We start from the raw sequence: 72089 nt of genomic DNA, 5'->3' as shown, positions 1-72089 counted from the left end.
GGTCAGTGCCAGTCCTGGGTGGCTGCACCAGCTTGAAGGTCAGTGCCAGTCCTGGGTGGCTGCACCAGCTTGAAGGTCAGTGCCAGTCCTGGGTGTGGCTGCACCAGCTTGAAGGTCAGTGCCAGTCCTGAGTGGCTGCACCAGCTTGAAGGTCAGTGCCAGTCCTGGGTGGCTTCACCAGCTTGAAGGACAGTGCCAGTCCTGGGTGGCTGCACCAGCTTGAAGGTCAGTGCCAGTCCTGGGTGGCCTGTCCTGGGTGGCTGCACCAGCTTGAAGGTCAGTGGTCCTGGGTGGCTGCTCCAGCTTGAAGGTCAGTGCCAGTCCTGGGTGGCTGCACCAGCTTGAAGGTCAGTGCCTGTCCTGGGTGGCTGCACCAGCTTGAAGGTCAGTGCCAGTCCTGGGTGGCTGCACCAGCTTGAAGGTCAGTGCCAGTCCTGGGTGGCTGCACCAGCTTGAAGGTCAGTGCCAGTCCTGGGTGGCTGCACCAGCTTGAAGGTCAGTGCCAGTCCTGGGTGGCTGCACCAGCTTGAAGGTCAGTGCCAGTCCTGGGTGGCTGCAGTCCTCCTGGGTGGCTGCACCAGCTTGAAGGTCAGTGCCAGTCCTGGGTGGCTGCACCAGCTTGAAGGTCAGTGCCAGTCCTGGGTGGCCTGCACCAGCTTGAAGGTCAGTGCCAGTCCTGGGTGGCTTGAAGGTCAGTGCCAGTCTTGAAGCTTGAAGGTCAGTGCCAGTCCTGGGTGGCTGCACCAGCTTGAAGGTCAGTGCCAGTCCTGGGTGGCTGCTTGAAGGTCAGTGCCAGTCCTGGGTGGCTGCAGCTTGAAGGTCAGTGCCAGTCCTGGGTGGCTGCACCAGCTTGAAGGTCAGTGCCAGTCCTGGGTGGCTGCACCAGCTTGAAGGTCAGTGCCAGTCCTGGGTGGCTGCACCAGCTTGAAGGTCAGTGCCTGTCCTGGGTGGCTGCACCAGCTTGAAGGTCAGTGCCAGTCCTGGGTGGCTGCACCAGCTTGAAGGTCAGTGCCAGTCCTGGGTGGCTGCACCAGCTTGAAGGTCAGTGCCAGTCCTGGGTGGCTGCACCAGCTTGAAGGTCAGTGCCAGTCCTGGGTGGCTGCACCAGCTTGAAGGTCAGTGGCAGTCCTGTCCTGGGTGGCTGCACCAGCTTGAAGGTCAGTGCCAGTCCTGCGTGGCTGCACCAGCTTGAAGGTCAGTGCCAGTCCTGGGTGGCTGCACGAGCTTGAAGGTCAGTGCCAGTCCTGGGTGCCTGCACCATCTTCAAGGTCAGTGCCATTCCTGCGTGGCTGCACCAGCTTGAAGGTCAGTGCCAGTCCTGGGTGGCTGCACCAGCTTGAAGGTCAGTGCCAGTCCTGTGTGGCTGCACCAGCTTGAAGGTCAGTGCCAGTCCTGGGTGGCTGCACCAGCTTGAAGGTCAGTGCCAGTCCTGGGTGGCTGCACCAGCTTGAAGGTCAGTGCCAGTCCTGGGTGGCTGCACCAGCTTGAAGGTCAGTGCCAGTCCTGGGTGGCTGCACCAGCTTGAAGGTCAGTGCCAGTCCTGGGTGGCTGCACCAGCTTGAAGGTCAGTGCCAGTCCTGGGTGGCTGCAAGGTCAGTGCCAGTCTTGGCTGCAAGCTTGAAGGTCAGTGCCAGTCCTGGGTGGCTGCACCAGCTTGAAGGTCAGTGCCAGTCCTGGGTGGCTGCACCAGCTTGAAGGTCAGTGCCAGTCCTGGGTGGCTGCACCAGCTTGAAGGTCAGTGCCAGTCCTGGGTGGCTGCACCAGCTTGAAGGTCAGTGCCTGTCCTGGGTGGCTGCACCAGCTTGAAGGTCAGTGCCAGTCCTGGGTGGCTGCACCAGCTTGAAGGTCAGTGCCAGTCCTGAGTGGCTGCTTGAAGGTCAGTGCCAGGGTGGCTTTGAAGGTCAGTGCCAGTCCTGGGTGGCTTGAAGGTCACCAGCTTGAAGGTCAGTGCCAGTCCTGGGTGGCTGCACCAGCTTGAAGGTCAGTGCCAGTCCTGGGTGGCTGCACCAGCTTGAAGGTCAGTGCCAGTCCTGGGTGGCTGCAAGGTCAGTACCAGTCCTGGGTGGCTGCACCAGCTTGAAGGTCAGTGCCAGTCCTGGGTGGCTGCACCAGCTTGAAGGTCAGTGCCAGTCCTGGGTGGCTGCACCAGCTTGAAGGTCAGTGCCAGTCCTGGGTGGCTGCACCAGCTTGAAGCTTGTCAGTGCCAGCCCTAGGTGGCTGCACCAGCTTGAAGGTCAGTGCCAGTCCTGGGTGGCTGCACCAGCTTGAAGGTCAGTGCCAGTCCTGGGTGGCTGCCCCAGCTTGAAGGTCAGTGCCAGTCCTGGGTGGCTGCACCAGCTTGAAGGTCAGTGCCAGTCCTGGGTGGCTGCACCAGCTTGAAGGTCAGTGACAGTCCTGGGTGGCTGCACCTGCTTGAAGGTCAGTGCCAGTCGTGGGTGGCCTGGGTGTGCTCCTGCACCAGCTTGAAGGTCAGTGCCAGTCCTGGGTGGCTGCACCAGCTTGAAGGTCAGTGCCAGCCCTAGGTGGCTGCACCAGCTTGAAGGTCAGTGCCAGTCCTGAGTGGCTGCACCAGCTTGAAGGTCAGTGCCAGTCCTGGGTGGCTGCACCAGCTTGAAGGTCAGTGCCAGTCCTGGGTGGCTGCACCAGCTTGAAGGTCAGTGGCAGTCCTGGGTGGCTGCACCAGCTTGAAGGTCAGTGCCAGTCCTGGGTGGCTGCACCAGCTTGAAGGTCAGCTTGAAGGTCAGTGCCAGTCCTGGGTGGCTGCACAGCTTGAAGGTCAGCTTGAAGCTTGAAGGTCAGTGCCAGTCCTGGGTGGCTGCACCAGCTTGAAGGTCAGTGCCAGTCCTGGGTGGCTGCACCAGCTTGAAGGTCAGTGCCAGTCCTGGGTGGCTACACCAGCTTGAAGGTCAGTGCCAGTCCTGGGTGGCTGCACCAGCTTGAAGGTCAGTGCCAGTCCTGGGTGGCTGCTTGACAGTACCAGTCTTGAACCAGCTTGAAGGTCAGTGCCAGTCCTGGGTGGCTGCAGTGCCAGCTTGAAGGTCAGTGCCAGTCCTGGGTGGCTGCACCAGCTTGAAGGTCAGTGCCAGTCCTGGGTGGCTGCACCAGCTTGAAGGTCAGTGCCAGTCCTGGGTGGCTACACCAGCTTGAAGGTCAGTGCCAGTCCTGGGTGGCTGCACCAGCTTGAAGATCAGTGCCAATCCAGGGTGGCTACACCAGCTTGAAGGTCAGTACCCAGTCCTGGGTGGCTGCACCAGCTTGAAGGTCAGTGCCAGACCTGGGTGGCTGCACCAGCTTGAAGGTCAGTGCCAGTCCTGGGTGGCTGCACCAGCTTGAAGGTCTGTGCCAGTCCTGGGTGGCTGCACCAGCTTGAAGGTCAGTGCCAGTCCAGGGTGGCTGCACCAGCTTGAAGGTCAGTGCCAGTCCTGGGTGGCTGCACCAGCTTGAAGGTCAGTGCCAGTCCTGGGTGGCTGGGTGGCTGCACCAGCTTGAAGGTCAGTGCCAGTCCTGGGTGGCTGCACCAGCTTGAAGGTCAGTGCCAGTCCTGGGTGGCTGCACCAGCTTGAAGGTCAGTGCCAGTCCTGGGTGGCTGCACCAGCTTGAAGGTCAGTGCCAGTCCTGGGTGGCTGCACCAGCTTGAAGGTCAGTGCCAGTCCTGGGTGGCTGCACCAGCTTGAAGGTCAGTGCCAGTCCTGGGTGGCTGCACCAGCTTGAAGGTCAGTCCTGCCAGTGCCAGTCCTGTCCTGGGTGGCTGCACCAGCTTGAAGGTCAGTGCCAGTCCTGGGTGGCTGCACCAGCTTGAAGGTCAGTGCCAGTCCTGGGTGGCTGCACCAGCTTGAAGGTCAGTGCCAGTCCTGGGTGGCTGCACCAGCTTGAAGGTCAGTGCCAGTCCTGGGTGGCTGCACCAGCTTGAAGGTCAGTGCCAGTCCTGGGTGGCTGCACCAGCTTGAAGGTCAGTGCCACCAGTCCTGGGTGGCTGCACCAGCTTTAAGGTCAGTGCCAGTCCTGGGTGGCTGCACCAGCTTGAAGGTCAGTGCCAGTCCTGGGTGGCTGCACCAGCTTGAAGGTCAGTGCCAGTCCTGGGTGGCTGCACCAGCTTGAAGGTCAGTGCCAGTCCTGGGTGGCTGCACCAGCTTGAAGGTCAGTGCCTGTCCTTGGTGGCTGCACCAGCTTGAAGGTCAGTGCCAGTCCTGGGTGGCTGCACCAGCTTGAAGGTCAGTGCCTGTCCTTTGTGGCTGCACCAGCTTGAAGGTCAGTGCCAGTCCTGGGTGGCTGCACCAGCTTGAAGGTCAGTGCCAATCCTGGGTGGCCGCACCAGCTTGAAGGTCAGTGCCTGTCCTGGGTGGCTGCACCAGCTTGAAGGTCAGTGCCAGTCCTGTGGCTGCACCAGCTGAAGGTCAGTGCCAGTCCTGGGTGGCTGCACCAGGTCAGTGCCAGTCCTGGGTGGCTGAAGGTCAGTGCACCAGCTTGAAGGTCAGTGCCTGTCCTGGGTGGCTGCACCAGCTTGAAGGTCAGTGCCAGTCCTGGGTGGCTGCACCAGCTTGAAGGTCAGTGCCAGTCCTGGGTGGCTGCACCAGCTTGAAGGTCAGTGCCAGTCCTGGGTGGCTGCACCAGCTTGAAGGTCAGTGCCAGTCCTGGGTGGCAGCACCAGCTTGAAGGTCAGTACCAGTCCTGGGTGGCTGCACCAGCTTGAAGGTCAGTGCCAGTCCTGGGTGGCTGCACCAGCTTGAAGGTCAGTGCCAGTCCTGGGTGGCTGCACCAGCTTGAAGGTCAGTGCCAGTCCTGGGTGGCTGCACCAGCTTGAAGGTCAGTGCCAGTCCTGGGTGGCTGCACCAGCTTGAAGGTCAGTGCCACCAGTCCTGGGTGGCTGCACCAGCTTGAAGTTCAGTGCCAGTCCTGAGTGGCTGCACCAGCTTGAAGGTCAGTGCCAGTCCTGGTTGGGTGCAGCGGCTTGAAGGTCAGTGCCTGTGCTGGGTGGCTGCAGCTTGAAGGTCAGTGCCAGTCCTGGGTGGCTGCACCAGCTTGAAGGTCAGTGCCAGTCCTGGGTGGCTGCACCAGCTTGAAGGTCAGTGCCAGTCCTGGGTGGCTGCACCAGCTTCAAGGTCAGTGCCAGTCCTGGGTGGCTGCACCAGCTTCAAGGTCAGTGCCAGTCCTGGGTTGCTGCACCAGCTTGAAAGTCAGTGCCAGTCCTGAGTGGCTGCACCAGCTTGAAGGTCAGTGCCAGTCCTGGGTGGCTTCACCAGCTTGAAGGTCAGTGCCAGTCCTGGGTGGCTGCACCAGCTTGAAGGTCAGTGCCAGTCCTGGGTGGCTTCACCAGCTTGAAGGTCAGTGCCAGTCCTGGGTGGCTGCACCAGCTTGAAGGTCAGTGCCAGTCCTGGGTGGCTGCACCAGCTTGAAGGTCAGTGCCAGTCCTGGGTGGCTGCACCAGCTTGAAGGTCAGTGCCAGTCCTGGGTGGCTGCACCAGCTTGAAGGTCAGTGCCAGTCCTGGGTGGCTGCACCAGCTTGAAGGTCAGTGCCAGTCCTGGGTGGCTGCACCAGCTTGAAGGTCAGTGCCAGTCCTGGGTGGCTGCACCAGCTTGAAGGTCAGTGCCAGTCCTGGGTGGCTGCACCAGCTTGAAGGTCAGTGCCAGTCCTGGGTGGCTGCACCAGCTTGAAGGTCAGTGCCAGTCCTGGGTGGCTGCACCAGCTTGAAGGTCAGTGCCAGTCCTGGGTGGCTGCACCAGCTTGAAGGTCAGTGCCAGTCCTGGGTGGCTGCACCAGCTTGAAGGTCAGTGCCAGTCCTGGGTGGCTGCACCAGCTTGAAGGTCAGTGCCAGTCCTGGGTGGCTGCACCAGCTTGAAGGTCAGTGCCAGTCCTGGGTGGCTGCACCAGCTTGAAGGTCAGTGCCAGTCCTGGGTGGCTGCACCAGCTTGAAGGTCAGTGCCAGTCCTGGGTGGCTGCACCAGCTTGAAGGTCAGTGCCAGTCCTGGGTTTCTGCACCAGCTTGAAGGTCAGTGCCAGTCCTGGGTGGCTGCACCAGCTTGAAGGTCAGTGCCAGTCCTGGGTTTCTGCACCAGCTTGAAGGTCAGTGCCAGTCCTGGGTGGCTGCACCAGCTTGAAGGTCAGTGCCAGTCCTGGGTGGCTGCACCAGCTTGAAGGTCAGTGCCAGTCCTGGGTGGCTGCACCAGCTTGAAGGTCAGTGCCAGTCCTGGGTGGCTGCACCAGCTTGAAGGTCAGTGCCAGTCCTGGGTGGCTGCACCAGCTTGAAGGTCAGTGCCAGACCTGGGTGGCTGCACCAGCTTGAAGGTCAGTGCCAGTCCTGGGTGGCTGCACCAGCTTGAAGGTCAGTGCCAGTCCTAGTGGCTGCACCAGATTGAAGGTCAGTGCCAGTCCTAGTGGCTGCACCAGCTTGAAGGTCAGTGCCAGTCCTAGTGGCTGCACCAGCTTGAAGGTCAGTGCCAGTCCTAGTGGCTGCACCAGCTTGAAGGTTAGTGCAAGTCCCAGTGGCTGCACCAGCTTGAAGGTCAGTGCCAGTCCTAGTGGTTGCACCAGCTTGAAGGTCAGTGCCAGTCCTAGTGGCTGCACCAGCTTGATGGTCAGTGCCAGTCCTAGTGGCTGCACCAGCTTGAAGGTTAGTGCAAGTCTCAGTGGCTGCACCAGCTTGAAGATCAGTGCCAGTCCTAGTGGCTGCACCAGCTTGAAGGTCAGTGCCAGTCCTAGTGGCTACACCAGCTTGATGGTCAGTGCCAGTCCTAGTGGCTGCACGAGTGTGAGTGTCAGCGGCGGCGCCAGTCCTGGGTGACTGCACCAGTGTGAGTGTCAGCGGCGGTGCCAGTCCTGGGTGGCTGCACCAGTGTGAGTGTCAGCGGCGGCGCCAGTCCTGGGTGACTGCACCAGTGTGAGAGTCAGCGGCGGCGCCAGTCCTGGGTGGCTGCAACAGTGTGAATGTCAGCGGCGGCGCCAGTCCTGGATGGCTGCACCAGTGTGAGTGTCAGCGGCGGTGCCAGTCCTGGGTGGCTGCACCAGTGTGAGTGTCAGCGGGGGCGCCAATCCTGGGTGACTGCACCAGTGTGAGTGTCAGCGGCGGTGCCAGTCCTGGGTGGCTGCACCAGTGTGAGTGCCAGCGGCGGCGCCAGTCCTGGGTGGCTGCACCAGTGTGAGTGTCAGCGGCGGCGCCAGTCCTGTGTGGCTGCACCAGTGTGAGTGTCAGCGGCGGCGCCAGTCCTGGGTGGCTGCACCAGTGTGAGTGTCAGCGGCGGCGCCAGTCCTGGTTGGCTGCAACAGTGTGAGTGTCAGCGGCGGCGCCAGTCCTGGATGGCTGCACCAGTGTGAGTGTCAGCGGCGGCGCCAGTCCTGGGTGGCTGCACCAGTGTGAGTGTCAGCGGCGGCGCCAGTCCTGGGTGGCTGCACCAGTGTGAGTGTCAGCGGCGGTGCCAGTCCTGGGTGGCTGCACCAGTGTGAGTGTCAGCGGCGGCGCCAGTCCTGGGTGGCTGCACCAGTGTGAGTGTCAGCGGCGGCGCCAGTCCTGGGTGGCTGCACCAGTGTGAGTGTCAGCGGCGGCGCCAGTCCTGGGTGGCTGCACCAGTGTGAGTGTCAGCGGCGGCGCCAGTCCTGGGTGGCTGCACCAGTGTGAGTGTCAGCGGCGGCGCCAGTCCTGGGTGGCTGCACCAGTGTGAGTGTCAGCGGCGGTGCCAGTCCTGGGTGGCTGCACCAGTGTGAGTGTCAGCGGCGGCGCCAGTCCTGGGTGGCTGCACCAGTGTGAGTGTCAGCGGCGGCGCCAGTCCTGGGTGGCTGCACCAGTGTGAGTGTCAGCGGCGGCGCCAGTCCTGGGTGGCTGCAACAGTGTGAGTGTCAGCGGCGGCGCCTGTCCTGGGTGGCTGCACCACTGTGAGTGTCAGCGGCGGCGCTAGTCCTGGGTGGCTGCACCAGTGTGAGTGTCAGCGGCGGCGCCAGTCCTGGGTTGCTGCACCAGTGTGAATGTCAGCGGCGGCGCCAGTCCTGGGTGGCTGCACCAGTGTGAGTGTCAGCGGCGGCGCCAGTCCTGGGTGGCTGCACCAGTGTGAGTGTCAGCGGCGGCGCCTGTCCTGGGTGGCTGCACCACTGTGAGTGCCAGCAGCGGCGCCAGTCCTGGGTGGCTGCACCAGTGTGAGTGTCAGCGGCGGCGCCAGTCCTGGGTGGCTGCACCAGTGTGAGTGTCAGCGGCGGCGCCAGTCCTGGGTGGCTGCACCAGTGTGAGTGTCAGCGGCGGCGCCAGTCCTGGGTGGCTGCACCAGTGTGAGTGTCAGCGGCGGTGCCAGTCCTGGGTGGCTGCACCAGTGTGAGTGTCAGCGGCGGCGCCAGTCCTGGGTGGCTGCACCAGTGTGAGTGTCAGCGGCGGCGCCAGTCCTGGGTGGCTGCACCAGTGTGAGTGTCAGCGGCGGCGCCAGTCTTGGGTGGCTGCACCAGTGTGAGTGTCAGCGGTGGCGCCAGTCCTGGGTGACTGCACCAGTGTGAGTGTCAGCGGTGGCGCCAGTCCTGAGTGGCTGCACCTGTGTGAGTGTCAGCGGCGGCACTGGGTGGCTGCACCAGTGTGAATGTCAGCGGCGGCGCCAGTCCTGGGTGGCTGCACCACTGTGAGTGTCAACGGCGGCGCCAGTCTTGGGTGACTGCACCAGTGTGAGTGTCAGCTGCGGCGCCAGTCCTGGGTGGCTGCACCATTGTGAGTGTCAGCGGTGGCACCAGTCCTGGGTGGCTGCACCAGTGTGAGTGTCAGTGGCGGCGCCAGTCCTGGGTGACTGCACCAGTGTGAGTGTCAGCGGCGGCGCCAGTCCTTGGTGGCTGCACCAGTGTGAGTGTCAGCGGCGGCGCCAGTCCTGGGTGGCTGCACCAGTGTGAGTGTCAGCGGCGGCACCAGTCCTGTGTGGCTGCACCAATGTGAGTGCCAGCGGCGGCGCCAGTCCTGGGTGGCTGCACATGTGTGAGTGTCAGCGGTGGCGCCAGTCCTGGGTGGCTGCACCAGTGTGAATGTCAGCGTCGGCGCTAGTCCTGGGTGGCTGCACCACTGTGAGTGTCAGCGGCAGCACCAGTCCTGGGTGGCTGCACCAGTGTGAGTGTCAGCGGCGGCGCCAGTCATGGGTGGCTGCACCAGTGTGAGTGTCAGCAGCGGTGCCAGTCGTGGGTGGCTGCACCATTGTGAGTGTCAGCGGCGGCGCCTGTCCTGGGTGGCTGCACCAGTGTGAGTGTCAGCGGCGGTGTGTGTGTGTGTGTGTGTGTGTGTGTGTGTGTTTGTGTGTGTGTGTGTGTTTGTGTGTGTGTGTGTGTTTGGGTATTAACTTCGTTATATGTAAAGTTGTGACCAGTTAATTTATCGAAAAGTGGTTATAAGTTGTAAGAGTTGTGGTGACATTTTCTGATGAAATAGTTAAAACGAGAAAAACTGTGGTTTATGAGTGAATATTGTGGCTTGTTGGAGAGTTATGAGATATGGGGGAGGGGGGGAGGAGAGCAGGTCATAGTCTCAGACGATGCTGTGGGGTTACCTGAGATGTTATCTGAGATCGGTCAGATAAGACTCGCCAGTCGGCAGATGTCTAGACTTGAGAAGAGTGAATCTTGTGTTGTATTTTGTAAAAAATTGTGGATTGTTGTGGGTATTAACGAAAATGAGGAATTATTTGGGTTATCCTGGGTTAAGAGTGAAAATGTGTCTGGAGTGAGATGGTGACGACGAAGAAGATCCAGAACAAAATGCACAGAATTCCTTCAAGAGAAAAAGAATTACTCTATGTTGATTTTAGTCAATGAATTGTACCTTTTTTCAATTAATTTGTTGGATGTATATGAAATATTGTGTATTGGCTGTATAATAAATAAATGAAAATATTGTGTAATAGTGTTATCCTGCATTTTAAGTTAATGTTTGGTCGACAAGATTCAGCCTTTGTGTGTGAGGTCATCATGTGACGTCACTGACCGCTGAGTAAACACAGGTGGGGTGACGTCTCACTTGTTTAGACCTATATTAAGAGAAAGTACCATGCCCCATAGGGGGGAGTCCATTTGAATGCTTACCCCCATACGGAGGAACCCAAAATCTTGATCCAAGAAGATGGAGCAAAAATATTTGTATTATTGATATCGAGGAAAAGTTGATCCGAGGAGATGGAGCAGGAATATTGGGTTTAGAGGGCAGTGTGAGGGTGGGTGTTGATCCGAGGAGTTGGAGAGCACAAGAAATTCAAAACCCCATAGGAGGATTTCATTTGAATGCTTACCGCTATAGGGGGGAACCCAAAAACTTGATCCGAGGAGATGGAGATGAAAAGAAAATGAAATTAAAAAAAATGGAAAAAATCGGAAAAAAATTCAGGTAGGGGGGGCGATCCGGAAGACACTGCAGAAGGTGCTGCAGAAGGCACTGCAGAAGGCGCAGGCGGGCGTGCGGGATGGGTGCGAGGGCATTGCGAGAGCGCGCGAGGGCATGGCGCACGGGTGGGGAGGCAAGGGTGGTACGCGCGGGTGGGGGCGCGGGTGGGGGCGCGGGTGGGAGGAGCGGGTGGGGGGACGTGGGTGGGGTGCGAGGTGGTCGAGGGTGAGGTCAAGGTCATTAGCATAAGTGTGGGAAAAGGCGACATCCTTTGATGAGCCATACCGTGGAAGCCCTAGACCGGAAGTAACACCTAGGTGTCACTTCCGAGCCATACTGTGGGAGCCATACTGTAGAAAACTTCACTACTAACTTTCACTCTCATTCACCATCTACCATAACTTTCAATCTCACTCATCAACTGCTATAACTTTCAGTCTAATTCGCCACCTACAATAACTTTCACTCTCAGCATTTACTATAACTTTCGCTCTTGCAAGCTATCTGCCATAACTTTCACTCTCGCAAGCTATCTGCCATAACTTTCACTCTCGCAAGCTATCTGCCATAACTTTCACTCTCGCAAGCTATCTGCCATAACTTTCTCTCTCACTCACCATCTACCATAACTTTCACTCTCACTCACTATATAATATTACTTTCACTGCCACTCACCATCAACAAAATCATTCACTCTCACTCAACATTTACAATAACTTTCAATCTTACTCACCATCTAAGGTAACTTTCACTCTCACTCACCATCTACCCTATCTTTCACTCTCACTCACCATCTTCCATTATTTTCACTGTCAGTAGCTATCCACTAGCTTTCACTCTCACTCAAAATCTACCATATCTTCCACTCTCACTCACCATCTACCATAGCTTTCAATCGCACTAGCTATTACCATAGCTTTCACTTTCACCCATCATCTGTCATACCTTTCACTGTTATTCACCATCTACCATAACTTTCACTGTCACTCATCATCTCCTATGACTTTCACTCTTATTCACCATCTACTATAACTATCACTATCACCATCTACCATAAATTTTACTAACTCACCATCTACCATAACTTTCACTCTCACTAGCTATCTACCATAGCTTTCACTTTCACTCACCATCTTTCATAACTTTCACTCTCACGCCATCTACAATAACTTTCACTCTTACTCACCATCCACCATAATATTCACTTTCACTCACAATCTACCTTAACTTTCTCTCTCACTCACCATATGCATAAATTTCACTCTCACTCACCATCTACCATACCTAGGACTCTCACTCACCATCTACAATAAGTTTCACTCTCATTCACCATCTACCATAAATTTCACTCTGACTCACCATCTACCATAACTTTCAATCTCACTCATTACCTACCATAACTTTCACTCTCACTCATTACCTACCATAACTTTCACTCTCGCTCACCTTCAACCATTACATTCACTGTCACTCACCATCTACCATAACTTTCACTCTCACTCACCATATACCATAAATTTCACTCTCACTTACCTTCTACCATAACTTTCACTCTAACCATCTACCATGACTTTCACTTTCATTCACCATCTTCCATAACATTCTCTCTCACTCACCATCTACCATAACTTTCACTCTCACTCACCATCTGCGATAACTTTCACTACCACTGGCTATCTACCATAGCTGTCGCTCTCATTCACCATCTAAAATAACTTTCGCTCTCAGCAACTACTATAACTTTCACTCTGCCTCATCATCTGTAATAACTTTCACTCTCACTCTCCATCTACCATAGTTTTCACTCTCGCTCACCATCTACCATAACTTTCACTCTCACTCACCATCTACCATTACTTTTGCTGTCACTCACCATCAATCAAAGCTTTCACTCTCACTCACCATCTGCAATAACTTTCACTCTTACTCACCATCTACCAAAACTTTCACTCTCACTCACCATCTACGATAAGTTTCACTCTCACTCACCATCTTCCATAAGTTTCACTGTCACTAGCTATCTCCAATAGCTTTCACTCTCACCCAAAATCTACCATAATTTCTACTCTCACTCACCATCTTCCATAACTTTCATTCGCACTAGCTATCTACCATAGCTTTCACTCTCACTCACAATCCATCATAACTTTCACTCTCATTCACCATCTACCATTACTTTCACTGTCACTCACCATCAACCAAATCTTTTATTCTCACTCACCATCTACAACAACTTTCACTCTCACTCACCATCTACAACAACTTTCACTCTCACTCACCATCAATCATAACTTTCAATCTCAATCACCATCTACCATATCTTCCACTCTCACTCACCATCTTCCATAATTTTCACTCTCACTCACCATCCACCATAACTTTCATTCTCATTCACCATCTACTGTAATTTTCACTCTCACTAGCTATCTGCATTAGCTTTTACTCTAACCCAAAATCTACAATAAGTTCCACTCTCACTCACCATCTACCATATCTTTCACTCTCACTCACCTTCTACCATATCTTTCACTCTCACTCACCTTCTACCATAACTTTCACTCTCACTCACCTTCTTCCGTAATTTTCACTCTCACTAGCTATTTGCAATAGCTTTTACTCTCACTCAAAGTCTATCATACCTTCCACTCTCACTCACCATCAACCTTAACTTTCACTGTCGCTCACCACCTTCCATAACTTTCAGTCTCACTCATGATTTAATATAGTTTTCACTCTCACTTACCTTCTTCCATAGCTTTCACTCTCACTCGCGATCTATCATAACTTTCACTCACCATGTACCACAACTCTCACTCTTACCATTCACCATAAGTTTAACTCTCACTCAATATCTATCAAAACTTTTACTCTTACTCACCACCTACCATAACTATCACTATCACTCACCATCTACCATAACTTTCACTCTCATTCACCTTCTACCATAACTTTCACTCTCATTCACCATCTACCATTACTTTCACTGTCACTCACCATCAACAAAATCTTTCACTCTCACCCAAAATCTTCCTTAACTTCCACTCTCACTCACCATCTACCATAACATTCACTCTCACTCACCATCTTCCAAAACTTTCACTCTCAGAAACTACTATATCATTCACTCTGACTCATCATCTGCCATAACTTTCACTCTCACTCACCATCTACCATAACTTTCACTCTCATTCACCATATACCATTACTTTCACTGTCACTCACCATCAACAAAATCTTTCACTCTCACCCAAAATCTTCCTTAACTTCCACTCTCACTCACCATCTACCATGACATTCAATTGCACTAGCTATCTACCATAGCTTTCACTCTCACTCACCATCTGTCATAACTTTCACTCTCATTTACCATCTACTGTAACTTTCAGTTTCACTCACCATCTACCATAACTTTCACTCTCACTCACTATCTGCCATAACTTTCACTCTCACTCACCATCAACCATAACTTTCACTTTCAATCACCATCCACCATAAGTTTTACTCTCACTCACCATATACCACAATTTTCACTCTCACTAGCTATCTGCAATAACTTTCACTCTCACACAAAATCTACCATAACTTCCACTTTCACTCACCGTCTTCCATAACTTTCACTCGCACTAGCCGTCTAATATAACTTTCACAGTCACTGACTATCTACCATAACTTTCACTCTCACTCAAAATCTCTCAATACTTTCACTGTCACTCACCATCAACCAAAGCTTTCACTCTAATTCAACATTTACAATAACTCTTACTCTTGCTCACCTTCTAACATAACTTTTACTCTCACTCACCATTTACCATAACTTTCACTCTCACTCACAATCTTCCATAATTTTCACTGTCACCAGCTATCTCCAATACCTTTCACTCTCACCCAAAATCTACCATAACTTCCACTCTCACTCACCATCTATGATAACTTTCACTCGCACTAGCTATCTACCTTAGCTTTCACTCTCACTCAAAATCTACAATAACTTTCACTCTTACTCACCATTTACAATAACTTTCACTCTCACTCAACCTCTACCATAACTTTCACTCTCAATCACCATCTACCATAACTTTCACTCTCACTCACTATCTTCCATAACTTTCACTCTCATTCACCATCCACCATAACTTTGACTCTCATTCACCATCTACTATAATTTTCACTCTCACTAGCTATCTGCATTAGCTTTCACTCTCACCCAAAATCTACAATAACTTCCACTCTCACTCACCATCTACCATATCTTTCACTCTTTCTCACCTTCTACCAAAACTTTCACTCTCACTCACCTTCTTCCGTAATTTTCACTCTCACTAGCTATCTGCAATAGCTTTCACTCTCACCCAAAGTCTATCATAACTTCCACTCTCACTCACCATCAACCTTAACTTTCACTGTCACTCACCACCTTCCATAACTTTCACTCTCACTCATGATTTAATATAGTTTTCACTCTCACTCACCTTCTTCCATAACTTTCACTCTCACTCACCATCTATCATAACTTTCACTCACCATGTACCATAACTCTCACTCTTACCATTCACCATAAATTTAACTCTCACTCAATATCTATCAAAACTTTTACTTTTACTCACCATCTACCATAACTATCACTATCACTCACCATCTACCATAACTTTCACTCTCATTCACCTTTTACCATAACATTCACTCGCACTCACCATCTACCATTATTTTTACTCTCACTAGCTATCTACCGTAGCTTTCACTCTCACTCACAATCTATCATAACTTTCACTCTCATTCACCTTCTACCATAACTTTCACTCTCACTCACCATCTACCATAACTTCACTCTCACTCAGCATCTACCATAGCTTTCACTTTCACTCACCCTCTGTCATAAATTTCATTCTCACTCACCATCTTTCATAACTTTCACTCTTCCCAACTACCATAACTTGCACTCTCACTCACCATCTACTTTAACTTTCACTCTCACTCACCATCTACCATAACTTTCATTCTCACTCACCATCTTCCATAATTTTCACTCTCACAAGCTATCTACCATAGCTTTCACTCTCACTCACAGTCTACCATAACTTTCACTCGCACTAGCTATCTACCATTGTGAAGACTTACTCAGCCCTGTAACAACTTCAGTCAGTATTACCAAGGCTGGCTCCTCCTCAGGAAAATTAATGAATAGAAAAAAAATAAAAACTGACAAACATAAACACTTTATTAATTAGAATATAAAATATAAAACACGTAAACATGAAATATTGATCCGACATTAAAGAAAATGAAAAATGAAAAATATAAATGATAACTGAATTCAACGCTAATTTAAAACTTGGGTGTCTGGTGTTTTTACCTGGAGTTTACCTGGAGAGAGTTCCGGGGGTCAACGCCCCCGCGGCCCGGTCTGTGACCAGGCCGCCTGGTGGATCAGAGCCTGATCAACCAGGCTGTTGCTGCTGGCAGCACGCAAACTGTGTTGGTGACACTGTGTTGTTGAAATCGTAGCCGTTGCTGATGATGAGGGAGGGGTCGCAGGTGTTGGTTACAACCCACCGGTTCGTTCTTCACAGTATAGCCGTGAGTATTATATCCCGATGACAGGAAAGCAGGTTCTTTACCACTGCAATGATGAGGGGTTACCTCCTGCAACTTCATACAGGTGCACAGGCAAGTATCTATATCATGGGACGTCTCAGGAAGTTAGTCAGTCTCCTTCAGTTCTCCTCGTTGACTGGCAGGTGACCCTCTCTGTCATCCAAGCTGGAAAGATAGACAGGTTACCCACTGCTTAAGAAATCACTCTCCATGATAAGTACAATACCTAAAAGATGTGGTGATTATTACAACAGTCAACTTAGAGCAAGACTGAAAGGACTAAGTTTATTATTGGTCAAAAATTAAGCTTTCAACCAATAAATCCACTAGAATACAAGGCAGGCATGTACTTACAGTAGTGTTGGGAGCTGTGAGTCTAGTGATTACTGTTTGGACTGGAGCCCCACACGTCACCTTTCAGGGGGGAGGGGAAGAAGGAGGGGAAGGGATTGTGGGAGCTAGACTGACCCTACCTTAACAAGCAGCCGGCAGTCAAACTATCACTTTCGGGGTGGGGGAAAAAAGGCGGGAATAGTGGGAGCTTGACTTACCCTACCTTAACAAGTAGCCGGCAATGAAACTATTGTTACTATATACTCCCTCGCTCTCCTATCTATTGAACTTTTCCCTCACAACCATAATTTTAACTCTCATGCACCTTATTCCATAACTTTCACTCTCACCAACTACCATAACTTTCATTCTCACTCACCATTTACCATAAATTTCACTCTCACTCACCATCTACCATAACTTCCACTCTTACTCTCCATCTACCATCACTTTCACTCTCACTCACCTTCTACCATAACTCTCACTCTTACTCTCCATCTACCATCACTTTCACTCTCACTCACCATCTACCATAACTTTCACTCTCACTCACCATCTATCATAACTTTCACTCTCATTCTCCATCTATGTTAACTTTCACTCTCATTCATCATCTACGATAACTCTCACTCACCATCTACCATTAAGTTTCACTCTCACCATCTTCCATAACTTTCACTCTCACTCACCATCTACCGTAACTTTCACTCTCACCATCTACTATAACTTTCACTCTCACCATCTACTATAACTTTCACTCTCATCATCTACCATAACTGTCACTCTCACATTCTACCAGAACTTTCGCTCTCACTCACCATCTACCATAACTTTCTCTCTCAGCATGTCTCTTCTAACCGTCTCATCTCTTGTTACTCTGTTGGTCTCGGTTTTCGGTCACCATTCTTTTCTCTATTACTCACGTTCTTACTCCTAGTAATTCTTCTCTTCACTCCCTTTTCTCGTACCCTGTTTCTTCTCTTCTCTTTCTCCTCCTCTCGACATTTTAGTGTACTCTTCTGATCCACTAAGCTCTTCTCTGAACGCAAGTATTATGAGGATATATATAACACACAAGGACAAGTGATAATGACCCGCCTTCCACTGTCTCTCACACTTCAGCCTCCCTCAGTGTATATAAGGCACCACTGGTGTTGTGTGGCTCACTCTACAGCCTCCCTCAGTGTATATAAGACAGCACTGGTGGTGTGTGATTCACAACACAGCCTCTCTCAGTGTAAGACACCACACGTTGTGTGTGGTTCACAACACAACCTCTCTGAGTATAAAACACCACAGGTTGTGTGTGGTTCACAGCATCATGATGAAGTTGTTGGTAATAATATTGACCATAAAATGTATTATGGTATCTGCCAACATTCCTTCCAACGATCCAACAACCATTAACACTTCTCCTTATGACACATCTTCCCATTCTTCAACAACCAGAAGCATCAGGCGTATAAAGAGGAGATCACCGGCACAACACCAACTCACAGGTATTTACTCATCTCTGAGTGTTAAGTTTAATAATTAGACATCCTCTCCTAAGCGGATTCTTACAGTTATACTTTTCTCATGGACTTTAAATCGTCATTGATTATTGTAGTTCCCTGAGTGTATATTTCAGCATCAATAATTATGACTTATCCTTCTTAGAGAAATTAAGAAGCAACAACAAACTCACTACAATTATTATCTCTCAGTAAATTCAACTTTAATTTATAGCATCAAATGTTATGTCGGGTCTTAAGTCTTAATAATATCTCATCAATGACAATTTTTAACCAACTTACGTCAACTTCTTCATTAAAACCTATTTCTGTTTTTTAATAAACGTTTTAGTTTTGGTCAAATGTTTATATTTAATAAACAGTTTGTTGTAGAAGACACCACTATACTGAAGTGCTTTTGTAATATATTGTTAAAGATTAAATTGTTTAGTACATAAAGAAAAAATTATTATAAATGCGGTTAAATTGTCAGTGTACACACTGCCATCTTAGTGTGTACTCTGATGTTAACATCAGTGTACACACTGTCACCGTAGTGTGTACTCTGATGTTAACATCAGTGTACACACTGTCACCGTAGTGTGTACTCTGATGTTAACATCAGTGTACACACTGCCATCTTAGTATGTACTCTGATGTTAACATCAGTGTACACACTGCCATCTTAGTATGTACTCTGATGTTAACATCAGTGTACACACTGCCATCTTAGTATGTACTCTGATGTTAACATCAGTGTACACACTGCCATCTTAGTATGTACTCTGATGTTAACATCAGTGTACACACTGCCATCTTAGTATGTACTCTTATGTTAACATCAGTGTACACACTGCCATCTCAGTATGTACTCTGATGTTAACATCAGTGTACACACTGCCATCTTAGTATGTACTCTGATGTTAACATCAGTGTACACACTGCCATCTTAGTGTGTACTCTGATGTTAACATCAGTGTACACACTGCCATCTTAGTATGTACTCTGATGTTAGCATCAGTGTACACACTGCCATCTTAGTATGTACTCTGATGTTAACATCAGTGTACACACTGTCATCTTAGTATGTACTCTGATGTTAACATCAGTGTACACACTGCCATCTTAGTATGTACTCTGATGTTAACATCAGTGTACACACTGCCATCTTAGTATGTACTCTGATGTTAACATCAGTGTACACACTGCCATCTTAGTATGTACTCTGATGTTAACATCAGTGTACACACTGCCATCTTAGTATGTACTCTGATGTTAACATCAGTGTACACACTGCCATCTTAGTATGTACTCTGATGTTAGCATCAGTGTACACACTGCCATCTTAGTATGTACTCTGATGTCAACATCAGTGTACACACTGCCATCTTAGTATGTACTCTGATGTTAACATCAGTGTACACACTGCCATCTTAGTATGTACTCTGATGTCAACATCAGTGTACACGCTGCCATCTTAGTATGTACTCTGATGTTAACATCAGTGTACACACTGCCATCTTAGTATGTACTCTGATGTTAACATCAGTGTACACACTGCCATCTTAGTATGCACTCTGATGTTAACATCAGTGTACACACTGCCATCTTAGTATGTACTCTGGTGTTAACATCAGTGTTCACACTGCCATCTTAGTATGTACTCTGATGTTAACATCAGTGTTCACACTGCCATCTTAGTATGTACTCTGGTGTTAACATCAGTGTACACACTGCCATCTTAGTATGTACTCTGATGTTAACATCAGTGTACACACTGCCATCTTAGTATGTACTCTGATGTTAACATCAGTGTACACACTGCCATCTTAGTATGTACTCTGATGTTAACATCAGTGTATACACTGCCATCTTAGTGTGTACTCTGATGTCAACATCAGTGAACACACTGCCATCTTAGTATGTACTCTGATGTTAACATCAGTGTATACACTGCCATCTTAGTATGTACTCTGATGTTAACATCAGTGTACACACTGCCATCTTAGTATGTACTCTGATGTTAACATCAGTGTATACACTGCCATCTTAGTATGTACTCTGATGTTAACATCAGTGTACACACTGCCATCTTAGTATGTACTCTGATGTTAACATCAGGGTGCACACTGACAGTAATATGTACTCTTAATCGTCATGATGGTACTGACACAGTAGTATGTACTCTTAATCATCATGATGGTACTGACACAGTAGTATGTACTCTTAATCATCATCATGGTACTGACACAGTAGCATGTACTCTTACATAAACATCATGGTACACACTGACACAGTAGTATGTACTCTTGCATCAACATCATGGTACTGACACAGTAGCATGTACTCTTACATCAACTTCATGGTACACACTGACACAGTAGTATGTACTCTTACATCAACTTCATGGTACACACTGACACAGTAGCATGTACTCTTACATCAACTTCATGGTACACACTGACACAGTAGCATGTACTCTTACATCAACTTCATGGTACACACTGACACAGTAGCATGTACTCTTACATCAACATCATGGTACACACTGACACAGTAGCATGTACTCTTACATCAACATCATGGTACACACTGACACAGTAGTATGTACTCTTACATCAACATCATGGTACACACTGACACAGTAGTATGTACTCTTGCGTCAACATCATGGTACACACTGACACAGTAGCATGTACTCTTGCATCAACATCATGGTACACACTGACACAGTAGTATGTACTCTTACATCAACATCATGGTACTGACACAGTAGTATGTACTCTTGCATCAACATCATGGTACACACTGACACAGTAGTATGTACTCTTACATCAACATCATGGTACACACTGACACAGTAGTATGTACTCTTACATCAACATCATGGTACACACTGACACAGTAGTATGTACTCTTGCATCAACATCATGGTACTGACACAGTAGTATGTACTCTTGCATCAACATCATGGTACACACTGACACAGTAGCATGTACTCTTGCATCAACATCATGGTACACACTGACACAGTAGCATGTACTCTTACATCAACATCATGGTACACACTGACACAGTAGTATGTACTCTTACATCAACATCATGGTACACACTGACACAGTAGTATGTACTCTTACATCAACATCATGGTACACACTGACACAGTAGTATGTACTCTTACATCAACATCATGGTACACACTGACACAGTAGTATGTACTCTTACATCAACATCATGGTACACACTGACACAGTAGTACACAGTAGTATGTACTCTTGCATCAACATCATGGTACACACTGACACAGTAGTATGTACTCTTACATCAACATCATGGTACACACTGACACAGTAGTATGTACTCTTACATCAACATCATGGTACACACTGACACAGTAGTATGTACTCTTACATCAACATCATGGTACTGACACAGTAGTATGTACTCTTACATCAACATCATGGTACACACTGACACAGTAGTATGTACTCTTACATCAACATCATGGTACTGACACAGTAGTATGTACTCTTACATCAACATCATGGTACACACTGACACAGTAGTATGTACTCTTACATCAACATCATGGTACTGACACAGTAGTATGTACTCTTACATCAACATCATGGTACACACTGACACAGTAGTATGTACTCTTGCATCAACATCATGGTACACACTGACACAGTAGTATGTACTCTTACATCAACATCATGGTACACACTGACACAGTAGTATGTACTCTTGCATCAACATCATGGTACACACTGACACAGTAGTATGTACTCTTACATCAACATCATGGTACACACTGACACAGTAGTATGTACTCTTACATCAACATCATGGTACACACTGACACAGTAGCATGTACTCTTACATCAACATCATGGTACTGACACAGTAGTATGTACTCTTACATCAACATCATGGTACACACTGACACAGTAGTATGTACTCTTACATCAACATCATGGTACTGACACAGTAGTATGTACTCTTACATCAACATCATGGTACACACTGACACAGTAGCATGTACTCTTACATCAACATCATGGTACTGACACAGTAGTATGTACTCTTACATCAACATCATGGTACACACTGACACAGTAGTATGTACTCTTACATCAACATCATGGTACACACTGACACAGTACCATGTACTCTTACATCAACATCATGGTACACACTGACACAGTACCATGTACTCTTACATCAACATCATGGTACACACTGACACAGTAGCATGTACTTGAACTATCAACATAAATGACTCACTTTATCATTTTCTACTAACACTACAAACTTACATATTACACAATATAAAACACTTACTGTCACTACATCATTTAGGTCCCCCACTACAATTACTCTCACACTTGGTTTAAAACTTCCTAAACACTCACTTAACATTTACCTTAATATCTCTCTCCTTAAAACTCTTCATTTCTTCAGGTTTATTTAAATCTTTATTATTCTTGAGTATATACATTTATATTTCCTCTTTTATTGTCATAACTGCTCCTTCATAGTTATTGTTGTTCTTCCCATCATAGAGTTCTTCCCATCATAGAGTTCTTCCCATCATAGAGTTCTTCCCATCATAGAGTTAACAATCTCAGGTACACCATGAAACATCTCATGTATTTCTCGCCTATCAAACTCTCCTACAACATTCAACTTTATTCCACTTAGAGCTTGAACATCCAGCTTTCTTCCACTTAGAGCCTGGACATCCAGCTTTCTTTCACTTAGAGCCTGGACGTCCAGCTCTCTTCCACTTAGAGCCTGGACATCCAGCTTTCTTCCACTTAGAGCCTGGACATCCAGCTTTCTTTCACTTAGAGCCTGGACATCCAGCTTTCTTCCACTTAGAGCCTGGACATCCAGCTCTCTTCCACTTAGAGCCTGGACACCCAGCTCTCTTCCACTTAGAGCCTGGACATCCAGCTTTCTTCCACTTAGAGCCTGGACATCCAGCTCTCTTCCACTTAGAGCCTGGACATCCAGCTCTCTTCCACTTAGAGCCTGGACATCCAGCTCTCTTCCACTTAGAGCCTGGACATCCAGCTTTCTTCCACTTAGAGCCTGGACATCCAGCTCTCTTCCACTTAGAGCCTGGACATCCAGCTTTCTTCCACTTAGAGCCTGGACATCCATCTTTCTTCCACTTAGAGCCTGGACATCCAGCTTTCTTCCACTTAGATCCTGGACATCCAGCTCTCTTCCACTTAGAGCCTGGACATCCAGCTCTCTTCCACTTAGAGCCTGGACATCCCACTCTCTTCCACTTAGAGCCTGGACATCCAGCTCTCTTCCCACTTAGAGCCTGGACATCCAGCTCTCTTCCACTTAGAGCCTGGACATCCAGCTCTCTTCCACATAGAGCCTGGACATCCAGCTCTCTTCCACTTAGAGCCTGGACATCCAGCTTTCTTCCACTTAGAGCCTGGACATCCAGCTTTCTTCCACTTAGAGCCTGGACATCCAGCTCTCTTCCACATAGAGCCTGGACATCCAGCTCTCTTCCACTTAGAGCCTGGACATCCAGCTTTCTTCCACTTAGAGCCTAGACATCCAGCTTTCTTCCACTTAGAGCCTGGACATCCATCTTTCTTCCACTTAGAGCCTGGACATCCAGCTTTCTTCCACTTAGAGCCTGGACATCCAGCTCTCTTCCACTTAGAGCCTGGACATCCAGCTCTCTTCCACTTAGAGCCTGGACATCCAGCTCTCTTCCACATAGAGCCTGGACATCCAGCTCTCTTTCACTTAGAGCCTGGACATCCAGCTCTCTTCCACATAGAGCCTGGACATCCAGCTTTCTTCCACTTAGAGCCTGGACATCCAGCTCTCTTCCACTTAGAGCCTGGACATCCAGCTCTCTTCCACTTAGAGCCTGGACATCCAACTTTCTTCCACTTAGAGCCTGGACATCCAGCTTTCTTCCACTTAGAGCCTGGACATCCAGCTCTCTTCCACTTAAAGCCTGGACATCCAGCTCTCTTCCACTTAGAGCCTGGACATCCAGCTCTCTTCCACTTAGAGCCTGAACATCCAGCTTTCTTCCACTTAGAGCCTTGACATCCAGCTCTCTTCCACTTAGAGCCTGGACATCCAGCTCTCTTCCACTTAGAGCCTGGACATCCAGCTCTCTTCCACTTAGAGCCTGGACATCCAGCTTTCTTCCACTTAGAGCCTGGACATCCAGCTCTCTTCCTCTTAGAGCCTGGACATCCAGCTTTCTTCCACTTAGAGCCTGGACATCCAGCTTTCTTCCTCTTAGAGCCTGAACATCCAGCTTTCTTCCTCTTAGAGCCTGGACATCCAGCTCTCTTCCTCTTAGAGCCTGGACATCCAGCTTTCTTCCACTTAGAGCCTGGACATCCAGCTCTCTTCCTCTTAGAGCCTGGACATCCAGCTTTCTTCCACTTAGAGCCTGGACATCCAGCTTTCTTCCACTTAGAGCCTGGACATCCAGCTTTCTTCCACTTAGAGCCTGGACATCCAGCTTTCTTCCACTTAGAGCCTGGATATCCAGCTTTCTTCCACTTAGAGCCTTGACATCCAGCTTTCTTCCACTTAGAGCCTGGACATCCAGCTTTCTTCCACTTAGAGCCTGGACATCCAGTTTTTTCCATCCATAATATTCATCATCATCTCATCTCTTTATTATCTGCTCTACGTCCACATATATTTTATTATCTGCTCTACAACCACATATATTTTATTATCTGCTCTACATCCACATATATTTTATTATCTGCTCTACATCCACATATATTTTATTATCTGCTCTACATCCACATATATTTTATTATCTGCTCTACATCCACATATATTTTATTATCTGCTCTACATCCACATATATTTTATTATCTGCTCTACATCCACATATATTTTATTGTCTGCTCTACAACCACATATATTTTATTATCTGCTCTACGTCCACATATATTCAAACATCTTTATTTAATATACTTTTCTTCTTTTTTTCATTGATTACAAGTTCCAGTAACTGAGGTAATTAACTATATTTAATTGTTCAGTGAAAGTGTATGTTTGTATGTGTTTGTGGGTGTTTGTATGTGTTTGTGGGTGTTTGTATGTGTTTGTGGGTGTTTGTGGGTGTGTTTGTATGTGTTTGTGGGTGTTTGTATGTGTTTGTGGGTGTTTGTATGTGTGTGTGTGTTTGTATGTGTTTGTGGGTGTTTGTATGTGTTTGTGGGTGTTTGTATGTGTTTGTGGGTGTTTGTATGTGTTTGTGGGTGTTTGTATGTGTTTGTGGGTGTTTGTATGTGTGTGTAGGTGTTTGTATGTGTTTGTGGGTGTTTGTATGTGTTTGTGGGTGTTTGTATGTGTTTGTGGGTGTTTGTATGTGTTTGTGGGTGTTTGTATGTGTTTGTGGGTGTTTGTATGTGTTTGTGGGTGTTTGTATGTGTTTGTGGGTGTTTGTATGTGTGTGTAGGTGTTTGTATGTGTTTGTGGGTGTTTGTATGTGTTTGTGGGTGTTTGTATGTGTTTGTGGGTGTTTGTATGTGTTTGTGGGTGTTTGTGTGTGTTTGTGGGTGTTTGTGTGTGTTTGTGGGTGTTTGTATGTGTTTGTGGGTGTTTGTATGTGTTTGTGGGTGTTTGTATGTGTTTGTGGGTGTTTGTATGTGTTTGTGGGTGTTTGTATGTGTTTGTGGGTGTTTGTATGTGTTTGTGGGTGTGTTTGTATGTGTTTGTGGGTGTTTGTATGTGTTTGTGGGTGTGTTTGTATGTGTTTGTGGGTGTTTGTATGTGTTTGTGGGTGTGTTTGTATGTGTTTGTGGGTGTGTTTGCAAGTATGTGTTTGACTGTATGTGTATGTGTGTGTAAGCTTGCAGGTGTATTGTGAATGTACTCACCTAGTTGTACTCATCTAGTTGTAGTTGCACAGGCTGAGTCACAGCTCCTGGCCCTGCCTCTTCACTTGTTGCCACTAGGTCCACTCTCTCCCTGCTCCAAGAGCTTTCCCATACCTCTTCTTAAAGCTGCCTACCTGGAAAACATTCCGGGTATCAATGCCCCCGCGGCCCGGTCCATGACCAGGCCTTCTGGTGAATCAGGGTCTTATCAACGAGGCTGTTTCTCCTGGCCGCACGAAGTCCAACGTGCCCGGCTTATCCGGTACTGATTTTAGGTATCTGTCCAGCTCCCGCTTGAAGACAACCAGGGGCCTGTTGGTAATTCCCCTTATGGCTGGTGGGAAGCTGTTTAACAGTCTTGGGCCCTGGACACTTACTGTGTTTTCTCTTAGTGTACCAATGGCGCCCCTACTTTTCACTAGGGGTATGTTGCACCGCCTGCCAAGTCTTTTGTTTTCGTAGGGAGTGATTTCTGTGTGCAGATTAGGGACCAGTCCCTCCAGGATCTTCCAGGAGTAGATTATGATGTCTCTCTCCTGCACTCCAGTGAGTACAAGTCAAGTGCTTCCAAGCTATATATGGATCCTGCCTCCACTACATCACTTCCCAGATTATTCCACTTCCTGACAACTCTGTGACTGAAGAAATACTTCCTAACATCCCTCTGACTAGTCTAACTCTTCAACTTCCAATCGTGTGTGTGTGTATATGTGTGTGTGTGTGTGTGTGTGTGTGTGTGTGTGTGTGTGTGTGTGTGTGTGTGTGTGTGTGCACTCGCGCATGTGCATGCATGTATGTGTGTACTCACAGTTGTGGTTCCTTACTAGGTGCTTCACCGCTTTTCTCTTGATAATTTTCTCCATGTTTTTGCATACTGTACATGTCAATGACATTGGTCTGTAGTTTAATGCCTAAGGAACATATCAATATGCTGATATGTCCCTTAATCGCGCTTTCTCTTGCAGGATCCTCTTTTGTGCCGATTCTGCCTTTAAAAATCACTTTGACTGGCTGGTTTCTTCCTCTTGCAAACCCCCATATTCTCAAAAAAATTGTCATCTTGATTATGATGTTCTCTCCTATTGCTTTCATGATACTTTCAATTACTTTTTTGTCCCCCTGTCTTCTTGCTTTGTAAGTTTCCCCTTCAACTTCCTAGAGCCCATAAACAAAGACTGACCTCTCTCATTCATTGTCCCACTGCATCTCCCTGTGTATCCTGATTCGATTTAGTTGCCTCCATTGCAGCTTTCCTTTCTTCAGTCTCTTATCTATCTGTTGTCCCTGTGCCTAGTGGTCTATCATTTTCCATTCTCAGCTTTTCCTGGGCACTGCAGTGGTTTGATATGGCCTCTGCATAGAGTTTAACTACTTCGTTCCCATCAGTCCCCTCGTTTGTGACTGATGTATCAGTTCTTGATGTCATGCACGTTCTGCTCTTTGGTTCTTGACACTGTTTCAAATTTTTCAGGTCCTCTTCAAAGCTCTGTAACTTAACCTCTGCTGCTGAGGCTTGTGGCTCCCATTTCCTGCTTTCTGCAACTATCCTCTCCTCCATTATCTTCCTAAGCTCTTCTAGCTCTTCTCCCTTTTCTTGAGGTCTGGTACCCAGTCTTCCTTCCCAGACTCATCCTCCAGTCCCCGGGTTTTCCATCCTGTTCCCTGGCAACCCATTTTCGTAGTTGCCACAGAATGAAAAACTTATGTATATCTGTGTGGTCGTTTGTGATGTGTGTGTGTGTGTGCGTGTGTGTGTGTGTGTGTGTGTGTGTGTGTGTGTGTGTGTGTGTGTGTGTGTGTGTGTGTGTGTGTGTGTGTGTGTTTGTGTGTGTGTGTGTGTAAGTACCTAATTGTACTCACCTAATTGTGGTTGAAGGGGTCGAGTCACAGCACCTGTTCCCACCTCTTCACTGGTCACCACAAGGTCACTCTTCCTGCTTCATAAGCTTTATCATCTTAAAAGCTATATATGGATCCTGCCTCCACTACATCACTTCCCAAATTATTCCACTTCCTGACAACTCTGTGACTGAAGAAATACTTCCTAACATCCCTGTGATTCACCTGAGTCTCCAGCTTCCAACTGTGTCCCCATGTCGCTGTGTCCCATCTCTGGAACATCTCGTCTCTGTTCACCTTGTAGATTCCTCTCAGTATTTTATATGTTGTTATCATATCTCCCCTATCTCTCCTGTCCTCCAGTGTCATTAAGTAGATTCCCTTAACCTCTCCTTGTAGGGCATACCCCTTAGCTCCGGGACTCCTCTTGTTGTTAACCTTTGCACTTTCTCTAGTTTCTTTATGTGCTTGGCTAGGGGTGGGTTCCAAACTGGTGCTGCATACTCCAACATGGGCCTAACGTATACAGTGTACAGGGTCCTGAACGATTCCTTATCAAGATTTCGAAATGCTGTTCTTAGGTTTGCTAGGTGCCCATATGCTGCAGCAGTTATGTGGTTGATGTGCGCTTCAGGAGATGTCCCTGGTGTTATACTCACCCCAAGGTTTTTCTCTTTGAGTGATGTATGTAGTCTCTGGCTCCCTTAGACTGTACTCCGTCTACGGTCTTCGTTGCCCTTCTCCAATCATGACTTTGCACTTGGTGGAATTGAACTTCAGGAGCCAGTTGCAGGACCAGGTCTGCAGCCTGTCCAGATCCCTTTGGAGTTCTGCCTGGTCCTCGTCCGATTGAATTCTTCTCATCAACTACACATCATCTGCAAACAGGGACACTTCAGAGTCTGCTCCTTCTGTCATGTCGTTCACAAATACCAAAAACAGCACTGGTCCCAGGACTGACCCCTGTGGAACTCCACTCGTCACAGGCGCCCGCTCTGACACCTCACCACGTACCATAACTCGCTTGTGTATTCCTGACAGGCATTCCCTGATCAATTGCAGTGCCTTCCCTGTTATCTCTGCCTGGTCCTTCAGCTTTTACACTAATCTCTTGTGTGTAACTGTGTCAAACGCCTTTTTACAGTCCAGGAAAATGCAGTCTACCCACCCCTCTCCCTCTTGTCTTACTGCTGTCACCCTGTCATAAAACTACCGTAAGTTTGTGACACAGGATTTCCCATTCCTGAAACTGTGTTGGCTGTCGTTGATAAGCTCATTCATTTCTAGGTGTTCCACCACTCTTCTCAGGATAATCTCCTTGACTTTGCATACAGTACATCGCAGTGACACTGGTCTGTAGTTTAATGCTTCATGTCTGTCTCCTTGTTTAAAAAATTGGGACTACATTTGCTGTCTTCCATACCTCAGGTAGTCGCCCTGTTTCGACAGATGTGTTGAATATTGTTGTTAGGGATACACAAAGCACATCTGCACCCTTTCTCAGGACTCATGGAGAGATGTTGTCCGGCCCCATCGCCTTTGAAGTGTCTAGCTTACCCAGCAGCCTCTTCATTTTTTTCTCGGTTGTATGCATTGTGTCCAACACTTGGTGGTGTACCCCACCTCTCCGTCTTTCTGGAGTCCCTTCTGTCTCCTCATGTTGAGTTCCTCACATACTTCTCGGTCGTTTCTTGTGATCTCCCCTCCTTCCTTCTTTAGCCTGATTACCTGGTCCTTGACTGTTGTTTTCCTCCTGATGTGGTTGTACAACAGCTTCAGGTCTGATATGGCTTTCGCTGCTATGTCATTTTCATATTGTCGTTGGGCCTCCCTTCTTACCTGTGCATATTTATTTCTGGCTCTACGACTTCTCTCCTTATTCTCCTGGGTCCTTTTCCTTCTATACTTCTTCCACTCTCTAGCACTCTTGGTTTTGGCCTCTTTTTACCTTTGGGTAAACCAATGGCTCATCTTGGCTTTCTCGTTGTTTTTGTTACCCTTGGGTGCAAGCCTCTCCTCAGCTTCCTTGCATATTGATGTCACATATCCCATCATCTCGTTTACTGACTTACCTGCCAGTTCTCTGTCCCACTGAACCCGGTGTCTGTGTAGTCCCCTCTCTTGTAGTTTGGTTTCACTCGTCCTGTGTATGTGGGTCTGTGTGTGTGTGTGCACTCTCCTATTTGTGGTTGCAGGGGTCGAGTCATAGCTCCTGGCCCCTAGATCTGTCTGAGTGTGTGGGTCTGTGTGTTGATCTGTGTGTATGTGTGTGGGTCTGTGTGTGTGCATGTGCGGGTGTGTGTATGGGTCTGGTCTGTATGTGTGGGTTTATGTGATTGTGTGAGAAATAGTTGGTGTAAGTGTACTCACCTAGTGTGTGAGTGTATGTGAGTGTGTGTGCTGGGTACTTGTGTTACACCTGGTACAGTGCGCCTGACCTGACACTACCACAACAATCACCTTATTAGCTTGTACCTTCTATGTCATCCTTCATCCTAGAGGCTCTAACTATTAGACACCTGTCTGTCACCGTAGTTTCTGTTTTAAATTACCAATTACTATTCTTTATTAGCCTATTCCTTTTCATATTAAAAGTGTGATCGTTCACAAAACAGCTGTAGGTTACCTGGAAGTCACACCTGACTCTCTATAACCACACATAAGTGAATACTTGCATGTAGTGTCTAACTTGTTGTGATGTTCTGGTGTAGTACCTCCAACTCTGTTTCTTCACTATATATTTTATTCCTATTTACTGTGCTTCTTTCACTGGTCACACATTGATTTCGCTTTATTATTTATCTTGGTTGACATAGGTGTCAACACCGCATCCTGGTTCAGATTCACAGAGAGGACACAAACAGGTCTTCACAGAGCTAAGTACACGTCACCACTTCCTCAAGCTCTCTGTCAGTTTTGAAACAGTCTCCAGTCTGTAATACCAAAGAAATGAAGCAGACGTCCGATGAACTGCGACTGATCGTACCGTGGAACATCTAAATTAATTTTAGGTGTATCATCCATCACTAGTCTCGCCATGCAGCCTCCACCACTACACTGATCTTATTTCCCGGCTCCCCGGGGAGGAGAGCTAAACCCGCAGGGGCCTGGCACTCCTCTTGGGGGAGGTGGAAGAGAAGACGAACAGGTTCTGTGAGAGGTGAGATGAACTGTGGAACAGACCTACTGACCCATGCGGAGCAGGTCAATGTCCCCCCCGATAAGGAAGGAGCACGGCACCAGACCCAGTAGCTAAAGCTAGTCAGGTCCAACTCACACCCACCCACACCCACTTATATATTTATCTAACCTATTTTTAAAACTGCACAATGCTTTAGCCTCAATAACTGTACTCGAGAGTTTGTTCCACTCATCCACAACTTTATTACCAAACCAGTGCTTTCCTATATCATTCCTGAACCTGAATTTTTCCAACTTGAAACCATTGCTGCGAGTCCTGTCTTCGCTGGAGATTTTCAGCACGCTATTTACATTTCCTTTATTTATTCCTGTTTTCCATTTATACACCTCGATCATATCTTCCCTAATTCTACGCCTCTCGAGAGAGTGCAGATTCAGAGCCTCAGTCTATCCTCATAGGGAAGATTTCTGATACATGGGATCATCTTTGTCAACCTCCTCTGTACGTTTTCCAGAGCAATTATATCCATTCTGTAATACTGTGACCAGAACTGAGCAGCATAGTCTAAATGAGGCCTAACCAAGGATATATAGAGTTGAAGAACAACCTGAGGATTTCTATTATTTATACTTCTGGATATTAAGCCAAGAATTCTGTTAGCTTTATTGCGAACACTAATGCACTGTTGTCTTGGTTTTAGATTACTGCTAACCAGAACTCCTAAATCCTTTTTGCAATCAGTAGTAATAAGATCTACATTATTTAGTTTATACCTGGCATGGTTATTTACCTGTCCAACATTTAGAACTTTGCATTTGTCAATATTAAACTGCATCTGCCACTTCTCCGACCATTGCATCAGTCTATTCAAATCATCCTGGAGTGCTCTAGTGTCCTCATTAGAATGAATTGGACGGCCTATTTTGGTGTCATCAGCAAATTTGCTTATGTCGCTATTTATTCCCTCATCTATGTCGTTTATGTAAATTGTGAACAACAACGGGCCCAACACTGACCCCTGAGGAACACCGCTTGTGATGTGCCCCCATTCTGATTTCTCCTCAGTTATGCAAACTCTCTGCTGCCTATTTGTCAGCCATGCCTCTAACCAGGAAAATTTTTTTCCTCCTATTCCGTGTGCCCTAAGTTTCCTCAACAGCCTCTGATGTGGAACTCTATCGAAAGCCTTACTGAAGTCCATATACACAATATCATATTCATTACCATGATCTACCTCTTCAAACACCTTAGTGAAAAAAGTTAGTAAATTCGTAAGACAGGAACGCCCCTTTGTAAAACCGTGTTGAGATTCTTAAATCAATCTGTGCCTATCAAGATGGCTACAAAATGCTTCAGCAATTATTGATTCCATAAATTTTCCTACTATGGAGGTAAGGCTTATTGGTCTATAGTTCGAAGCCAAGGACCTGTCACCTGCCTTGTAAATAGGTATTACATTTGCCATTTTCCACTTATCAGGCACTATGCCAGTTTGTAGTGATATGTTAAAAAGATTAGCCAAAGGTATGCTAAGTTCCTCTTTACATTCCTTTAACACTCTTGCAAACAGTTCATCAGGACCTGGGGATTTGTTAGGTTTTAGTTTCTCTATTTGTCTGAGGACCATGTCACTAGTTACCGCAATCGTGCATAGTTTATTATCATCCTGTTCTACATAATCTATTATTTCAGGAATATTGTTAGTATTTTCCTGGGTGACAACTGAGAGGAAGTAGGTATTGAGAATTTCACACATATCCTTATCACTGTCAGTGATCTGGCCAGAGTTACTCTTAAGTGGGCCAATCTTGTCCCTAATCTTACTTCTGTATACCTGAAAAAACCCTTTTGGGTTAGCCATGGAATCTCTTGCGACATTAGCCTCATAATCTCGGATATTATTCTAACTCCACAAGAGTTTGAAGATGCAATAAATGACATGCCCATGCACTCTGCCCCAGGCCCAGACTCGCGGAATTCTGTGTTCATCAAGAACTGCAAGAAGCCGCTATCGCATGCCTTCAGCATTTTATGGAGAGGGAGCATGGACACAGGGGTCATCCCACACACACTAAAAACAACAGACATAGCCGCACTCCACAAAGGTGGCAGTAAAGCAATTGCAAAGAACTACAGACCGATAGCACTAACAAAGAACTTTCACGGCACACATAAGTATGATAAGGCACCTAAATTACTGGGAATGGTTGAAGGTCCTTGATCTGTATTCCCTGGAACACAGGCGAGAGAGATACATGATAATTTACACTTGGAAGGTCCTGGAGGGATTGGTACCAAACCTCCACACAAAAATCTCTCAATATGAAAGCAAAAGACTCGGCAGGAGATGCAACATTTCCCCGATGAAAAGCAGGGGCGCCACGAGTACACTGAGAGACAACACATTAAGTGTCCAGGGTCCAAGACTGTTCAGTTGCCTCCCAGCATACATAAGGGGGATTACCAACAGATCCCTGGCTGTCTTCAAGAAGGCACTGGACAGGCACCTAAAGTCAGTACCTGACCAGCGGAGCTGTGGTTAGTATGTCAGCTTGCGTGCGGCCAGAAGTAACAGCCTAGTTGATAAGACGCTGATCCACCATGAGACCTGATCACAGACCGAGCCGCAGGGGCGTTGACCCATGAAACCCTCTCCAGGTAAACTCCAGGTAATATATGTTTTAAGTTTTGTGAGATATTAGCACCTTCCCAGTTGTTTGTGTGGTTAGCAGTTTTAATGTGTTGCAACACTGTTCAAGAGTCTCTTCTTACACAACTAAGATATTCTGTTCTATTATCTCTTTCATAATTTTTTTTGTTGTTATTTTTTGAAAAATATTTTATTTAGGTGGTAAATAAAAGATACAATTTTTCTGCTTAATTTTTAACAAATTGTCATTTCTCGGCAGATGACCAGTTCAAGGAGACAGTTCTCGCAAGACTAAATGAAATTACTGAAAGTATTGAGAGAAACAGAAACATACTGCAAGAGAGAGAAGCATCAGTAGCTGATGAACGTCGTGCCAGATGTGAGACACAACACAATAACACAAAGCATCAGTTACATAAATGTCAGAAGAACCTGAGGGAAAATATCATCACCAGGTTAGTTAAGTGTCTTAGAATATATTAGCATAAAGTTAACTAATTATCTGCGAATTTTACCAGATTCACTATGTTTGTAATTAAAAAAAATATTGAACAAAGGAAGTTACATTAATAAAATGTAACTGAAGAAGTGTTAGGAATGTAATTAGCGAGGAAGAGAAGACGGCAATTATAACTACACCTGAAAAATGTTTGACAGTGTTGCCACTCTGTGGCTATATGTTTCACAGTGTTGCCAGTCTGTGGCTATATGTTTGATACTGTTGTCAGTCTGTGGGAAGATGTTTGACAGTGTTGCCAGTGAAGTAAGACGTTTGATAGTGTTGCCAGTCTGTGGGAAGATGTTTGACAGTGTTGCCATCTGTGGTAAGATGTTTGACAGTGTTACCAGTTTGTCGGAAGACGTTTGACAGTTTTGCCAGTCTGAGGGAAGATCTTTGACAGTGTTGTCAGTCTGTTTACCTGGAGCTTACCTGGAGAGAGTTCCGGGGGTCAACGCCCCCGTGGCCCGGTCTGTGACCAGACCTCATGGTGGATCAGGGCCTGATCAAACAGGCTGTTACTGATGGCTGCACGCAATCCAACGTACGAGCCACAGCCCGGCTGGTCAGGCACCGACTTTAGGTGCTTGTCCAGTGCCTGCTTGAAGAGTGCCAGGGGTCTGTTGGTAATCCCCCTTATGTATGCTGGGAGGCAGTTGAACAGTCTCGGGCCCCTGGCACTTATTGTACTGTTTCTTAACGTGCTAGTGACACCCCTGCTTTTCATTGGGGGGATGTTGCATCGTCTGCCGAGTCTTTTGCTTTCGTCAGGAGTGATTTTCGTGTGCAAGTTTGGTACTAGTCCCTCTAGGATTTTCCAGGTGTATATAATCATGTATCTCTCCCTCCTGCGTTCCAGGGAATACAGGTTCAGGAACCTCAAGCGCTCCCATTAATTTAGGTGTTTTATCTCCGTTATGCGGACCGTGAAGGTTCTCTGTACATTTTCTAGGTCAGCAATTTCACCTGCCTTGAAAGGTGCTGTTAGTGTGCAGCAATATTCCAGCCTAGATAGAACAAGTGACCTGAAGAGTGTCATCATGGGCTTGGCATCCCTAGTTTTGAAGGTTCTCATTATCCATCCTGTCATTTTTCTTGCTCATGCGATTGATACAATGTTATGGTCCTTGAAGGTGAGATCCTCCGACATGATCACTCCCAGGTCTTTGACGTTAGTTTTTCGCTCTATTGTGTTGTTGGAATTTGTTTTATACTCTGATGAAGATTTAATTTCCTCATGTTTACCATATCGAAGTAATTGAAATTTCTCATCGTAGAACTTCATATTGTTTTCTGCAGCCCATTGAAAGATTTGTTTGAATTTGCAGTCTGCCCCATTTATAAATAAATAAATAAATAAATAAATAAATAAATAAATATATATATATATATATATATATATATATATATATATATATATATATATATATATATATATATATTTATATATATATATATATATATATATATATATATATATATATATATATATATATATATATATATATATATATAAATATATATATATATATATATATATATATATATATATATATATATATATATATATAAATATATATATATATATATATATATATAAATATATATATATATATATATATATATATATATATATATATATATATATATATATATATATAAAATATATATATATATATATATATATATATATATATATATATATATATATATATATAAATATATATATTAATGTGTTAACACTCATGCTGCACCTTGTGTTAATGTGTTAACACTCAGAAATATGTGTTAATATTATACGTGATTCCGACTGTACTGTCATGTTAATAACTTTATTAAGTTTAATGCCTCTGTCATGTTAATAACTTTATTAAGTTTAATGCCTCTGTTCCACTTAAGTCACTAAAGTCGCATCTCTCCCGTTTATTTGTTTCAAGAATAATTACATTCATTTTGCTAGAGATTAATTGAACTTTTATTATTATTTACTGAGAAATGCACAGTTTTCTGTATATGTATATCTTGTATGTCACAGTGTTTATAACAATATTATACAATGAGAGATACTCACCTAATTGTAAAGAGAATACTACGTATGTTCTTGTGTTTTTAATAAAAAATTACACTGATAATAATTATATTTAATCAAGACTAATGTGACATTAATCACTGTACTGAATGTTTTTCATTATGGAACATTATCGGTTAATTTAACTTGGTGTGTATACAGCCCTCCTGCACGAGACTGCTCGGACATTCATAATAGAGGTGTGACTGAGAGTGGTGTCTACAGGATCTCCCCTCAGAGGTAAGTTGTTTCTCCAGCCTCAGTTAGTATTTCGACAGTTAATCTACTAACAATGATGTGTATAATTCTCTCAGATGTACAACTCTGTCAGACTTTACTCTTTCTCGTCTTCATAAGAAAATAAAACACAAATCACTACTTTGTGCCTTCATATGTAAAATAAGTATTAATCAGCAATATAAAAACACTGAAAAACAACTGTATACATTTAGACTGATCTCCTTAACTAGTTGTCTTTGTAAAACTTTTGGAAGAAAGATACTTAACAGACTGTACTACAGAATCAGACACTAACTTTCCCCTCATCTCTGTGGGATCATGAAAGGTAAAAGTGTGCAGAAATGTATTTCCACCTTTCTCACTGCACACACCTCTGTTAGTTTTATCACATTTCTAAAATCTGCATTTGATATCGCAAACAGAACCGTTATACTACATGAACTAGCCAAAATGAATATTGGTGGTAGCTTACTCGGCTGGATAATAGGATATCTGTCAAATAAACTATCCTCTGTCCTCTACCAAGGCTTTAGAAGTGAGTCCAAAGAAATGTCCCTAGGTCCCATGCTATTTAATATTCTGATTAATGCCCTCCTTAATGGTTTACCTGCCTCACCTAAACATATACCTATAAGCTATGCTGATGACATTATGATACATACAACAATGCATAAGAAGATGAATACCATTCTTAATGAAGTTCAAGCAATTTGAAATCGACTAGGCCTCATAATATCTTCCTCTAAAACAAAGATATTAACAAGCAAACGACATCCCCCACCCATCTATTTGCAGGTTAAATCATTAGCTAAGTTAAAACCTACAGATATCTTGGTGTAGATGTACCTTTTAACAAATTCACTATACCACAACTAAATAAGAAATGCAAAGCTAGGCTAAATGCTCTCAAAGCTGTTACTGGCTACAATCCCAACTATGGTGCTAATGTGAGAATCGTGAGAATGATGTACATAGCCTATGTTAGGTCCTTAATTGATTATGCTGCTCCCATGTTGATATTAGCTAGGGAAAGTTCTCTCCGACCCTTGGAGTTAATGCAAAATGAAGCTCTCAGGATTATTCTTGGCTGTCCTAAATCTACAAAGGTTCTTAAAATGAGGAAGAAGCTTGGTATTTCTAGTATGAGTGACACCATTATTGAGATTAACACTGTATTCGGTATTAGAATGTTGAGAAATGAACCAGACTCTGTCACTATGAATCTTGTAGATGAATGGTTCAGAGAACCGACACATTGATAAATTAGACACATGTGCAACTCTTGGATATCTTTATTGAGGAAACGTTTCGCCACACAGTGGCTTCATCAGTGAATACAAAGGAGGAGAATGGGGTAAACAGTCCCTCGACCTTGAGTCGATGTGGACAGTCCATCAATCAAAATTGATGGACTGACCACATCATTTACAGATTACAATAATAATAATAATAATATAATAATAATAACAATAATAATAATAATAATAATAATAATAATAATAATAATAATAATAATAACAATAATAATTTAAATAAAACAATGATGGTACATAACATTCCCTAGTTTATCTTATAAATAAACTGGAGTTATTTCCTCCCTCAGAGTTACAGAACCACGTACATAGTAAGTAGGGCAGGATATACGCAAGCAATATGTAATAAGGTCAGTTGTGGAGTTTTCACAAGGAATATTTATTTATTTATTTATTTATTTATTTATTTACAATTTGAGCATACATACAGAGGTACAAAAAAATACAGATAAGAGCAGCATGCCAAAGCCACTTATACTATGCATAGCATTACGGGCTGGCTTAAAATTAACTTAAGATTAACTAAGCAATGATGAAATCAGTGATAAAACATTAATGTAAACAGATAACTATAAAGCACAAATGAGTATTACAAAGACAGGTCATATGGTTGCATGCATTGTTGTACATTCAGTCGTATGGAGTATTCTGTTAGGTAGTGTATTTAAAAAATAATAAAGTTTTAGGTTTTAGGTTTAACATTTATGTGATATAATTGTGAGAAACATTTAAGATATACAATTTATAAGGTTCAGTTATTCAGTATTTATTTGGTTTTGGGTGAGTAAGTGATCTTTGAGAAGAGACTTGAATTTATAAACAGGTAGTGTTTCTTTTATATTTACAGGTAATGAATTCCAGATTTTAGGGCCTTTTATGTGCATTGAGTTTTTGCATAGTGTGAGATGGACACGAGGAACATCAAAGAGTGATCTGTGCCTTGTGTTATGGTCATGTGTTCTGTTGAGGTTGGCAAGATGTTTGAGGGGAGGGTTAATATCAGAGTTAAGTGTTCTATGTATGTAATAGGTGCAGTAATAAGTATGGATGTTTTGTATGGTGAGTAGGTTTAGTGTATTGAATATTGGTGGAGTGTGCTGCCTGTAGTGAGAATTTGTTATCATTCTAACTGCAGCCTTTTGTTGGGTAATTAGTGGTCTGAGATGGTTAATTGTTGTTGAGCCCCATGCACAAATTCCATAGGTGAGATAGGGGTAAATAAGAGGGCCAGGAGGGCTGACTGTGGAACATAGTACCGTATCTTCGATAGTATGCCTACAGTCTTGGAAATTTTCTTAGAAATTTGTTGTATATGTGTATGAAATTTGAGTCTATTATCAAGGTGGATTCCTAAGAATTTTCGCTCTGTTAGCTTTGTGATAGGTGATCCGTTTATCATTATGTTAAGAGGGACATCTGTAGCTCTGTTACCAAACTGAATGAAGTAGGTTTTGTCAATGTTTAGTGTAAGTTTGTTAGTCCTCATCCAGGTAGATATTTTCTGTAATTCGGTATTTACAGTATTGGCTAGCGTGACTGGGCTCGGGTGAGAGAAGACGTATGTAGTGTCATCTGCAAATAGTGTGGGTTTGAGTAATTGCGAAGCATTTGGAAGGTCATTTATGTATAGGAGAAAGAGAAGAGGGCCAAGGACACTTCCCTGTGGGACACCAACTGTAATTGGTTGCACAGAAGAGTTTGCCCTATTTGCGTACACATATTGGCTTCTGTTGCTGAGGTATGACTTGAGGTAGTTGAGGGAGTGCCCTCTTATACCATAGTGTGACAATTTTACGTGGAGCAAGTCATGGTCAACTGTATCAAAAGCTTTACGTAAGTCAATGAAGATCCCCAGTGGGACTTCTTTTTTCTCTATTGCAGTGTATATATGTTCTAGCATGTGTATAATAGCATCATTAGTATTTTTATTAGGCCTGAATCCAAATTGGCAGGGGTTGAGTATGTTTTGGGAGATAAGGTAGGAGTAGATTCGTTTATGAATTAATTTTTCGAAGATTTTTGAGAGAGGGTGTAAGTTGGATATTGGCCTATAGTTATTCAACTCTGTTTGGTCTCCTCCTTTGTGGATCGGGGTGACCCTTGCTATTTTGAGTACTGTAGGGAAGGTGGAGGATTCTATGGATTTGTTAAAGAGTGTTGCAATGATTGGTGATAGCACTTGTGACAGTTTTTTGTATATAAAGGGTGGTAAGGTATTTAAATCTCCTGCCTTGTTTTTTAGTGCGTTGATAATAAGGGAGACTTCGTATGGGTTAGTCGGAGCTAGGAACAGTGTGTTCGGGTAGTTGCCGGTGAGGTAGTCATTTGGTGGGGTATCTGAGCTTGGGATTTTATTGGCAAGGTTTTGTCCTATAGTGGAGAAGAAATCATTGAGTCTGTTTGCTGTTTCTGTTGGTGGGAGTTGGGGTTCATCTGATTTTGGTAATTTTATTTCGCTATTTCGTGATATCTTTTTTGTTCCTAGAATTTCTGATAGGGTTTTCCAGGTCTTTTTTATATCACCTCGTAAGTTGGATAATCTGTTCTCATAATACAATTTTTTTGCCCTTCTTATCAGGCTGGTTAGGATTGACGAGTAACGTTTTGTTTGGTCTCTGGTTATGTGACCCATTCTGTACTGTTTTTCATATTGGTGTTTTGTATTTATGGATTTGAGAATGCTTGATGTTAGCCAGGGACTGTTCAGTCTCTTAGCTGTCATCTGTTTAGTTTTTTTTAGGGCAGTGCTTGTTATAGAGGTATTGGGTCTTTTTTAGAAAATTATTAATACATTCGTCAATATCTGTATAGATTTCTAGCTCAGTGTGCCAATCAATGTTTGCTACTGCTGTTGTGAAGTTATTAATGGCTGCCTCATTGTGAAGTCTGAAGGTGACTTTAGTAGTGTCTTGGGGTAGTTTACCAAGAGTTGTTATGAGGAAAGTAGGGTAGTGGTCTGTGGTATTATCTGTAATTATGCCTGATTTTAAAGGGGATATGGTGTTGGTCCAGATGTGGTCAAGTAGGGAAACACTAGTCTCTGTAACTCTTGTAGGTTTTGTTACTGTTGGTAGTAACATACAGTTACTCATTGTGTTTGTGAATTCAGTAATGTGTGGGTCCTGGTCTTGCAGGAGATTTATATTGAAGTCACCTGAGAGTAGTAAGTGATCTTTGTTCATGCGTGCATCAGTTATCATACTTCCTAGGTTTTGACTAAATTGGCTAATGTTTGACTGTGGAACTCTGTAGATGTTTATCAATGTGAGAGGTTTTTGTAGGTATTTGGATTTGAATTTAGCTATTATATATTCCCCATGTTCATCCCTTGTGTAAGTATTAGTGATACATTCTAGTTGGTCTGAGTAGTATATGGCTGTGCCACCCCCTTGTTGGTCTGGCCTACAGTTGTGTATGGCTGTGTAACCAGGAATGGCATAGACATCTGTACTATCAGGCTTTAGCCAGGTTTCAGTTAGTGTAATGATGGACATATTGGCATGTTAGGAATTTAGTAATGCTATGAGGTCATCGTAATGCTTGCTTAAAGATCTGATATTGTAGTTAAAGATAGTTATGTTGTTGTTGACACTGAGAAGTGCCTTTGATTGTTCTGCAGTGTAGTAATTACAGTAACTGTTTGGTTCATTTAAGTCATTAAATAAGAGGTTGGTATCAGGATCAATGCTTGTAATCATAAGATTTGTAGTGAATCTATAGTTAGAATTAAGTAAAAAACAAAGTAAATAGTCTTAAGCTAAAAAATAGCACCTGAATTATTTAACAAATGTAAAATAATGAGCTAAGGTAGTTTTTTTTTAAAGCTAAAATAAAGGAGACAATATAAAAGGGACTAATACAAATAAAGTGATGATCAAATAGTGGAGCTTGGGAATATGATAGTAGGTAGTACTATAAAGGTAATTTTTTAAAGTTAGAATTATAGTATAAAATTATAATATAAAAGGGACTAATATAGGTTGTGGTGAACAATAAAGTGGTAATCAAATAAATGAGCTTTGGAATATAATGGCAAAATTGTGAACTTATTCTACTTTAGCACCTGAGAATAGCACCTTGATTATTTTAACAATTGTGAATATATAAACTAGGGTAGTTATATAAAGCTAAAATAAAGGAGAAAATATATAAGGGACTAAAATTAAGTAATGGTAAGCAAAGTTAAATGGGCAGATGGTAGGAATTATAATATAAACTTATAATATAAAAATACAATTTGAAATGGTACTTGCAATTGCACTAGAGTCTGGTATAGGTTGTTGACAAGATCAAGATTATACCTAGATTTAAATTGACAAAATAAAATTCACAATTAAAGTACCAAAAGAATAATAGTAAAAAAATAACAATGGTAATGTCTTGGTTATAATATGATAGTAAGATGGTAGACAGGTACCCAGGTACACAGGTACAAAGGATAATATAAAGGTTGGGGTTGAATATACAAACTTGAAAATTTGGCAACAAAATGTAATGGGAAGTATAAGATGATGTTTAATGTACAAAAGTAAAATTGACTGGTAGTAAATATGGTGTTTAATAAAATTTTAGTAAGTAATAATGATTACAAAAAAGTGAAAAAGTAATGTTTATTTCATTCAATATTGCACTGGTAGTTATACTTGAGGTTATATGGCAGTACAAGGTAATTAAGAGTAATCTAAGATAGTAAATGTGGTATTAAAACAGGTAAAGGTAATTAGACAAGTAATGGTTATTAAATGTCAAAAATGTTAAGAGTAAATTGAAATTTTAGTAAAAATGATAATAATTAATTTTAGTAAGTAATATCAATTGATAGTATTTAAAAAAATATGAGGTAGTAATATGGACAGAGAAAGTATCAATTCAGCTAATGTTTAAGCGAACAATAGTAAATAACAAAATCACATAAGGTGACTTATGCTTACTAGTAAAATCACAAAATGAGGTAGTTGATTATTTAAATACTAAGAGATTGTACAATGAAATTTGAACAATAATGGAGCAAAACATTCACTACACTACATAGGCTTTTAGGTTGGACGTTGTTTAGTTATTCTCTGTAAGATTAGTATCCCTGAGAAATCGTGATAGATCATTCTCGTTCGTGATTGTGTACAGTTGACCTACATTTGTTTTCCTAACAAGAATTTTCCCATCCCGTGTGAAGCATTGGTGTATTGTGTCATTATTCTCCCGCTTAAGTTTTCTGACTCTATACAGGAGGTTCTGACGTTTTTTGGTAAGACACTCGTTTATGTATACCTCTTTTTTTACTTTAATAGATGCAATGATTAAGTCTTTTTTCCTGTCATGTGAGTGGAATCTAAGCATAACACTTTTTCTACCATGGGATCCTAGTAACCTGGCTTCTTTTATTTCAGACTCTGGTACAATAACACTTGTTTGGTCCTTTATGATCTGCAGAGTAATTTCTTTACTGTTTGTTTGGTTCATATCACTGGGAAAAAGTGGACTGTTAACTATTACTGCGTCCGATAGTTTATCTTGTTCAGTTTTATCTTCTTGGAGAGCAAAGTAGTCACTGAACTGGTTATCTAAGTTGTTCTTCCATTCTTTTACTGCTTCTTCAACCTTTGTATTAAGAGATATTATTTGTTGGGTATGGCTATCTATGACTGTTTGGATGGTCTTGTCACAGTTAGTCATTCCTGGTGTTGATAACTTTTGTTCAAGACTGAGGATTTTGTTTTCGAGTTGTGTCATCCTGGTGTCTTGTTTTGTTAGTGTCTCTCGAAGATTCATATTTTCAATAACTAAGTTGGAGATGCATGACTTTAGGGTATCTGGATCGTTGGTCATACCTGAGAGACTACTTGGTAGGTTGAATCCGGGGAAGAGAGGGGAGGACGGGCTGGTGGCAGCCATGTTTGTTGTTATTGTTGTGGTGTCGCCTTGAGTGGTGGTGAGTGGGGTGGTTGCTGGGCCGGCGTCCTCCTGACTACACTTGTTGAATAGTTGATTTTTCGGTGTTTTCTTGCTGGCCTTGGTGCTGTTTCCTCTTAGATTGCGCCTCATAATACTACAGGAATTGTTGTAGTTAAGAAGAAGTTGTAGTATACAAAGCTTAGGGTTACGTTGTTCGGCTGGCAGCGGGGTGTTGCTTTCGGTTTGTTTGCAGTCTTCCTTTGATCTCTATTTTTTCGATTTGTAGGTTTCACTGTTGGTAATCTTTGGTCATTCTGGGTGCTACGTTGGGTAGTGCAGTTTTGCTTGTAACTAGGTCATCATAGGAGAATTGGTAGCTCTGGTAGTTGGAGAAAAGTATGGAGCTTGGAAGTCGCTGCTGCCGCTGCCACTAAACGTGGCTAAACGTGAACGTATACAGCCTCGCATACTCTGCTAATCCTAGCAAAACCATTGAAAACGTAAGAACCACACATACATTATATATAAAATTAATAATAGCTACAAATTCACAGTAACAGTGGGTAAATACTAACTATATACTGCACAGGGCAGTACACATACATACCAGCTTATGTCTACCTCGGCTGATGCTCACAGATAAACTGACAGTGTGAAATAGAGGCAGCCTCAGGAAGTGAGTGACGCGTACTGGACAGGTCGATCTGGGCTACTGAGTGACTTTTGTCCTGAAGCATACTTGTCAAAATACTTTTGGGTTTCCACACACTTAGCTATATATTTCTTCTTTTATAATACTGTATATTAGTTTTTGATGTTTATTGTTATTTGGTTTAACTTTATTACTTACTTATAATAGGTTTACTTTACAACTTTATATACTAAGACAAAGTTAACAATAATCCTCATACCGGGTACCGCATTGTTTTCTTGATTTTCAGAATTCATAATTTTTTTTCTGTCACCCCTCCATTACCCCCCAAAAATGGTTAAATTACCCCCAGGGGGTAATTTACCCCCAGTTTGGGAACCACTGGTCTAGACTCTCACTTGACTGTGTAGACTCTCACTTGACTGTGTAGACTCTCACTTGACTGTGTAGACTCTCACTTGACTGTGTAGACTCTCACTTGACTGTGTAGACTCTCACTTGACTGTGTAGACTCTCACTTGACTGTGTAGACTCTCACTTGACTGTGTAGACTCTCACTTGACTGTGTAGACTCTCACTTGACTGTGTAGACTCTCATTTGACGATTTTATTAAAGATAATATGAAAAATATATCCTGATTTTTTTACAAAAATTTGTGAATTCATTATTATATGATAACATTAGTTACTTAGAAGAAGCTTTATAATAATTACTTGACAGTGTAAGTGACAGTATCAAACACTACACTGCCTCAGTTGACCTTGTATGGTGACTCATACCTCATACCTGGATGTTACTTGACAGTGTAAGTGACAGTATCAAACACTACACTGCCTCAGTTGACCTTGTATGGTGACTCATACCTCATACCTGGATGTTACTTGACAGTGTAAGTGACAGTATCAAACACTACACTGCCTCAGTTGACCTTGTATGGTGACTCATACCTCATACCTGGATGTTACTTGACAGTGTAAGTGACAGTATCAAACACTACACTGCCTCAGTTGACCTTGTATGGTGACTCATACCTCATACCTGGATGTTAGTTGACAGTGTAAGTGACAGTATCAAACACTACACTGCCTCAGTTGACCTTGTATGGTGACTCATACTTCATACCTGGATGTTACTTGACAGTGTAAGTGACAGTATCAAACACTACACTGCCTCAGTTGACCTTGTATGGTGACTCATACCTCATACCTGGATGTTACTTGACAGTGTAAGTGACAGTATCAAACACTACACTGCCTCAGTTGACCTTGTATGGTGACTCATACCTCATACCTGGATGTTACTTGACAGTGTAAGTGACAGTATCAAACACTACACTGCCTCAGTTGACCTTGTATGGTGACTCATACCTCATATCTAGATGCACAATGTCAGTGTCTTAAAAACAAACACACAGAGTGTAGCTATAACTAAAGTGTTAAACAGTTCTGCAGAAGGTGTGAGTGTACTGTGTACGATAGAAGAGGAACACATGTGGACGGTGTTCCTCGCCCGCCAGCGCCAGACTCCACAAGAGAACTTCAACAGGCCCTGGCAAGACTACAAGACTGGCTTCGGTGACCCACGTGGAGAATATTGGCTGGGTAAGACCTGTTATCTTGTAGTTCATTCTGACGTGTTGGAGTTCATGAAACTCTATGTTGCATTTCATGTAGTGCCATGTGTTGTGTTGTAGTTACTGTAGCTCTCAGTATAAATTATGAAGTACATATGATGTACATGTTGATAATGTTACATTATCAGTGAAGATTGTGAATGTCAGAGTGTTGTGATCACCTGCAGGTAATGACAACCTTCACGCCCTGACTAGCGGAGGTCGTCGTTACCGACTCAAGGTGATCGCTACCAACCTGCAAGGAGAACAACATTCTGCAGAGTGGGAGACGTTTAAGGTGGCCAATGAAGCTAACAAGTATGTGTTAACTCTGTTGCTTATTTTGTTATATTCTTCTCCTGCATGTTAGTGTAAGTGATGTAGCTAACAGGTAATTAATGTTAGTCTATAACAACCTTACCTATAATTTATAAGATTTTTTCCTATAAGAATAATTATATCAGTTATTGGGTCTCTCAGTTAAAAACTTTCCAAAACAATAGAAAATAGAGATATACTGATATGCTGAGTTGATATACTAAGATTCACTGTTAATTATATATTTTAAATATCTTGAAAAGTTTTCTTAATCATTGGATAAGCACTTCCAGGTGTGAGAAATATCTAAGTCATCTAGTTAAGTTTGTCTTACTTCTAACTCATTAATAGCTAAACAGATCAACTTTTTAAATATGGCAGATAATTTGTGCAAGTCAAAGTCACTTGATAATAATACTGACTCTGGGTGTGTAATAATACTGACTCTCTGGGCCTATAATAATACTGACTCTCTGGGTGTGTAATAATACTGACTCTCTGGGTCTATAATAATACTGACACTCTGGGTGTATAATAATACTGACTCTCTGGGTGTGTAATAATACTGACTCTCTGGGCCTATAATAATACTGACACTCTGGGTGTATAATAATACTGACTCTCTGGGTGTATAATAATACTGACTCTCTGGGTGTGTAATAATACTGACTCTCTGGGCCTATAATAATATTGACTCTCTGGGTGTGTAATAATACTGACTCTCTGGGTGTGTAATAATACTGACTCTCTGGGTCTATAATAATACTGACTCTCTGGGTGTGTAATAATGCTGACTCTCTGGGTGTATAATAATGCTGACTCTCTGGGTGTATAATAATGCTGACTCTCTGGGTGTATAATAATGCTGACTCTCTGGGTGTATAATAATGCTGACTCACTGGGTGTATAATAATGCTGACTCTCTGGGTTTATAATAATACTGACTCTCTGTGTTTATAATAATACTGACTCTCTGGGTGTATAATAATACTGACTCTCTGGGTGTATAATAATGCTGACTCTCTGGGTGTATAATAATACTGACTCTCTGGGTGTGTAATAATACTGACTCTCTGGGTCTATAATAATACTGACTTTCTGGGTGTGTAATAATACTGACTCTCTGGGTCTATAATAATACTGACTCTCTGGGTGTATAATAATACTGACTCTCTGGGTGTGTAATAATACTGACTCTCTGGGTCTATAATGATACTGACTCTCTGGGTGTATAATAATAGTGACTCTCTGGGTCTATAATAATACTGGCTCTCAGGGTCTATAATAATACTGACTCTCTGGGTCTATAATAATACTGACTCTCTGGGTCTATAATAATACTGACTCTCTGGGTGTGTAATAATACTGACTCTCTGGGTCTATAATAATACTGACTCTCTGGGTGTATAATAATACTGACTCTCTGGGTGTATAATAATGCTGACTCACTGGGTTTATAATAATACTGACTCTCTGGGTTTATAATAATACTGACTCTCTGGGTGTATAATAATGCTGACTCTCTGGGTGTATAATAATACTGACTCTCTGGGTGTATAATAATGCTGACTCTCTGGGTTTATAATAATACTGACTCTCTGGGTTTATAATAATACTGACTCTCTGGGTGTATAATAATACTGACTCTCTGGGTGTATAATAATACTGACTCTCTGGGTGTATAATAATACTGACTCTCTGGGTGTGTAATAATACTGACTCTCTGGGTCTATAATAATACTGACTCTCTGGGTGTATAATAATACTGACTCTCTGGGTGTGTAATAATACTGACTCTCTGGGTCTATAATGATACTGACTCTCTGGGTGTATAATAATGCTGACTCACTGGGTGTATAATAATGCTGACTCTCTGGGTGTATAATAATACTGACTCTCTGGGTCTATAACAATACTGACTCTCTGGATGTATAATAATACTGACTCTCTGGATGTATAATAATACTGACTCTCTGGGTGTATAATAATACTGACTCTCTGGGTTTATAATAATACTGACTCTCTGGGTTTATAATAATACTGACTCTCTGGGTGTATAATAATGCTGACTCTCTGGGTGTATAATAATACTGACTCTCTGGGTGTATAATAATGCTGACTCTCTGGGTGTATAATAATACTGACTCTCTGGGTGTGTAATAATACTGACTCTCTGGGTCTATAATAATACTGACTCTCTGGGTGTGTAATAATACTGACTCTCTGGGTCTATAATAATACTGACTCTCTGGGTGTATAATAATACTGACTCTCTGGGTGTGTAATAATACTGACTCTCTGGGTCTATAATAATACTGACTCTCTGGGTGTATAATAATACTGACTCTCTGGGTGTGTAATAATACTGACTCTCTGGGTCTATAATGATACTGACTCTCTGGGTGTATAATAATAGTGACTCTCTGGGTCTATAATAATACTGGCTCTCTGGGTGTATAATAATAGTGACTCTCTGGGTCTATAATAATACTGGCTCTCTGGGTGTATAATAATACTGACTCTCTGGGTCTATAATAATACTGACTCTCTGGGTGTATAATAATAGTGACTCTCTGGGTCTATAATAATACTGGCTCTCAGGGTCTATAATAATACTGACTCTCTGGGTCTATAATAATACTGACTCTCTGGGTCTATAATAATACTGACTCTCTGGGTGTATAATAATACTGACTCTCTGGGTGTGTAATAATACTGACTCTCTGGGTGTATAATAATACTGACTCTCTGGGTGTATAATAATACTGACTCTCTGGGTCTATAATAATACTGACTCTCTGGGTGTATAATAATACTGACTCTCTGGGTGTATAATAATACTGACTCTCTGGGTGTATAATAATACTGACTCTCTGGGTGTATAATAATACTGACTCTCTGGGTGTATAATAATACTGACTCTGGGTCTATAATAATACTGGCTCTATGGGTCTATAATAATACTGACTCTCTGAGTCTATAATAATACTGACTCTCTGGGTCTATAATATTACTGATTCTCTGGGTCTATAATAATACTGACTCTCTGGGTGTATAATAATACTGACTCTCTGGGTTTATAATAATACTGACTCTCTGGGTGTATAATAATGCTGACTCTCTGGGTGTATAATAATACTGACTCTCTGGGTGTATAATAATGCTGACTCTCTGGGTGTATAATAATACTAACTCTCTGGGTGTGTAATAATACTGACTCTCTGGGTCTATAATAATACTGACTCTCTGGGTGTGTAATAATACTGACTCTCTGGGTCTATAATAATACTGACTCTCTGGGTGTGTAATAATACTGACTCTCTGGGTCTATAATAATACTGACTCTCTGGGTGTATAATAATACTGACTCTCTGGGTGTATAATAATGCTGACTCACTGGGTTTATAATAATACTGACTCTCTGGGTTTATAATAATACTGACTCTCTGGGTGTATAATAATGCTGACTCTCTGGGTGTATAATAATACTGACTCTCTGGGTGTATAATAATGCTGACTCTCTGGGTTTATAATAATACTGACTCTCTGGGTTTATAATAATACTGACTCTCTGGGTGTATAATAATGCTGACTCTCTGGGTGTATAATAATACTGACTCTCTGGGTGTATAATAATGCTGACTCTCTGGGTGTATAATAATACTAACTCTCTGGGTGTGTAATAATACTGACTCTCTGGGTCTATAATAATACTGACTCTCTGGGTGTGTAATAATACTGACTCTCTGGGTCTATAATAATACTGACTCTCTGGGTGTGTAATAATACTGACTCTCTGGGTCTATAATAATACTGACTCTCTGGGTGTATAATAATACTGACTCTCTGGGTGTGTAATAATACTGACTCTCTGGGTCTATAATAATACTGACTCTCTGGGTGTATAATAATACTGACTCTCTGGGTGTGTAATAATACTGACTCTCTGGGTCTATAATGATACTGACTCTCTGGGTGTATAATAATAGTGACTCTCTGGGTCTATAATAATACTGGCTCTCTGGGTGTATAATAATAGTGACTCTCTGGGTCTATAATAATACTGGCTCTCTGGGTGTATAATAATACTGACTCTCTGGGTCTATAATAATACTGACTCTCTGGGTGTATAATAATAGTGACTCTCTGGGTCTATAATAATACTGGCTCTCAGGGTCTATAATAATACTGACTCTCTGGGTCTATAATAATACTGACTCTCTGGGTCTATAATAATACTGACTCTCTGGGTGTATAATAATACTGACTCTCTGGGTGTGTAATAATACTGACTCTCTGGGTGTATAATAATACTGACTCTCTGGGTGTATAATAATACTGACTCTCTGGGTCTATAATAATACTGACTCTCTGGGTGTATAATAATACTGACTCTCTGGGTGTATAATAATACTGACTCTCTGGGTGTATAATAATACTGACTCTCTGGGTCTATAATAATACTGGCTCTATGGGTCTATAATAATACTGACTCTCTGAGTCTATAATAATACTGACTCTCTGGGTGTATAATAATACTGACTCTCTGGGTCTATAATATTACTGATTCTCTGGGTCTATAATAATACTGACTCTCTGGGTCTATAATATTACTGATTCTCTGGGTCTATAATAATACTGACTCTCTGGGTGTATAATAATACTGACTCTCTGGGTCTATAATATTACTGATTCTCTGGGTCTATAATAATACTGACTCTCTGGGTGTATAATAATACTGACTCTCTGGGTTTATAATAACACTGACTCTCTGGGTCTATAATAATACTGACTCTCTGGGTCTATAATAATACTGACTCTCTGAGTCTATAATAATACTGACTCTCTGGGTCTATAATAATACTGACTCTCTGAGTCTATAATAATACTGACTCTCTGGGTCTATAATATTACTGATTCTCTGGGTCTATAATAATACTGACTCTCTGGGTCTATAATATTACTGATTCTCTGGGTCTATAATAATACTGACTCTCTGGGTCTATAATATTACTGATTCTCTGGGTCTATAATAATACTGACTCTCTGGGTCTATAATAATACTGACTCTCTGGGTGTATAATAATACTGACTCTCTCGGTTTATAATAACACTGACTCTCTGGGTCTATAATAATACTGACTCTCTGGGTCTATAATATTACTGATTCTCTGGGTCTATAATAATACTGACTCTCTGAGTCTATAATAATACTGACTCTCTGGGTCTATAATATTACTGATTCTCTGGGTCTATAATAATACTGACTCTCTGGGTCTATAATAATACTGACTCTCTGGGTTTATAATAATACTGACTGGGTCTATAATAATACTGACTCTCTGGGTCTATAATAATACTGACTCTCTGGGTCTATAATAATACTGACTCTCTGGGTTTATAATAATACTGACTGGGTCTATAATAATACTGACTCTCTGGGTCTATAATAATACTGACTCTCTGGGTCTATAATAATACTGACTCTCTGGGTCTATAATATTACTGATTCTCTGGGTCTATAATAATACTGACTCTCTGGGTCTATAATAATACTGACTCTCTGGGTTTATAATAATACTGACTGGGTCTATAATAATACTGACTCTCTGGGTCTATAATAATACTGACTCTCTGGGTTTATAATAATACTGATTCTCTGGGTCTATAATATTACTGATTCTCTGGGTCTATAATATTACTGATTCTCTGGGTCTATAATAATACTGACTCTCTGGGTTTATAATAATACTGACTCTCTGGGTTTATAATAATACTGACTGGGTCTATAATAATACTGACTCTCTGGGTTTATAATAATACTGATTCTCTGGGTCTATAATATTACTGATTCTCTGGGTCTATAATAATACTGACTCTCTGGGTCTATAATAATACTGACTGGGTCTATAATAATACTGACTCTCTGGGTCTATAATAATACTGACTCTCTGGGTTTATAATAATACTGACTCTCTGGGTCTATAATAATACTGACTGGGTCTATAATAATACTGACTCTCTGGGTCTATAATAATACTGACTGGGTCTATAATAATACTGACTCTCTGGGTCTATAATAATACTGACTCTCTGGGTGTATAATAATACTGACTCTCTGGGTCTATAATAATACTGACTCTCTGGGTGTATAATAATACTGACTGGGTCTATAATAATACTGACTCTCTGGGTCTATAATAATACTGACTCTCTGGGTCTATAATAATACTGACTCTCTGGGTGTATAATAATACTGACTGGGTCTATAATAATACTGACTCTCTGGGTCTATAATAATACTGACTCTCTGGGTATATAATAATACTGACTCTCTGGGTGTATAATAATACTGACTCTCTGGGTGTATAATAATACTGACTGGGTCTATAATAATACTGACTCTCTGGGTCTATAATAATACTGACTCTCTGGGTATATAATAATACTGACTCTCTGGGTGTATAATAATACTGACTCTCTGGGTATATAATAATACTGACTCTCTGGGTTTATAATAATACTGACTCTCTGGGTCTATAATAATACTGACTCTCTGGGTCTATAATAATACTGACTCTCTGGGTCTATAATAATACTGACTCTCTGGGTCTATAATAATACTGACTCTCTGGGTCTATAATAATACTGACTCTCTGGGTCTATAATAATACTGACTCTCTGGGTCTATAATAATACTGACTCTCTGGGTCTATAATAATACTGACTCTCTGGGTCTATAATAATACTGACTCTCTGGGTCTATAATAATACTGACTCTCTGGGTCTATAATAATACTGACTCTCTGGGTCTATAATAATACTGACTCTCTGGGTTTATAATAATACTGACTCTCTGGGTCTATAATAATACTGACTCTCTGGGTCTATAATAATACTGACTCTCTGGGTGTATAATAATACTGACTCTCTGGGTTTATAATAATACTGACTCTGGGTTTATAATAATACTGACTCTCTGGGTTTATAATATTACTGGCTCTCTGGGTCTATAATAATACTGACTCTCTGGATGTATAATAATACTGACTCTCTGGGTTTATAATATTACTGGCTCTCTGGGTCTATAATAATACTGACTCTCTGGGTTTATAATAATACTGACTCTCTGGGTGTATAATAATACTGACTCTCTGGGTTTATAATAATACTGACTCTCTGGGTTTATAATAATACTGACTCTCTGGGTGTATAATAATACTGACTCTCTGGGTGTATAATAATACTGACTCTCTGGGTTTATAATAATACTGACTCTCTGGGTGTATAATAATACTGACTCTCTGGGTTTATAATAATACTGACTCTCTGGGTTTATAATAATACTGACTCTCTGGGTCTATAAAGGTTTATTCCTCTTCACCTGATCACTTAATGGGACCTGATAATATCCCTTAAGCAAGTCGAGTTTGATGACACTTAGTTCATCCAGTAATATCCACATTACTATCCATGTGTAGAAGTGGGAAGGTGTTTGGCTGTGTGAGGTTGTTAACCTTCCTATAATCTGCACACATCAACACTGTGTCCTCCAACTTCTTCTCTAATATACAAGACAATGTTCATGGAGTTTTGGAATCCCCCGCCCCCCTCCTAAACAGTTTTTTACTTAGAAAATTAATCTCTGGTTGTAGCTGGAGTTTCTCTGGACGAGTCATATAAAAAGATAATTTAATGTGTTTAGCGTTACCAATATACTCATCTTGAAAGACAACATTACATATTATAAGGGAATCTGAAAATATGTGTAGTTTTGAAGCAGTGTTGTTATATCAGTGTTGTGCAACTTAGATAGTCCAGACATCAATGATCATTGATGATGTAATAATTGTAAAATAAACTGTCATATATGTATTCCACTGATGTCTTGTTACACGTCTGGCTCATCAACCTGGAAAGTCATCCAGAGAAACAACCACATAAATGTGGACGGACATTTTCCTCCTCCACTTACATAGGTCCTAAATAATGAGAATTTAAGGTATGATCAGGTACCAGTTCCTGAACTTTATCTCCTGCTCTGAATGAACCTACTTTGATTATGTACATTTATCTTTTCATGTGCTTTTTTAAGATTTTCTCCGGCTAGTTGACTAACGAGTTGGAACATAACATTAAATTCGTTTTGAGCTGCGCTCTTAAGCTTAACCCGAGCAGCACGAAAACTTGCGAAGGTGCTCGTACTATATGGTAGTTAGTTTAATGTTTATTATGCACCCCATACCCATCCTGTGAGCGGTAGTCGCCTCATACCCATCCTGTGGGCGGTAGTCGCCTCATACCCATCCTGTGGGCGGTAGTCAAGAGATTACAGAGGTACATAATTGGTCCAGGGACTGGACTCCAAAGTTCTGATAGCTGAGCAAGTTACAGAGGTAATGAATTCACAATTTACAAAGGTAATGAACTCACAAGTTACAGAGGTAATGAACTCACAAGTTACAGAGGTAATGAACTCACAAGTTACAGAGGTAATGAGCTCACAAGTTACAGAGGTAATGAACTCACAAGTTACAGAGGTAATGAACTCACAAGTTACAAAGGTAATGAACTCACAAGTTACAAAGGTAATGAACTCACAAGTTACAAAGGTAATGAACTCACAAGTTACAAAGGTAATGAATCCTGTAAGAATACTATATGGATGAATAACATTTCAATGGAGCTGTAGCGGATAGACTCCAATACACTCCCTCTTACAGTGAAGAGCAACAGCACTAAGATCTCAACACAATCTTCAGGAAAATGTAGACAATAAGTCCTCATCATGGTCTTGATGGTTTACTTGAGTTCAGGAGCACATTGTGACTGATGATGGCAAGTCCAGAACCTCACGGAAATCTTTGGCCATGAGAGTGGACCTTTGATCGCTTTGTATTGAGTGTGAGAGTCCAACCCGCCATAATTTAAAGTACCTTTTAGTATCGGTTTTGTATATATGGTGCACAGTGACCCTGTCTTTGTGTGTGCAGGGATTTTATCGTGAATAATGTAAAGAAAATTGTTACCTAAAATGCTCACACATACCAGGTGATCAAAAGGTCCTTTGTCAGCTTAAGTCACAGAGGCTTTTCCACCAGCTGATACTCATGGAAGGGTTTGATATACCTCTAGATCCAGTCTCAAATCTGTCTTAAATTTTTTATATAAGATTTTTGTTATTTCTTATGAAAGTTATGGGAGTATTAACACAAAATTCCTGTTGCCGAAATTTTTGGTCTTCCTAAATATTTCTATTGTATGACCTCACTTACCAGCGTCGCAGGATTTCTTTCTCATGTCTTCCTAAATATTTCTATTGTATGACCTCACTTACCAGCGTCGCAGGATTTCTTTCTCATAAGAATCCCCCAGTCTGGGAAAGGCAAGTGTTTAGCTTCTGATTCAGTCAGTGCAGAATTTAAGAAGTCATGGAAGCGTCTGTCTGCTGCTTCTCTCTGAAAGTTGTCCATCAAGAATGAAAGTGAGAGTGTCCAGCAGTGCTGCTACTATGGATGAGGAACACTTGACAATGTGAGAGTGTCCAGCAGTGCTGCTACTATGGATGAGGAACACTTGACAATGTGAGAGTGTCCAGCAGTGCTGCCAGCAGTGCTGCTACTATGGATGAGGAACACTTGACAATGTGAGAGTGTCCAGCAGTGCTGCTACTATGGATGAGGAACACTTGACAATGTGAGAGTGTCCAGCAGTGCTGCTACTATGGATGAGGAACACTTGACAATGTGAGAGTGTCCAGCAGTGCTGCTACTATGGATGAGGAACACTTGACAATGTGAGAGTGTCCAGCAGTGCTGCTGCTATGGATGAGGAACACTTGACAATGGGTTTAACTCGAATTACGATGATCTGGTAACCTGTCTTCGCAGAACTTGCTGTCCAAACCAGTTTGTGAGTCCTTCAAGTCTAGCTCAACATTCTCACCAGATTTATTCTTGGACATTGTCAGTGTTACAGCCGTGAGTTGAACTGTTCAGGTGTCGATGTCTCAGTGTTCACCGTAAGGTTAGAACATAATCTGGTAAAAGAGGACGTTGTTATTAATTAATTATAATGTGTTACCTCATAGGAAGGTCCCCTGAAACCCATACAGTTACTCTTTATAATACTTGGAGTTAAATTCTATGCAGTAGTACAGAAATTCTTGCCCCACCATACACAATAAGTGGTAACTTTTGGTCGAGATATGTGTTTTTTTTTTTTTTGAGATGGGAAGAAAGAATAACAAGCACCAGTGTTCCTAAAGGTGGTAAAGGTCACAGTTTTATCTGATTCATGCAGTGTCACTCTACTATAGAAGGTCATGCACTCACCCACATTCTGAGTGACAGGAACTATAGGCCAGATACTGGTCATAAGCTTCTAGTTGAACTTACCAGTACTCCCAGACTTACCACTACCTGAAGACTCCCGCTGGAGTTTGAAACAGTCAGTAATGACATGACAGAACTAGCAGCATTGTTTGCACCTCTAAGGTTCTCATGTTTTATCTTTGACAGTCTTGGAATCACCTGAATATATTTTTCTTGACATTAATGACCAGACTACTGAGACAGGGAAAATTAAGTGACGTAGCATTTTTAAGAAGGAAAATGGTTAAATTTCAATGTATCTGTCAGTTTATCTGGAAGCTCACTACAGTCAGTGACAGTCACTGGAGCTCACTACAGTCAGTGACAGTCACTGGAGTTCACTACAGTCAGTTACAGTCACTGGAGTTCACTACAGTCAGTGACAGTCACTGGAGTCCACCACAGTCAGTTACAGTCACTGATGTACAATAGTTCACTACAGTCAGTGACAGTCACTGATGTACAATAGTTCACTACAGTCAGTGACAGTCACTGACTGTAGTGTTGTAAGGAAGACGCATGTGCAACAGTTAGGTGTTTTTATTCCGAAACGTTTCGCCTACACAGTAGGCTTATTCAGTCAAGTACAGAAAAGTTAGCAGAAATAGTAGAGATGTGAAGACGATGTAATCAGTCCATCACTCTTGAAGACGTAGTTTTGAGGTGGTCAGTCCCTAGTCTGAAACAATTTTAAGTTGAAGCGACAGTATAGAGCCTTATACACTGTCAAAAGGTGAGGAGTACTCCACTAGTAGAAGAAACAATGTAATCATTGAGAGGTTAGATACCTCTCGAGTCCAACCATTCTTCTTTACCAGTCTTTGGAGTCCTGGTTGTGGGACCAGTCATCAGGGTCTTGGTTGTGGGACCAGTCATCTGTATCCTGGATGTAGAACCAGTCATCTTAGTACTGGCTGCGGGACCAGTCATCTGGGTCATGGTTGAAGGACCAGTCATGTGGGAGTTGGCTGTGGGACCAGTCATGTGGGAACTGGTTGTGAAACCAGTTATCTGGGTCCTGGTTGTGGGACCAGTCATCAGAATCTCGCTTGATTGATGTCAGTGGCGTCCATGTAAAACAGATATTGACTGAGTGACAGTGAAAGTGTTTTCTTCTTTGTGAGGTCAGTCATGATCAGTGAGAGACTGTACTGGTGTTACTACAATGACACTTTGTGAGGTCAGACAACATCAGTGAGAGACTGTACTGGTGTTGCTACAATGACACTTTGTGAGGTCAGACAACATCAGTGAGAGACTGTACTGGTGTTGCTACAATGACACTTTGTGAGGTCAGTCATGATCAGTGAGAGACTGTACTGGTGTTGCTACAATGACACTTTGTGAGGTCAGACAACATCAGTGAGAGACTGTACTGGTGTTGCTACAATGACACTTTGTGAGGTCAGTCACCATCAGTGAGAGACTGTACTGGTGTTGCTACAATGACACTTTGTGAGGTCAGTCACCATCAGTGAGAGACTGTACTGGTGTTGCTACAATGACACTTTGTGAGGTCAGTCACCATCAGTGAGAGACTGTACTGGTGTTGCTACAATGACACTTTGTGAGGTCAGTCAACATTAGTGAGAGACTGTCCTTTAGGGAGCACTGAAAAAATACAAATTTTAGAGATGCAAGCTGCACTTTTCAGGCATTATTTGTATGGTCACAGCAAAGTTTTGTGCAAAATTTCTTACCATTTCATGCCCATTTACCCTGCAGCACCGCGATAAATTTTTTGTCAAATTAAACACCATAGAAAGCAGTTAGATACACTTTGAACATTAAAATGGTTGTCAGGATAATAATCAAGTGTAAATGGTTTATATCATTTTTGGTTGAGAAAATTGTATAATCAATTGTACATGGGTTATATCAATCATCAAATACTTAATTTTAAGCTATTACAAGTTATAAGTGAAGTCTTTCTTGGTGCAGAACTTGGGCATCACTTTCCTGGAAAATATTCTCTCTGAAATATCCATCTTTTGCCTTCTGTCCAGTTAGTTCAGTGCAAGCTTCAGTCATCACTTTTATCCCTCGACAGCTTGAGTGTTGTTTGGCCACTTAGGTACCTCCAGTGAAGTCTCAGTAATTTTCAGAACCTGTTGATCTGAAAGAGAAACAATGCAAGAAGGCTCAGTTTTGAGTTCAGTCTTCCAGTCAGTCATGGAATGATAGTTCTTTGCTTGCCACTTTAGTTTTGGAATCACTGTTTTTCTTGAGTTGACAATAGGAGCCACATTGTCATTCTCATCTTCACTGTCATCCTCATCAGTGCAGATTAACAAGTCCTCGTCAACAGCATCAGCAATAATAACTTGACTTTTGTCGTCCTTGGTGATAATGTCAGAGTTCATTAAGGTAGCGGTAGCAATGACAGCTTCAGCATAATCACTGATCAAGTATCGGTCACATGTGACTGCCAGTGTGGGGAGTCTAGTTCTGTTCTGCTGTGAGTTGCTGGCAGTCAGACCATTCAAGACAGAGTCAGCATCAGTATCAACAGAAGGGCTATCTCTGGCATCATTTGAATTATCGTCAGAATCAGAAACTTCTCCGGCTCACTCTGTCTTTCCTCCAGCTGCTTCCTGGCTCTGGCTGCATCCTGCTCCTCATTTACCGTCACGCTTTCCCCACATCCTCATTACTGTCAACGTCAACACAGAAAATGTTCACCTCCTTATCGCCTCTCAGGTCAAGGAGGAACTGTACCTCACGTGTATGAACTTTAATATCACAATTATAGGCCAGGTGGTATTGGTCACACTCCTTATTTTGCACCTACATCTTGACAGGAGCAGCAGAACAGAAACTACAAATATCAAACAACTCGTTTATTTCATCCTGAAATGTAGCTTTTTTGAAGACATTTTTGTTCTCATTAAGTTCTATTCCACTACTGTACAATTTTCTAAATTTTTCCTTAATAGTTTTCTGGCTGAGAACAGGAATAGTATTTCTGTCTCCAACTGATTTCTGCCATAGTTCAGAAGAATCCTTAGCTGCTGTCTTGATAATCACTGAAACATCAATCAGCTTTCCTTCATCACACTTATATCACCAGCAGTTCCTTAACATATCGACTTTGGACGGAAGTTTGTTCAATGGAAGAACACAGGCCAAACAATGTATATTATGGGGCTTTTCTCGTTGACATTGTAGCCATCTCAGTAGTAAAATATATAAGTAACCAGAATATCTGAAAAGAGAGAAAGTTAGTTAATGTTTATCAATACTGTAGAGTACATAAATACAGGACATTAAACACTGTACTGCGCTGCTCAGTAATACAGACATTCCAAAATTACAATCACAAATGCTGTAGTAACCTCAACTAATCAACTTCATATTTGGCATTAAATCTTACATATATAGAACAATGCCTGAAGAGTGCAGCTATGACCAAAATTTCAATACTCACTACTGTTCTGGTGTTGCTACAATGACACTTTGTGAGGTCAGTCATCATCAGTGAGGGACTGTACTGGTGTTACTACAATGACACTTTGTGAGGTCAGTCATCATCAGTGAGAGACTGTACTGGTGTTACTACAATGACACTTTGTGAGGTCAGTCATCATCAGTGAGAGACTGTACTGGTGTTACTACAATGACACTCACTTGATACATTCATTGTAACCACTTAATACATTATAAACCACAATCAACATATACACAATATAATAAATTGTTGCGTTATAGGCAATAATGACTTGATACATTATATATGACTATGACATATTTTTACACAATAGTGACCAGAAACATTAAACATTTTAAAGACCTGAAACATTATACTTCATAACTGAAATATAATTTATCAAATATATGAAAGTGATCTGATTTGTTGTGCACTATAATGACTTTATACATTGTTCATCATAATTTTCTGATACATTATATAATGTGATGACATTGTTCAGTATAAATGTTCAGTGTGGGTGACAATGAACAATTCTCTCTCCCTCAGCTATCAGTTGTCACCACATGTTCAGTGTTGGTGATAATCAACAATTATCTCTCCCTCAGCTAGCAGTTGTCACCACATGTTCAGTGTTGGTGATAATCAACAATTATCTCTCCCTCAGCTAGCAGTTGTCACCACATGTTCAGTGTTGGTGATAATCAACAATTATCTCTCCCTCAGCTAGCAGTTACCACATGTTCAGTGTTGGTGATAATCAACAATTATCTCTCCCTCAGCTAGCAGTTGTTACCACATGTTCAGTGTTGGTGATAATCAACAATTATCTCTCCCTCAGCTAGCAGTTGTTACCACATGTTCAGTGTTGGTGATAATCAACAATTATCTCTCCCTCAGATAGCAGTTGTTACCACATGTTCAGTGTTGGTGATAATCAACAATTATCTCTCCCTCAGCTAGCAGTTGTTACCACATGTTCAGTGTTGGTGATAATCAACAATTATCTCTCCCTCAGCTAGCAGTTGTTACCACATGTTCAGTGTTGGTGATAATGAACAATTATCTCTCCCTCAGCTAGCAGTTGTCACCACATGTTCAGTGTTGGTGATAACAATTATCTCTCCCTCAGCTAGCAGTTGTTACCACATGTTCAGTGTTGGTGATAATCAACAATTATCTCTCCCTCAGCTAGCAGTTGTTACCACATGTTCAGTGTTGGTGATAATCAACAATCATCTCTCCCTCAGCTAGCAGTTGTTACCACATGTTCAGTGTTGGTGATAATCAACAATCATCTCTCCCTCAGCTAGCAGTTGTTACCACATGTTCAGTGTTGGTGATAATCAACAATCATCTCTCCCTCAGCTAGAAGTTGTTACCACATGTTCAGTGTTGGTGATAATCAACAATTATCTCTCCCTCAGGTATAAACTCACAGTGGGAGGCTACACCAGCACCAGCACCAATACACTTGGTGATGCACTTGCGATTGACATAAACGGCAGGAGTTTCACCACGTTGGACCGTGACAATGACGAGTCAGATGGTAAGTGATGAATAAGCAAGTTTATTCAGGTATACACAAATACAGTTACATAGAATTATCATACACAGCAGCATATGTGTAGAGAACCTGGGATAACCCAAAAAAGTCAGAGTGACTTATTTCCATTGTGATCCTTTAAGGGTTTACAACAAAGTAACTTGTAATTATTGTGACCTTCACTATGTACAATTATCACTGTCTGGCTATGTGTATTAATGTTGTTGTTGTTATTATTATTAGTGAATTATTATGTTTTATTTTCATTTTTCTTTAATTTTTCTTGTAATAAAATCATAATAATAATTATAATAATAATAATTATCTGAGATCTTACACTCCACAGGGAACTGTGCTGTACATCGTGGTGGAGGCTGGTGGTACAACAACTGTGCCTGGGCCACTGCCACCTCACCACTGTGTAACATTGCCGATGACGAGAGGGTGTTGTACTGGCGCAACTTCAACCCAGGTGAGGATGGTCACCGCACTAGTCTCTCCCAGCTACTGATGATGATTACCACTGACACTACCACCACTGACACTACCCAAACTCAACACTGATAGTACCACCAATGGCATTACCACAACTACCAACACATAACACTGGTTCTACCACTACTACCACAACTCAACACTGACACTACCATCAATAACACTACCACAACTACCAACACATAACACTGATTTTAAGACCACTACCACCACTCAACACTGACACTACCACTACTACCACCACTCAACACTGACACTACCACTACTACCACCACTCAACACTGACACTACCACTACTACCACCACTCAACACTGACACTACCACTACTACCACCACTCAACACTGACACTACCACCAGAATATATATATATATATATATATATATATATATATATATATATATATATATATATATATATATATATATATATATATATTCTTGATTACCAAGAAAAAATTAATAATCTCTTAGATGATACTGAAACCTATTCTAAGCTCAGAAAGAATCCCTGGGAGTGATCATGTCGGAGGATCTCAATCGCATCTGCTAGAAAAATGGCAGGATGGATAATGAGAACTTTCAAAACTAGGGAGGCCAAGCCCATGATGACACTCTTCAGGTCACTTGTTCTATCTAGGCTGGAATACTGCTGCACACTAACACCACCTTTCAAGGCAAGCGAAACTGCTGTCTAAGAAAACGTACAGAGAACCTTCACGGCGCGCATAACGGAGATAAAACACCTCAATTTCTGGGAGCGCTTGAGGTTCCTGAACCTGTATTCCCTGGAACGCAGGCGGGAGAGATACATGATTATATACACCTGGAAAATCTTAGAGGGACTAGTACCGAACTTGCACACGAAAATCACTCACTACGAAAGCAAAAGACTCGGCAGACGATGCAACATTCCCCCAATGAAAAGCAGGGGTGTCACTAGCACGTTAAGAGACAATACAGTAAGTGTCAGGGGCCCAATTATTATTATTGTAATAAAAAAGAAGCGCTAAGCCACAAGGACTATACAGCGTCAGGGGCCCAAGACTGCTCAACTGCCTCCCAGCATACATAAAGGGGATTACCAATAGACCCCTGGCAGTCTTCAAGCTGGCACTGGACAAGCACTTAAAGTCGGTACCTGACCAGCCAGACTGTAGCTCGTACGTTGGATTGCATGCAGCCAGCAGTAACAGCCTGGTTGATCAGGCTCTTATCCACCATGAGGCCTGGTCACAGACTGGGCCACGGGGGCATTGACCCCTGGAACTCTCTCCAGGTAAACTCCAAGTAGAAACCGTTAACAGCAATTTCAATAAAACAATAAAACTTCTACTGAAAGGCAAAGATGAATTAGTCAAACAATTTACTTACACTAATCCATCTTTACCTTACATGTATGGACTAATAAAGACACACAAACCAGGGAATCCAGTCAGACCAATTATTAGCTCCATAGGGTCAGTTTCATATAAATTATCCAAATGGCTTGTTGATATTTTGAGCCCTATTGTTGGCAAAATTTCTAACTTCAATGTTAAAAACAACATAGATTTAGTTGATAAATTAAGCTCCTTGACTGACTTAAATGATTTTAACATGGTTAGTTTTGGTGTTACTTCCTTGTTTACGAAAGTTCCTGTTGATGATTTATTAAGTTTCTTATCTGAAGAACTCGTTAATTATGATTTACCATTGCCAGTTCCTACTATCATTAAACTTATTAAACTTTGCATTGTTGATGCAAAACTTGTATTTAATAAGTTTTACACTCAGAAGTTTGGTATGGCAATGGGAAATCCTCTTTCACCTGCTCTCAGTAACCTATACATGGAGTTTTTTGAAACAAGGTTGCTTAACACAATCCTCCCTAATAGAGCTAAATGGTTCAGATATGTTGATGATATTTTATGTCTTATGCCCAAGAATGTAGATATACACCATTTCCTTGGCAAATTAAATAGCTTAGCCCAATCTATAAAATAACTCATTGCCTTTTCTAGATGTTTTAATTATTAAGAGTAATAATGAATTCAAATTTAAAAATTACAGAAAACCTACAAATAACTGTTCCAATGTACACTATTGTTCTTCACATCAAGATAGAGTTAAACTGTCTGTTTTCTCATCAATGTTTTGAGAGCTTTACGTATTTGTAGTCCAGAGTTCATAGATGAAGAAATATCCAAAATTTATGAAATAGCTAATGATCTAAAATACCCAAGAAACGTAATTGATAAATCTTTTAAAATTGCTAGAAATACTTTTTACAATCCAAAAAGGGACACCCAGCTTTATTCAACTAAAAATATGTTGGTTCTCCCTTACCATGAAAACTTGGTTGATATGCCTTCTCTTCTTAAGACTTAATATCAAAGTTGTATTTAAAAATCTTGATACAGTAAAAAAAAACTTTTTATAAAGAATTCCCCCCAAAATGCTGACAGATGTGTCTATAAGATTCCTTGTAAAATTTGCAATAAAGTTTATGGTCAAACTGGTGAAAGTCTCGAACTAAGATTAAAACAACATAAATATAGCATTAGAACTGGACAAGATTCCAATGCTCTATTTATTCATGTGAGAGATTTTAACCATCCAATTGATTTTCAAAAAGTTGAGATAGTTGTATCAAGCAAGTCCATGGTCGACAGAAATATAATTGAATCTTGTTTCATAAAAAGCAGTTTTGAAAATAACATATTTCCTTTGGATTATATTAATTAGATCAATTTATAATTAATAAAATTTGGGAAGAATTTAATAATACACTGGACAAATAATCTTAATTCTTGGGTAGTATATTTTGCTAGTGGGATGTCGTAAGGACCTGTATAGTTGAGCCAGAGGGCCTGCTGCAGTGTTCCTCTTTTCTTATGAGTCGGGTCTCGTCGCACGTCAGGCGTTGCTTGTTGTGGGATGTGATGGCGACATGTGGTCTCGACCCTTTATATGCCTTCCTTTGATGTATTACTTTTATAGTTACTTGATAATGTGAGAAGTCACGAAAGCACTTGGAATTTCCTACTATTTCACAGTCACTGTTTTGCATATATATATATATATATATATATATATATATATATATATATATATATATATATATATATATATATATATATTTGGTATGGTAAACATGAGGAAATTAAAACTTCATCAGAGTATAAAACAAATTCCAGCCACACAATAGAGCGAAAAACCAAAGTCAAAGACTTGGGAGTGATCTTGTCGGAGGATCTCACCTTGAAGGACCATAACATTGTATCAATCGCATCTGCTAGAAAAATGACAGGATGGATAATGAGAACCTTCAAAATTATGGATCCCAAGCCCATGATGACACTCTTCAGGTCGCTTGTTCTATCTAGGCTGGAATATTGCTGCACACTAACAGCACCTTTCAAGGCAGGTGAAATTGCCGACCTAGAAAATGTATGGAGAACCTTCACGGCGCACATAACGGAGATAAAACACCTCAATTACTGGGAGCGCTTGAAGTTCCTGATCCTGCGCTCCCTGGAACGCAGGCGGGAGATACATGATTATATACACCTGGAAAATCCTAGAGAGACTAGTACCAAACTTACACACGAAAATCACTCTCTCTGAAAGCAAAAGACTCAGCAGACGATGCAACATCCCCCAATGAAAAGCAGGGGTGTCACTAGCACGTTAAGAGACAATACAATGAGTGTCAGGGGCCCGAGACTGTTCAACTGCCTCCCAGCATACATAAGGGGGATTACCAATAGACCCCTGGCTGTCTTCAAGCAGGCACTGGACAAACACCTAAAGTGGGTACCTGACCAGCCAGGCTGTGGCTCGTACGTTGGATTGCATGCAGCCAGCAGTAACAGCCTGCTTGATCAGGCTCTGATCCTCCAGGAGGCCTGGTCACAAACCGGGCCGCGGGGGCGTTGACCCCCAGAACTCTCTCCAGGTAAACTCCAGGTGTGTGTGTATATATATATATATATATATATATATATATATATATATATATATATATATATATATATATATATATATATATATATATATATATATATCAGTAACACTGCACTAGCCAAGAACTGGACCTCATGTTGTACTGGCCTGCCTCATGGTGAGCCAGAACCACATTATGGAAAATTTTATAGGGGTGTTACCTGTATGTACCTCAACATTACATGCATACGAGTAATCTCATTGGGAGACAACAACCATATTGTTTACCGTAGTCACCCCATGTAGACATGAGAAAACTTAACCACCCCTGGTCACTGCAGATGGTTCCTTCGGCCTCATAATCATATCCATATCTATCCGAGACCAGTATAAATTGGATAGCACCCACAAGTACGGTGCTACTAATTAATTGTGGACTGTATAGATTATATTAGTTTAACTGAATGAAGGAGAGGGGGTAGGTTACACATGGATATATCCGTCAAGGAAAAACACTTGTATATAATCCCACCACTTACCAGATATTCTCTGGTGGTCACTTGATGTAGCTGGATCACCCATTACCTATCCAATTACAACATACCTAACTGGCCAGTATCAGTCTGCTATAACTAGAAAGATTACTTAACTGTGGGTGATTGATGCTCCTTATTTCCTCCATTCTCCATCTCATTTCGATGTCCTGCTACACCGACACAGTTCTTATTCCAGCAGGACGAGGTATCCGTTGGTTTGTCCCGGTTTAGAAGTCGTGACTCCATAAAAACCTCACTATTCTCGGGACGGGAACCACGAGGTCTAACGTGTTCACTCGGAGCAGGGCGATATATTTCACTTAATGCATTCTCTTAACTTAGTGTTATTATCATTGATTACATTACAAGTCACAAGACGATTTAATGTCTCATAATTATTATACACATTAGAGGTCACTCCATTAAGATCTGAGACCGATTAGTGAGGATTAAATCACGGGTATTTTCCCCTGGACACACTCCATGGCGGCGCACCAGTCACCCCCGGTCCCACCATTATTCACTAATTTTATCACTTATTACAGCAGTGCTGTCAATCATGTTCCCTCACTCTTCACCAGGGACAGTTACGACACTTCCTATTATGAAGTGAGGCCTATATTAATCCTTAGGCTGCCGTGAACACCAATTTCCTGGTCCCATGTTTTCACAGCCTCTTAACCCCATTCAAAACACTCCCGCTCCTTGATGCCCCATCTCGACCTGTTCCCCCGCACATCCGCGCAGGCGCAGAGGGCACCCTGTTGGTTCTATTTCATTTTCAAATACATTTTGACCCAAATCAACACATTAAACACTTATTAACTATAGCTTCAGAAATTAAATAATTTCCACACACATGACGCCTTAACCACAGAACCATCCAATCCTACAAAGTTGGTGCAGCCAGCTGATGATATTTGGTGTTGTGGGAGCTTATAGGCTAATTTCATTCTCATCCCTGTTTGGTGTACTAGTCCACGAGCGGCATATATATATATATATATATATATATATATATATATATATATATATATATATATATATATATATATATATATATATATATATTACTGTGACCACACTATATATAAACCTGAAAAAATAATGTAGTTCCAAGCACTTTTGTTATTTCTCACATTATCAAGGACTGCTAAAAATAATAGGACAGTAGAAAGCTTATAAGGCTGAGATGTCACCTAACATTACACTCGGCACAGTATGATCCAGGTAAGAGTGTCAGGAATGGTCATGTAAGAGTGTCAGGAATGGTCATGTAAGAGTGTCAGGAATGGTCATGCAAAGCTTAAATTCTCCTAAAATTTTATTACACATGATTGTAATTGAATAATCCTAAACTAATATTCATATTAAAATTCGTGCTATTTTTTTATGACACTTGAATCAATTATATTTCAACCATATGTATCACATATTTTAAACAATATTTTATAAATTAAGAACATAAGAACATAAGAACGAAGGAACACTGCAGAAGGCCTACTGGCCCATGCGAGGCAGGTCCAAGTCCCTACCGGCTTAAGCCAATGCACCCAACCTAGTCAGGTCAGGTCACATTGACTCAAGGGAGGAACACGGCAACCGACCCGTTAGCACGAGCTATCAGGTCTAACTCACACCCACCCACATCTACTCATGTATTTATCCAACCTATTTTTAAAGCTACACAACGTTCTGGCCTCTATAACGGTACTTGGGAGTTTGTTCCACTCATCCACAACTCTATTACCAAACCAGTACTTTCCTATATCCCTCCTGAATCTGAATTTTTCCAACTTAAAACCATTGCTGCGAGTCCTGTCTAGGCTAGATATTATCAGCACACTATTTACATCCCCTTTATTTATTCCTGTCTTCCACTTATAAACCTCAATCATATCCCCCCTAATTCTACGTCTTTCTAGAGAGTGCAGTTTCAGGGCCCTTAGTCTATCCTCATAGGGAAGGTTTCTGATACATGGGATCATCTTTGTCATCCTCCTTTGTACATTTTCCAGAGAATTTATATCCATTCTGTAATACGGTGACCAAAACTGTGCAGCATAATCTAAATGAGGCCTAACCAAGGATGTATAGAGTTGAAGAACAACCTGAGGACTCCTATTATTTATGCTTCTTGATATGAAGCCAAGGATTCTATTAGCTTTATTGCGAACACTTATGCACTGTTGTCTTGGTTTCAGATTACTGCTAACCAGAACTCCTAAATCTTTTTCGCAATCCGTAATATTAAGATCTACATTATTTAGTTTATATGTGGCATGGTTATTGTCCTGTCCAACATTTAGAACTTTGCATTTGTCTATATTAAACTGCATCTGCCACTTCTCCGACCACTGCATCAGTCTATTCAAATCTTCCTGGAGTGCTCGAAAGTCCTCGTCAGAATGAATTCGACGGCCTATTTTGGTGTCATCGGCAAACTTGCCGATGTCGCTCTTTATGCCCTCATCTATGTCGTTTATGTAGATTGTGAACAGCAGGGGGCCCAACACTGACCCCTGTGGAACACCGCTCGTGACGCTTCCCCACTCTGATTTCTCCCCATTTATGCAAACTCTCTGCTGCCTATTTGTCAACCATGCCTCTATCCAGGAAAAAATTTCTCCTCCTATTCCATGTGCTTTAATTTTCCTCAATAGTCTCTGATGTGGGACCCTGTCAAAAGCCTTACTGAAGTCCATATACACAATATCATATTCGTTACCATGATCTACCTCCTCAAATACCTTAGTGAAAAAAGTTAATAAATTCGTAAGGCAGGAACGTCCCTTTGTAAAACCATGCTGAGATTCGTTGATTAATTTATGCTTTTCAAGGTGGCTACGAACTGCCTCGGCAATTATTGATTCCATAAATTTTCCCACTATGGAGGTTAGGCTTATTGGTCTATAGTTCGAAGCTAAGGACCTGTCACCTGTTTTGAAAATAGGTATCACATTTGCCATTTTCCACTTATCTGGCACCATGCCAGTTTGTAGTGATATGTTGAAAAGATTAGCCAAAGGTGTGCTAAGCTCCTCTTTACATTCCTTTAGAACCCTTGCATACAGTTCATCAGGGCCTGGGGATTTGTTAGGTTTTAATTTATCTATTTGCCTAAGGACCATGTCACTTGTGACCCTAATAGTGCACAGTTTATTATCGTCCTGTTCTACATAATTTATCATTACTGGAATATCACTGGTATCCTCCTGTGTAAAAACTGAGAGGAAGTATGTGTTAAAAATTCTACACATTTCCTTATCACTGTCAGTGAGCTGACCCGAGGAACTTTTGAGTGGGCCTATCTTGTCCCTGATCTTACTTCTGTATACCTGAAAGAATCCTTATACTAAAAATGTGTTTAAGTGAGGTCAGGTGAGGTTTCTAAGTTAGTTTTGGTTCAAAAATAAAATTCTTTTTATCAATGTCAATGAAAAAATATCTATCATTCAGCCTCTTAGGTAAGTTCTGCTTATTAGGGCACATGCCCCAGCTCTGGGGAGCTAGGGCAGGTGCCCCAGCTCTGGGGAGCTGGATGAGATTTCCTCATTATAATCAGTGACAAACACATAACATGTACTAGACATGTATCTCTCATATCTCATGTACTGTATATGCCATCTTTATATCAACAATGTATCTCTTAAATCTTTTGTATCGTATTATGTAATACAAAATTATGTAATAAAATATACCTATTGGTAAAAATGAATGAAAAGATGGGGTGGTAGGGGAAGTGAAATATTCAAAAGGCTTCAGGAAGAAATCCAATATTCTTCCTTGAAGCCTTTTTATCCACTTCTCCGAGGCTGTGGGTCCCACAATTTACACCAGAAGTGGACCCATCTATATATAAAATATATACATATACATACATACACACACACACACACACACACATTGTGTGTGTGTGTGTGAGAAAATTATGAATGTTATTAGCCAATATAATGTTAAATTTAGTTATGAATATGATTATGTGTAACGGCATTATAACTGTAATACATATGTATAACTCTAATATGTATAACTATTATGCAATAAAGTCTTAAAATTCTCAATGTTTTTCATTCATCTTCTTAATAATAATAAATTTTAAAGGAAATATCTAGTTACTTTAAATAATTTACCAGAGATCACAACACAAACATTAAGTAACAATGTCAGCAGGAAAAACTTTGAAAAGTTAACAGTAACGAAATATGTATTGTGAGGACGAGCAACTTTAAATAAGGAACTGAAATTGTTAGGTTACCTAACGAATATGTATATATACAGTAGATCATTACATAACAAGGAATTATTCACCATGTTTCTGATATAACACTATTACAAAATTGTGGCAGATTTTCATATAACTCTTGGTAAAATTCACATAACATGGTTCCTCTTCTGGACTGCAAGATTTTTCCCTTCATCTGTTATCCCACTCACTCTTACTAATCTCTTATCATGCAACACACAAAGTCCATGTGGGTTTAGTACATGGTTTTGATTATAACGATGCCCCTCTGTCTAGTGGACTCTTGGGGCAGGGTGGCTATGGGTCAGTCCATTGTGTTTGTAGGGTAGGCCTAGCTTCGTGCCCAGTCTTCCCAGTCCTACCTCTCACTGGTCCTTCCATATGTGTCCAATACGATTCTCAGATCTGTCTTTATGATTAACTTAGTTGATTCCTGCACACACCAGTCAATACTTAGTGTTTTCTTATCAATATGTTACTTTGTCTAACTTTTTTTGGGTTATTCTAGATAAATTACACTATGTATGGAAAATTTATAAGGAGTTACCTGTATGAACCTCAACATTCCATTCATACTAGTAATCTCACTGGGAGGTGACAACCATATATTGTTTACAGTAGTCACCCCGTGTAGATGTGTGAGAAAACTTAAGCAACCCCTGGTCACTGCAAGTGGCCCATTCGACCTCACAAATCGTACACATATCTATCCTAGACTCACGAAATCGTAATGACACGATTGCAAACAAACCATACCACGGGCAGGGATAGAACCTGCGATCAGAGTGTCTCAAAACTCCAGACCGTCGCGTTAGCCACTGGACCAGCTAGCTAGCTAATGCGACTGTCTGGAGTTTTGAGACTCTCTGATCGCAGGTTCTATCCCCGCCCGTGGTATGGTTTGTTTCTATCCTAGACTAGTATAGAAGTGGATAGCACCCACAAGTACGGTGCTATTAATTAGTTGTGGACTGTATGGATTATATTATATTGAGTGAAGGAAAAGGTGGGGTGGGTCACACATACATATCCATCAGGAAAAACACTTGTATAACACCACCACTTACTAGATTTTCTCTGGTCACTTGATGCAGCTGGATCACCTACAACACCTATCATATTATAATATAGCTAACTAGTTCAGTTTAGTTCAGTTTAATATCCTTATTATGCACCCCATACCCATCCTGTGTGCGGTAGTCAAAAGAATACAGAGGTACATAATGGGTCCAAGGACATGACCCCAAAGTTATGATAGCTGAACTAGTTACAAAGGTAATGAGCTCCAGGTAGATCTGGTCACAATCATGGCAAGTTACAAAGGTAATGAATCAGCCTCACTTCTATACATGGTTACAGTCATGAACAAATTACAAAGTAATGAGCCACTGATACGTCCACACCTGGTCACAATTGTAATGAGTTATAAATACAAATATTAAGTGGGTCATACACCCACAAGAGCGCGCGCGTGCACACATACACACACGAGGGCGCACACACAGACACATGCACACGAGCGTACTAATATATGCATACACACAAGCATGCACACACACACACACACACACACACACACACACACACACGTGGTAATGCATTATTTACAGCTAGCAAAGTAAGGGTATTTCTCCAGAATGGTCTATAATATACGACTGTGGATAAAATACTTTGCC

The 72089-nt window shown here is 42.2% G+C and overlaps 1 protein-coding gene across 2 annotated transcripts; it reads left to right on the top strand.

Annotated features, from left to right (window-relative positions):
- Window positions 1–17355: 17355 nt before the first annotated feature.
- On the top strand, window positions 17356–67600 carry LOC128700934 (fibrinogen-like protein 1). 2 transcript variants are annotated; one of them, XR_011391094.1, is made up of 8 exons: window positions 17356–17746; window positions 33529–33724; window positions 35999–36076; window positions 45378–45535; window positions 45735–45864; window positions 61092–61213; window positions 61557–61838; window positions 61947–67600. XR_011391094.1 is itself a non-coding variant. In XM_070080174.1 (8 exons), exons 2-8 carry the CDS (start codon window positions 17569–17571, stop codon window positions 61772–61774), a joined length of 1080 nt encoding a protein of 359 aa, XP_069936275.1. In that variant the 5' UTR covers window positions 17364–17498; window positions 17547–17568; the 3' UTR covers window positions 61775–67600. The 2 variants fall into 2 exon arrangements, 1 of the variants encoding a protein (XP_069936275.1); XM_070080174.1 differs by having other exon boundaries at window positions 17364–17498; window positions 17547–17746; window positions 61557–67600.
- The last annotated feature ends 4489 nt before the right edge of the window (window positions 67601–72089 follow it).

Source organism: Cherax quadricarinatus, unplaced genomic scaffold (genome assembly GCF_038502225.1).
Source record: "Cherax quadricarinatus isolate ZL_2023a unplaced genomic scaffold, ASM3850222v1 Contig194, whole genome shotgun sequence".
Taxonomy (NCBI): Eukaryota; Metazoa; Arthropoda; class Malacostraca; order Decapoda; family Parastacidae; genus Cherax; species Cherax quadricarinatus.
Note: the sequence above shows the minus strand (reverse complement) of the source record. Positions and strands in the feature narration are given on the sequence as shown.

Bases quoted from the DNA above. Each gene is read 5' to 3' on its own strand.
- LOC128700934 (XM_070080174.1), top strand. From the start codon at position 17,569: ATGATGAAGTTGTTGGTAATAATATTGACCATAAAATGTATTATGGTA. The intron at 17,747-33,528 runs GTATTTACTCAT...ATTTCTCGGCAG, and splicing joins GGCACAACACCAACTCACAG to ATGACCAGTTCAAGGAGACA. The intron at 33,725-35,998 runs GTTAGTTAAGTG...GTGTGTATACAG, and splicing joins AGGGAAAATATCATCACCAG to CCCTCCTGCACGAGACTGCT.